The 71,848-nt window shown below is 44.9% G+C and overlaps 1 protein-coding gene across 2 annotated transcripts; it reads left to right on the forward strand.

Moving 5' to 3' along the window:
- The first annotated feature begins 902 nt into the window (after positions 1-902).
- Positions 903-53,930, forward strand: LOC311530951 (cilia- and flagella-associated protein 337-like). 2 transcript variants are annotated; one of them, XM_084648008.1, is made up of 21 exons: positions 903-948; positions 2,185-2,346; positions 4,317-4,584; positions 5,163-5,309; positions 5,911-6,033; positions 7,200-7,371; positions 8,599-8,645; positions 9,784-9,921; positions 11,774-11,962; positions 15,188-15,379; positions 17,129-17,389; positions 21,466-21,630; positions 22,369-22,518; positions 22,771-22,955; positions 24,883-25,022; positions 28,576-28,721; positions 32,230-32,447; positions 40,448-40,632; positions 48,239-48,372; positions 51,548-51,700; positions 53,163-53,930. In XM_084648008.1, exons 2-21 carry the CDS (start codon positions 2,225-2,227, stop codon positions 53,442-53,444), a joined length of 3,417 nt encoding a protein of 1,138 aa, XP_084504134.1. In that variant the 5' UTR covers positions 903-948; positions 2,185-2,224; the 3' UTR covers positions 53,445-53,930. The 2 variants fall into 2 exon arrangements, with proteins under 2 accessions (XP_084504134.1, XP_084504135.1); XM_084648009.1 differs by lacking the exons at positions 903-948; positions 17,129-17,389 and having other exon boundaries at positions 1,722-2,346.
- The last annotated feature ends 17,918 nt before the right edge of the window (positions 53,931-71,848 follow it).

Below are 71,848 nucleotides of genomic sequence, written 5' to 3' on the forward strand. Positions count from 1 at the left end.
TTTTATGCTCTATGCTTAAAATGTTCTCAAACAGAAAAGTCAGAGGAGCGGGGGCACTGCTGGGTGATGGGGAGGAGTTGTTTGTTCTCGTTGTTTTTCTCTTGACAACAAAATGAGTTGTTTGGTTGGTTTGATTTAAAAGAACATTGCACAATAATTCAGAATTTCTAAGAAAGGATACACAAGACTTTTTTTCTTTCCTGGAATGTTTTCCACACATTTCCAGCATATGACATAGGTTCCTTTGGAGACATTGGTTGTTTTCCAACACTGCACTGGATTTCACTCCCATGAAAAGAGATCGTATCTGTTGCTCTCCGTCTCTTTTCATAGTCTACCATCTGCTGGTTAGACTTCAGAATTGCATGGGACTTGTTCCAGACAGCGTTCTTCAGCACTGGGCATGTGTCAAGGGTGTGAATGTCACCTGCTCTTCGTTTCATGTGAAACAGGAGACAAGAAAATATTCTCTCTACAAGCTATCTGACCTGCTTCCACCTCTCAAAGGATGTAGGGATCTTTGCTGAAGATGAAGCAAGCACTGTTTCCTTTTTCACTGCACTGGACTGTGAAATACATTAGCTATTAGAATATAGTTAATCCCAATTTAGTCTCCACAGCTCAGTATATTGTCTATCAATCCAATCTAAGCACACACTGGGGGTCAAATCTGATGCAACTTCTCCTAGCTCCACCCAAATGAATGGGGATGTCAATGATTAATATGAAAGCTGAAGTTCTAAATAACTAAGAGGCCTGTGTACAAGCCCCACACTTATGGAAATGCTGGATTAAGACACACAGGACCGTTAAAGAGGTCCCCTCTGGTTGCCCTTGTTGCCTGTAATGTTAGTTCTAAAGAAGATGATTTACAGCAAGGGAAATCAGGGCTGTATCAGGAAATTTGAGGACCTGCTTCCGCACCCAGGTGTGAAGGAGAATAGGCATGTAAGTATGTATCATGGTCTCGCTCTGATTTTAAGGCTGGCAAAGACTAGTCACAGGCCTGAAAGCAGCAATTAAAAACAAGGAGAGAAGTGATACTATTGTGAAAAAGCAACAGGCACCCTGGGTTTCACCCTCTCTCAAACTCTCTGAAAGAACGGGCCATTTACTCCTTAGAATTCTTGCTTTGCACGGGACCCGAGGCTTCATGGAATTGTTACAGTTTAACTACCAAATGGAACAGGGAGGGGAACGTCGGCATCACCTGTAGTTATGGCGACAAGAAAATATTGACAGCACAATAAATTACATATTAATGGAAATAGCAAGGCAAAAATTTATCCTGCTTGACTATTAAATAACCAGTCCACATTTATGAAACAGGCAGGGCATTCCACTTCTGAGATCAAAGATGAAGGAGTCTCTTTAGCTATTCACTTCTGTTTCTGTGCAGTGTATGTTACCAACCCACCGCAGCTGATCATGGTCTCAGAGTTGCACAACAGGCTATTTGTAATTCCCTAAATTAATCCCCTTCTAGAGGTTCACCTGTTATGTATGGTCGCTCATGGTGCAAAACCTTAATGTTCAACAGAGCACAGGAAAGAAATCTCTGATTGTCTCTCCTCTCTGTAGATATCAACTGCAAATTATCAGGTTAATCATAAATTGACCAAATGCTTTTCTTTGCATGGACCCATCCCCCAAGTGAAATTCCTTTGCGTTGAAACATTTCTTGAGCACTGTTGTTAAATAATTATAAGCAGAATGGATCGTGTTATGCAAGTCCAGGCTAGTAACACTGCAGAATACACTTCCCAGTGTACCTGCTACTGGCCTTTCAAAATGAAGCTTCTAGTTCTCTGTCTGGGTAATATATTCACCTGCTCATGTATTTGGGAGCCTCTAAGCAGTGCAGCTGTCTGAGAATGCACTAGCTAGTTTGCTTCCATGGTATGGCATATCTTGGCTTGGGAAAACTTGAAACATTGGTTTAGCTTGCATCTGAAGAGCAGTGTTTGATTCAGCCATAGCGTATTGCAGTTACCACCAAGATTGTCAGCGTGGCTTCCTGAAAACATTTATTTTTGGTGCCAAGCAACTTCTCAAGGATTATTGGATAAGGGTCTCAGGAGAACTCAGAGAAGAACTTCCACCTTGCTCCAGCTGAAGATCATTCAGATCTTGATTTTTTTTTTTGGTAAGAAAAAGATATTGAATTAACTCTGGTTCTGCCAGTGTCACAACTTAATTAGGTTTGGCGTCCTGGGAAAAGGCCATGAAAAACCATCACAGTTTCAGGAAAGAGGGAGAAAAAGTTGAAATGTCAGTGATGGAAAAGCAAAAGCAGAATTCTTCCTGGTGTGCGTATAAGCAAGAAGTACCAGCACGTATAACATGGTAAGTTCCATTCTGAGAATAGTACATTTATTAAGGGTTTGTCTAAAAGGAAAGTTTGTCTAAATGGGTGTGAATTTACAGCACACTAGCTGCGCTGCACTAAGTTCCTGGGTGCACGCTTTTACTGAGCACTAAAAGTGCCCTAGGATAATGTAGTACTCTTTAAAGTGTATTAAGCTAAGTTTCACAAAGGCACTTCTAGTGTCCACACAAGGAGTTAGCGCAGAGCAGACAGTGCTGTAAATTCACACTTTTGCTTGCAGTGCACTAATTTCCCAACAGCAACAAGCCCTTAAGACATGACGCTATGTTGCACGTTTTTCAACCTGGTTTTAGCCGTGCAAGTCCATTGGTTGTCAGTTGAATGAACATAGCTCATGGGCTACATCGACATACATCACGCCGAAAGCTTATCCAGTACCTGGCGAGAAGGAAACAACGTCATAGATATGTCGCACACCCACCATCCTCAGTGGTCATCCACAGTTGTTGATGCTGCTGTTCATATTACCTACTTACGGCAGCTATTAAACTTGTTGTAACTTCCTCTGAAAAGACCGTATGAAAAGAAGCTGAATATAATCAAATAGAAAGTTATGCTGTGTTGTACTTATTTAAATCTTTTCGGTACAAAATAAGAATTCAACAGGTTGTACTTCAATATAGCAACACCTTGAATAGAAAAAAAAATTGTGGCTTATTAGTTGACTGTGAATTACCCCCTGTAATCATGGAATTAATATGTGTTAGAGTCGTCATTATTTCCTCCAAGCTATGCAGTGACCCACACTGGATATTTTCATCTGATCACATGCTTGCCATAGAGAAAATGTTGCCATGGCATCATGTGCTATTGAGATCTGAGTGCACTTGGTTTGGGAATTAAATACTTGAGAAAAAAGTGCAAGGGTGGAACAGCCTATGACTAGATAGAGGCTCAGAGGACCAAATCCTCAGCTAGGATAAGTCAGTGGAGATGCACTGATTTGTGCCAGCTGATGATCTGGCTCTGAGTTTCAGACTATATCCAGCCCCCAGGGATGGGAAGAGAGTGCCCCACATAGCTCTGTACTAGCCCCCTTGCTGGTTCAGGAGCAGTGCAAAGAGTCACGTCCATTCCTTCTCAGCTAGGAGGAAAGTCGCGAAGACTCAGGGCCTTGGAAATGGGCATGTGGGGGGAGAAAGGGACAGGGAAATGTCTCTTTGGGACTTTGAGAAACACTAAGGGAAAGCCACACGGGATTTCCTGGTGAAATACTATCACTTGTGAGGGTGTGGAAAGCAGCCTGGTACACTCGCTTCATCTTCACTTCCTGCTTTCTCTGGTGCCGCTCTTGCATTTATTGCACTAATAGTAATCATCATCATCATCATAAATAAACAATTGTGCCTTCCATCGAAGGATCTCGAAGCCTCCCAAAAACACTGTGATGCAGAACACTCTAATGATTGACAGATGGCTGAAACTGAGCCACAGCGGCTATGTCTACCCTGCCGTGGACACCTGCGGCTGGCCTGTGCCAGCTGACTCGGGCTTGGGCTAATGGGCTATTGAAGTGCAGTGTAGATATTCGGGCTCAGGGACCCTCCCACCTCTGAGGGTCCTAGAAACTGGGCTCCAGCTCAAGCCCGAATGGCTACACAGCAATTAAACGGGCCCTTAGCCCAAGCCCTGCGTCAGCTGGCACAGGTCAGCCGCGGATTTTTAAGGGCAGGGTAGGCACACCCGGAGAGCTTAATGTCTACATTTTCAAGAGTCCACTAATGTTGGGTGTCCAACATGAAGCTTGTTAAGCCTGATTTTCAGAAATACTGACCCCTCTGCAGTCCTCTTGTTCTTACTACTCCCTGTAAGAGAGCACTTAGCAAATTAACACCCTTGGACCTGAGCAGTACATACCCCCACAACAATCTGTGCCTATCCTGTCCTCGATGAGCATTTTCTTTGCTTTGCTTCCCTCTTCTACCAGCTTTGATCAGAGTAAAAGCCCCCGTCTGGAAGAAGAGCTGCAGCTGGGTCACTTGCAGCTCCTGGAAGCATTGTTTGCTCATCACACCTCTCCCAAAGGGGAAGACCAAGGCAGGGAAACAGAGAATAAAGACCAGTGGGTGAGACCCTGCAGAAAACAGAAAGTGGAGCCACCAGGAAGTCTGACTCTACAAGAGTTTCATAGAGTCCTGTCAGAGCTGACTGGCTCTGAGATCTGGAACAACCAATCGGAGCTGCTTTTCAACAAGGTAATGAGGATCTAGGGTTAGATGAGTCATGAATGCAAATAATTCCCATCCCAGCCAGTTAGCATTTCTAGCATGCAGGCACCACGTTATTTTGAAACACTCTTATTTTGATCTTTTCCTTGCATGTCCCTTCATTACTCCCCTTCCCATTAGGACTCTTACCTTATGGCAGCTAGTCTTGTAACTGGCTGCCTGGGACTTCAGCATTAACTGCTTCTCCAAGGCCTTGCATCTTGTGGAGGTAAAATGCTACCACCAGACTGAGTGAAGTACCACGATTTCATAGCATTTTACAGCTACTTTGTACAGGTATATACATGCAGGGACATGGAGATTCACGCCCTATGTCGTCTTATCCATTTAGACTGTGAGCTCATCATATTCGGGGACTGTCTCATTATATGTATGTACAGTGCCTAACACAATGGGTTACCTGGTGGACCCTCCGGGTGCTTCTGTAATACAAGCGATGAGTAATCAGAGTGGAATTTGATCACTAGGACTATTGAGCCTGCTCCCGCTCCCTGTGAAGTCACATTGGCTTTTCCCCCTCCTTGTTTGTTGCCATGTTTTTTGAGGTTGACACCAGCTGTGATGGCCTTATTGACTGGAACAAGTTCTGCACATACCTGCTGCTCTATTACAAAGAAAGGGACTACATGAAAGCCAAGAAGGAGATCTTCCTTGGCAGGGAGCCCCTCATCCGACACTGTGTGCAGAACAAGGTGAGCGGAGAGGGAAGTGTATTGGTCGCAGAGGGTGGAGGAGCTGAATTATAACTGGACAGGCTAGCAGTGTAACCATTCTCTGGTGCTGTGTGTAGTTCGGCAATATTCCTCTCTTCTTCAGCTGCATTTTTCCTTCACAAACAAAATATAAAAGGAATTAAAAACTTGAGCTTTACTCTTTTTTCCCCCACAAGCTTTATTGCAGTTTTCTTGAGGACACAGGCAGACAGCGGCTGGCAGAGTTTTCTGTCTAGCTAGAATTGTCTTCAGGGCAGCTTTTCTTGTTGAATTTCTAGTAAAAAACGAATAAAGAATTCCAGATTTGTTCCACTGACATAACTGTAAAACAATTCTGGGCAGGCACTTAAATCTAGGGAGAGGTCACTTTATCAAATAAAAGGGCAGGGTCATAATTTACCTATTTCAGGACCAGTTGGGTTGAGCATTTCCCTATAACTTTGAAGGTGTACAGTCAAATCCTAGCCTTGTTTATACCCACCATTGAACACAATGGCTGAATTACAGGCACGTATATAATGTGAAATGGAGAAGAGAGTGAGATCTGACCACTGGAGCAAGATGTGTCTTGGTTTTTCAGCTGGCACCAACTACCAGGTTATTGGCCATCTCTTCTCCACCACCACTCTGGTTTGTGAGTGTCAGCAAAGGAGGAGTTCTTACTACCTGGGACAGCGCTCTACATATTCAGAAAACTTATGAGGTAAAGAGGTTGGTAATAGCATGGGGGTAAATGCAGTGACAACTGAACTTGGGAGTAATTCAGCATCCAGATTTCACTCAATAAATTGCTATCTGAAGGAGAGTTTAGCCTCTTTGCAATGACGATGAGAGCTGGTTGGGATTTTACAAAGGAATGTTTTCCGATGGAAAATGTAGTTTCCGCAAGATTCAAATTTTCTGCAAGAAAATTTCAGTTTTGCCCCCAAATGTTGACTGTCTATAGGAAAATGGAAATAAAAGCTTTAGTTCCTTGGCTGCCCACCTGGAGGGCTGCTGCAGATCTGGGGCTTCCAGGTTCCATGGTAGCTACCTGGCTGCATGACTCCCTGGGCAGCCGGCTCCCTGACTCCCTGAGGTATCCAACTTGACAGTCAGGCAGCCCAGCCAGCTGCCCTGGGATCTAGGGGTCCTGGAAGTCCGTGGGCCCTCAACTCCTCGGGTGGACTGCTGGGGAGCCTGGGAGCATTTTTGAAATGAAACACTGTTTTTTCCCATAATGGGAAATTCCAAAATTCCTGTGTTTCATTCTGAATCTGAATCAAATATTTTCCAAAGTGTCAGAATTTCTCTTTTCTGGGAAATTCTAGTTTAAACCCTCCCTAATGAGAATCCAGTACCTACATTCATAAACCGCTTCTTGTGGCTCCTTGTACTCCTTCCATCTGCCCTGGGGAAAATAAGGGGTTTGCATTGTTGTGTATCGTTAAATGCATTGCATCAACTAGCATTATATGGGGTCAGAGTGCCTGTCTGTCCATCTGTTCCGGTTGTCTGTTGGTGACTACTTAGATTGTAAATTCTTTGGGAGTGTATACAGCACCTAGCACAATGGGGCCCCAGTCCATGACGCTTAATGCTACTGCAGTACAGATCACTAATAATGCATATGTTTGGGAAGCTAGGATTAGCAGGTTACCTTCATTTTCCAAGCAGTATGCCCCTGGCACTGCTAGGTGCCACTGAGAAATTCCTGTCAAGTGCTGAGTGCCTTCAGTGGGAGATGAAAAATACACAGCTCCTTGCAGAATCCAGGCATATTAACTTCATCAGGGAATGGCTGTTTCATGCTGAAGGTGGCCCCAGTGCATTTCTTCTGAGAGGGATTCCAATCTTTTGAGTTCTCCTTTGCTGCTTGTTTTCTAACAGATTGCAACAGATTCCAAAGGCTCTCAAGCAGAAAAAAGAAGGTTGAAATTCTGGACCACAGACGCTGCGTACATGGCAAATGTCCACAAAATCGCAGTAGCCACCACCTGCAGGGATATTCACTTTTTTGACGTGTCCACGGCAAACCTTTTTGAAGAGTTTCATTTATTTGGTACAAGTTAGGGTTTTACTAATAGGAGGGGCCTCTGTTCATGTTTCCAGATTCTATTCTGAGGTTTGGGTATCGTCTAAATCAGGCTTCTGATTTCCAGCATTGCTTTCTGGGGAGAAAACACCAGGCTATTTGCACAGAAACCTGGGTATTTTGGAGAGCAAGAAACCAAATAAAAGTCCTTAATTGCTGCTCACTGCAGTCTCTCTGGGGTCCCTGTTGTTGTTCTCTCCTACTGCTTAATGGAGTTAGCCAAAACTGGCCAAAGGCAGGTAGCTAAAGCCATGCAGCAGATGGAGAGTTGGAGCTTCAGAACCAGACCCCAACACTCACTAGTAGGTCAGCTGTGGAGGAGATGGATTCCTATAGATGTATGGGCATAAAGGTTTAAACTGAAGGCTGGAATGATGACCCTTACTGAAGTCAGTGGACCAAATTCTGTTCACACTGGTACTGGCATAAATCCAGATTGGCTCCATTGGGTGCAGCGAGGTCAAGCTGAATTTACACTAGTGAAAGCAGCTTGTGACCCATGGGATTACCTGAGCTATAAATCGGGCAGAATGTGGTTTTGGTCAGATCCTCAACTGGCATTCGTTAGCATAGCTCCACTGAGATCCAATTTTACATCATATGAGGAGCTGGCCCTTTATGTATAGTGGATCTGATTCTACACTGTCTTGCAGCTTGTGCGGCTAGTGGAAGTGATGTGCTACCATTCTCACGTGGTAGCATTTACCTCCTGCAATGGAGAAACAGGCCCAATGAACCTTATTTAAATAAATGACAATACAGCAATTGCTGGGAGTAGGTGAATGCAAGAAGTGATTAGAGACAGGCTGAGCTGCTAAATTCAGATCCATTTCTGAATTTCACAGCACTTCAATGAGTATTTGGGCCCAGAGTTTTGGTTCATGTCTGTCTCTAGTGATGGTTATGTTGATGGTTATAAGAGTGTGTAGCTGACCATGAAAATAGATATAGGTAGAGGAAACTAGACATCATTCTGGCCTCTCTTTTTTCATGCATACCCAAGGAATTTACACTGTTCCCTGCCATTAACTAATCATTAGAGTGATTAGTTCTATGCATCTCCATCCCCTCCCACTGCATTGAGCGAACAGGATCCCTTTCTACGTATCCCATGGAAAAATGGATATTGAGGACGTGGGGTAGAAAAAAGTTATGAATAATTCTAATATTCCATTTCTCTTTCTATCCCTCCAGCTCTGAAAAATGTTCCAACTTCATTGTACTACTGGTATGATGCAAAGGTACGGTGGCACCGCACTTTGTGTTTCAATATGTGCTCATAAAGTTACCCGTAACCTTCACTGTTTATCCCCAACACGTAAAAGTGTTTATGAGCATTTGTGCCAAGCTCTAACTCTTTGTGGTAAGGTCACAGTCTAGGATTGTCTTATTTCAGATGCAAGAACCCATCCTGACTTAGGTCACAACGATTGTTGGCTACCATTCTCTTGTGAGGGACTAAGAAGCCCGTCAAGATTCAGGGCAAGAAGGAAAAGTTAATTATTACTTAAAGGAATGACAAGGGTGCTCTCAGATTTGAAAGTGGGATTTATTTAGGAAGCTTTTCTAGCTATAATCTTCTTGGGAACAGAGGATTTGCAGAGCGGATCAGAGCCTTCTCCATCAAATTCAATGCCCTGCTTGTAGCAGAGGTGGGCACCTGATGTTTCAGGGAAAGGCAAACCTGCCCCACTCCACCAGTGATGTACTTAGCCAGTTGTGCAATGGTGTCTATAGGGAGACATGCAATGTTATATATAAGGGTAACAGAATCAATGTGTCTATAAAGGGAGCAGAATCAATACTGCCTGTACAGGAGACAGAGATGGTTCCAATTCACACCCTGTGTCAGGGGGTTTGATTGTTATCAGCTGTCTGTGCTGGATGGGGCAAATCTTACTTCTCTGCAGTGTGTGAGGGCCTTGACACAGGGACCCAAAGCTGTGCTGCTACCCTAGTCCAGAGCCAGGATTTGGGGAGGGCACATGTACGAGCCTGCTAGACTGGACAGAGCCCAGCTCTTGGGGGGAAGGGGCATACTGTGTGGCCACATGTGGTGAGTTTGGGGCATGGCACGGGTGTGTTTCGGATGGACCCAGGGGGTGGATGCACAGACAGCATGGGGGGTGCTGTGTCAGAGCTCCCTGCAGAGGTCCCCAAGGCATGCCCAGCACCCTACTCGAGCCGTGGGCCAATTCCCTGGCTTTGGGCCAACGGACTGTAGCATGGTTTTCAGCAGTGACTCAAGCGCAATTACATTCAGTGTATGTTTAATCAGCTGTTAACCGTGCGAAGATGGACCATAAAGGGAACATCATCAGCTTCCCCCGGCAAATCCCAACTCCTCTCTCCTCCTCTGTGTTTTTGTTTTCCTTCCAGTCCTTAGGGAGTCGCTCCTTGCTGCTCTGGGGAGATGACCATGGTGACGTTCACCTGCTCTGGCTGCTGCACCCTCATTTGGGCATCTTTGAAAAGCCCTTTTCGGATCAGTCAGGGCCACAGAGAGTCTTCCTGCAGGTGCGGGCAGAAAGGCACCTTCCAGAATGGTGCTAAACTTCAAATGGTGCTAAGAATGGTGTTAAGCATCCCTCCTTTGCCACGGCCCTTCCTGGCCTCTTTTCGGAGGCCCTAGAAAACAGAACCTAGGCTAGGAAAGATGGTCCAGTTTAGGTCAGGCTTAGCTACCACAGCCAAGTAGATACCACTATCTTCTCCCCATCAGCCCAGCTACGTCAGGCAAGAATTCACAAACTTTCATCTCGCCAAGTGCTGCCCCACTCTGTCTTTAACTGAGAGAATCCCACTTCAGAGCAGTTAGCTGGAGTGCCGCCCAAGCAAAAAATAAATAAATACATGAAAAAGGGTGGCCGGAAGGCCGCCCCCGGAATTGTGCCACCCCAAGCACATGCCTGCTTGGCTGGTGCCTAGAGCCAGTCCTGATAGCGACATGTAAGGAGCACAGGCTTTGTAGCCTCTACAGGGTACCAAATGCTTCCCCTCCTCCCCAGGCTCTCCCTCTCGGTCCATAAAGGAGTGGACCAAACATTATTCTAATGCAGGGCTTCCCTAGTTGATAAAGTTGGAAGAGCACTGACCTGTATCGAAGGTGATACAGGGATTGGGACCCAACCTGCACAGCTGACACAATTCTGGGTACTGCTTCGATCAGCCCACAAGTCTACCAGGTTGTTTTAAACTCCTCTACTAATGACCTACACACAAACACACACACACCATTATTCTCAGATTGGCTTAGCTCTCAGATGGTGACGAAGGCATGACCTACTAGCCCGTGTGTTAGCAAAACCGTATCGAAACTTCACCACTTAAGGTTTGTCTTGACCTTAAGTCCCAGTTGAGCCAGAAGCCAAGTCCAGTTGTCCTCAGCCAGACAGAGAAGTCATCCCGTAGCAAGATGAGGAGGATAAACAGGGAATCTTCTCAGTTAAGCAGGGGTTCCCAAGGGCCCTCTAAATTCCTGGGCCCCACTGAACCCTCTACATTAATCTCTGATATCCAGCTTCTACAAATAATGGAAGGGTGGGGGAATTCAGTGCTTGTGAAATATTCATTTCTACAGAGCTGGGCAGGAGTTGCTATAAAAAAAATTCTATATATATAAAAAAAAATTCCCTTTGGAATGAGAGAGCTGCCCAAGGTGAATTCACATCTATTCAAAGGAAATAGCCTTGGATGCTGCTCTGGGCTGAGATAAAAGGTCAAGGCTGCGAGAGTCCACTGGGCAACACAAATTAGAGGCATATCTCTAGCATTCAGACTGTAAAACGCCTTCACCACCCTAGGTTCATATCAAAGAATGTGAGGCTGCAGTAGCTCCCAAGCATGTGAGCAGAGTTTCTTGCTGCTGTTCTCGGTTATAAATAGAAGCATAGTGGGTTATTTTTAGAGCTTGGCGAGTGGGGATGGAGGGAACTAGAGAAATCCTTCCAAACAAGCTGGTTTCAAGTTGAGGCAAACATCGCAGGTTTGTGCCTGGTGGACAAGAATATAACCGCTGTGCACGGCCATTCAGAATTGTCCCAGACCAAGCCCTGAATGCCCTAAGCCTGGGGATATTTGGTTCTGGATCTGAACTGTGCCTCTCGGGCTCAACTCTAATCCCACCATGAAGTCATTAATCACACTGCCGGGGGACAAAATAGTCTGCTGGGTTGGCATGGCATCATAAACATCATCGCATTAGGCCCAGGGCTCACCAAACTTCACTGCTAAACCCTACATCTCTTTTGCTGTTCCAACCCCTCTATAGTTCTCCCTTTCTGTGTGCATGCTACCGCTGTTCATATTATGCTGGGTGATTAGTAGGTGAACTAGCCTTGTGACATTTCTATCCCTTGTTTTCTCCCAGGAAATTAAAGAGCACAGTAAGCTCCTGCAATATCAAGCCATCCCAGAGGTGCACAAGGAAGCAGTTTCCCAAATCCAGTATGTAGCAGAGGGAGAACTCATCATTACATCCTCAGGCAGTCCCAAGACCTCAGTGGTGATCATGGATATTCTCAGAAAGAGAAAAGTTTACACCTGGAAAATCAAGAAGGTAGCTCCACTTCCTGTCCTGTGGCCAATGTTTTTACTCCAGCATCAGGCAAAATGAACACAGTCACGTATACTTGATAATATTATATTCCTGTTTTTATACTCACCAGAGTTTATCGCTCTTCTTATTTCTCTCAGGTACTTATCTGGCCCCCCATTAAGCCAGTATCTGAGCACCTCGCAATCTTTAAAGTCTTTATCCTCACCACACCCCTGTGAGGTAGGACAGGGCTATTAACTCCAATGTACAGGTGGGGAACTGAGGTACAGAGAGACTAAGGCCTAGATCCACAAAATGACATGGAGTTGCAAGGAAAGCGGGATTGGAGCAGAGGGGCTGGACCCTAGGTCTCCCACTGCCCACGTTGGTGCCTGAACCACCAGGCTACAGTCATTCCCACTGTCTCTTTCTTTCTGGCCCAGTCACTTTAATTATCTGTCCTCAGTGGAACAGCCTCAACGGGAGAGTCTGAAGGAGACACATGTCAAAACAGCCCATAGCTCAGTGGCTGGAGCATGTTTCTGAGAGAGAGGCGGGAAATCCCGGTTCAATTCCTTTCTCCCCCCTCAAGCAGGTGGATTGAACCTGGGTCTCCCACACCCTAGGTGAGTGCTTTAACCACTGAGCTAAAGGCTATAAGAGGGGCACCGGTGCCACCACCAGAGTTTGAAAGAGACCCAATCCAGCAGCATGATCAGAGGTGGCCTACTGGATTGGGCCCCATGAAATAGGCGAGCAAATGCCTCTCTTCCCCCGGTTCACGGATCACTCGGGGATTTAGGCAGGAGATCGGCGTTTATATGCCTGGAGTGGGGCAGCAGTGTGCATGCTCCAAGGCAGGAACACAAGAGCCCAAGGAAACCTTTACCCAAAAACCGTAGGTGACAAGTTACTTTAGACGCCTCCAGAGGTCAGCAGGAGTTGTGTGGATCACACTGGAGCTTAGGCACCTTTGTGGATCCCACCCAAGGCTACACAGGAAGTCTATGACAGAACAGGGGATTGAATCTGGGTCTCCCCAGCCCCTGGCTGGTATCCTAACCACAGGGCCCTGTTTCCTTTCTACAGGGTTGCACATTTGTCAGTCTTTTCCTGTGCTTTTTCACTAGGCAGAAGACGTGTTCTCTCTGCGTTTACTCCCAGAGGGGAACGGGGAGGCGAGAAGCCCCAGGTGGCTTCCCAGCAAGGAATGAGGAGCAGGGGGGTGGAAGGGGAAGCCTGCCAGGAGCCCCTCCTAACCCCCTGCTCTCCATTCCCGGCTGGGAAGCCGCCTGGGGCTTCTTGCAGAGAGAACACGTCTTCTGCCTAGTGAAAAAGGACAGGAAAAGAGAGCACACACTGTCCCTTTTCGGTCAGTGGAAGCGCTGCTGGTGAGCACGTGCAAGGAGGGCAGTGTGAACATGCATCACCACAGTAATTACTGCAGTGGCTGTAAGTCGACCTAATATAGGTTGTGTAACCATACCCTGGTCTTTGTGAGATATTGCCTAAAGATGCATATAGGCATCTAGATCAGAGGTGGGCAAACTATGGCCCGTGGACAACATTGGCCCGTGGGACCGTCCTGCCCGGCCCTTGAGCTCCCGGCTGGGGAGGCTGTCCCCCCTCCCCTGCAGCCACGTTGTCGCAGGGGCAGCGCGGCTTGCGCCCGCCCACCTCCCAGGCTTTCCAATAAGCCAGTCCTGCCGCTGAGTGGCATGGTAAGGGGGCGGGGAGCGAGGGGGGAAGTGGGGGGTTAGTAAGGGGCAGGAGGTCTCAGGGGGCAGTCAGGAGACAGGAAGCAGGGGGTGGTTGGATGGGGCAGAGGTTCTGGTGGGGGTGGTCAGGGGGTCAGGGAACAGGGGGTTGGATGGGGGGTGGGGTCCCAGGGGGGCGGTTAGGAGTAGGTGGTCCTGGGATAGGGCGGTCAGGGGACAAGGAGTGGGGGCGAGGGCAGGCTGTTTGGGGAGGCACAGCCTTCCCTACCCGGCCCTCCATACAGTTTCGCAACGCCGATGTGGCCCTCGGGCCAAAAAGTTTACCCACCCTTGAGCTAGATGGATATTCAAACGCACCTAAGTAGGTTTAGGTGCCTAACCTGCTCCCATTGATTTCAATGGGAGTTACGCTGTTTTAATTCAATATGAAAAAAATAGCAAGTATATTTTACTAGCTAACAATTCTATTTTTACAATAAAAGCAACAGCATAGATAGACTCCACAAAGCTTAATGAAATTCAGGAAAAATAGAATTTGAAACCAAATCTTTGGAAGCATCTAAATTAGCTCCATTCAGTTCATTGTGGTTTTGCAATTGGATAGTTAAACAAAACTTAGCATTGCTGAAATCAAAACAGGCCTTTTCCCCCCTCTGGTCTACAATCACAGAAAAATTTAGTCATGGAAAGAAAGAATTGGAGCCCTCCGATCCGGACAGAAATTCTAATTGCAAAGTGCAAAGGTTTCCTTTGTATGTCTGAGTAGATTATGCGAGACGGGGGGGAAGTGCATTTTTTTAATCATAATATTTAAGAGCTTCTTTGTGACCGAAATTATTCTCAGAACCCTTTCTTTATCAATCAGGGATAAAAAAGTAACAATGTCTGATATCTGAATCACAAAGCTGAAATATGAAAAGGGGAAAAACCCCACTATTCCTGAGGCCTTGTCTACAAGGTAGGGTGATGTGCTCTACAGGGGTGTGAGTTCTACGATACACTAACATGCTGCATGTTAATTGGTCCTGGTAGACCTTGCTGGTGTGCACTCAAGGTTCCCTCGTGTGCTTTAACATTGTACTGAGGCCAGATCTACAGCATTACTTTGCTATAACTATGTCGCTTAGGAGTGTGAAAAATCCATCCCCCTGAACAACATAGTTACACTGACCTAACCACCATCACCCACCCCCGCCCCCATGTAGACAGCTCTATGTCAGTGGGAGAACTTCTCAGGGAGGTGGATTAACTACACCAATGGGAGAGCTCTCGCCCATTAGCATAGTTTAGGTCCTGCTTTGAACAGGGGGTTGGACTAGGTGACCTCCTGAGGTCCCTTCCAATCCTGAGATTCTATGATAGAGCATCCTCACTTAAGCACTCAGCTGCGCCGATGCAGTGTTTTAAGTATAGATGAGCCCTGAGTCTTCTTGGGCCTCTCTGCCCTGCACAGCCTCATTCCGGATACTCTGCATAGACTGTACAAACTTTTCCAAAACACTTACTGCTTTTTTCCTATTTTTTCAAGGGTGTAAAATGCTTCGACTACTGCAAATCCCTGCATCTGCTGGTTACCGGAGGGGTGGATCATGCTGTGCAACTCTGGAACCAATATGTCACAAGCTGGCCAATTGCTACCTTTCAGGGACATTATACTACAATTCTGGCAGTTGCCATCCATGAGCCCCGAGGACACGTATTCAGCTATTCCAAGGACTCGGTTTGTCATATTTGTGCTAGGTTTTAGCCAGCGCTCCTCCTTTAATGGCAATGTTCACCTCTCCTTCTCTTGTTCAATATGCACCATGCCAGATGGACGTTTGATACGTCACTGGATCAGTGTTTGGGTAGAAGACCTCCAAGGAGCATTGAGGTGCTGCAGCAGGTGGTGTGGGGGTTCAGTAGGGGGTGCTCTTCCATCTGAGTCATGACAAACGAAACGCCTGACTCAGCACAAAGTTAATGGGTACCACGTTGCCCAAGGGGCCAGCTTTTGACCGGGTTGTAAAACGAAGGCACTCCCATCCATTTTGTGGTCCTGAAAGATTCTAAGACACTTTTCATGAGAACAGGCATTTTGACACCAGTGCTCTTGTCGCATATCAGCTCATTCTGCCTCCCAAAATTCCTCCAGCGGTTTCAATTGGATACAGAAGTGTATTGTGTCATTCTTTACTTCCTTTGCTACAAAGCTGCCAGGTTTCACTCCATAGGTGAATGAAGCAATTTCCATGAATTCCTCACCTACCTTATCAGGGCATTGTGAGGCTTCATTAACTAATGATTCTTTGCAAAGTGATTTGAGATCCTGGGCTGAAAGACATCATGGGCATTCCCAGTATTCTGATGCCAGTGTCAAAGCATATGGAAAGTCAACGTGTAACTGTGGCCAAGGAACGAGTGTGCAGCTGTTTTTGAGGCAACAGGAGTTTCTTTTATCTCCTCTTGCCTTTTGAAGAGGTTGTTATTATAGTATTTTGAATTTTTTTCATTTTGCAGGCAATTAAAAGAGGGGGCAAAATTTCTCAGCAATTTTAGCAATTAATAATTTTAAGCCAAATAAGTGCTTAAAAAGAATGCACACACCTTCACTGCAGGTTGGTAGTTGGACTACATAAAAGCAAATATGATTACATTCTGCCATTTCCCTAAGAATCAGGGCTAGCAAGGAAGTCCTTTTTTAGTGGTAAATGTATGGGACTGTGAAACAGAGAATATCATACTTGGCTCCCCTTCCAGAGGCATCGTGTGCATAAAAGCATTAATCCAGAATTAGAGCTGTGTGACATTTTTTGGCCTATATTTTTATTAAAATGCAAATTCAGCGACTCAAACGTTTTGCGACTTAGTGTTGGTTTCCTGGAATTGCTTGTTTTGAAAAAAAAAATCAGAAAAAAATTAAGATGCTTCACTTTGACATTTTCAGAATGAAATGTTTGGGGTTTGAAATACCTTTGTCTTTCAAAATGCTCTTTAATTTTGTTTTTAAAAAATCCACAAACATTTTAAAATGGTCATAATACAAACAAAAGTTTTGTTTGACCCAAAATCTTTTTTTTTTTTTACTTTTCGGTTTGTTGAAAATTGCAAAATTTTTAGTTTTCAGTTCGACCTGGAATCATTTTTTTTTTTTTACTTTTGAAATTGCCAACAAACCAAAAACCATTATTCGCCCTGCTCTACTAAGGATTATGAAGCCCTTTGAAAAGCTCAGATGAAAGTCTCAGTGTTTGTGCAATATATTGTAACTGGCCTTGCTTCAGCAACGCCCTTAACTCTGCCAGAAGATGGGGTGTGAAAGGAAGTACATAAGGTGACGAGCTAAAACATCACAAAGCACGAGCACGTCGCTCCATGGTAAATAGAAAAAATCTTCCTGAGCCACAAAATTTGGGAGTATGCAGAGCCACTAGTAGCTGCCTCTAGCAAACACGTAAATAAATCCCGGCTTCTCTCTCTCCTCTCTCAGGTCCTGAAAGTCTGGGATATTTTCTCACAGGCTTGTCTGTACACACTGGCACTCAAGTTCCCATGTGTCCAGCCAGAACAAACACAAGAACAGGGGGATTTCCCCTTCTTGCTCATCCAGCAGTCTCCCCACCTCCTCTTAGTCTCCTGTGCTGATTATATTGGATTGTTGAAGCTAGCGCATGACAGTCCTGAGGAAGAAATGCTGGCTACCCATGATGCACCATTATGCGGTGCTCTGTATAACACCTTCTTCCACCAGGTCAGCACTTCTGATAACTTTATTGATCAGCGCTTTCCGGTAGGGTTGGGCTTAAACCAAGAAATTTGGATACGAATGCAGAATTTAAACCCCTTTATGTGTTTGCATGTGAGATACTCGTTTGGCCCACTGTAGATATTGGGCAACTGAGAAAATCAGATAGAGATTTTGAACACTCTCTAAAGGTTTGGGGGTGTTTGGATCTGGGAGTTTGGTTCAGACCCATCTCTAGTTTCTATGCTAGGTTTGCAAGAGAAACCAGTTTCAGGAAAGTGATTGTAAAAACCATCATTATGGATCTCTGTATTTCTTCTCTCTGTGTGACTTTCCCAGACCAGTTTTTGAAATTCCAAGTAAAAAACTGGCTTTTCCAGTTACCAGCGGCACATGCTCTGCCGGCAATTTGAAAATCCAGTTGGGAGAGATTTTTAGATGTGCTCATGCACTTTTTCACGCTTTCGACTGGTGCTGCACAAATCCTAATGCAGGCACACAAACTCGGATTTGCACATCCATAGAAGTGTGTGTGTGTGTGTTGCACGTTGCAAAAAGGATGCAGGAAAAAGCACACAAACGCTTCTGCAAATTTGATCCATTGCCTCAAGCATCATCCCCAGTGACTACAGATCTGCAATTACAGTGTGCAAGCCAGAAAAAGAGCCCAGCTTCCTCTCTTTCGAATGCACTGGCCAGAGCAGTGCGGGCAGCCCTGTTGCTACAACGGTGGCTGAGGAGCAAGCAGCTCTGGCCACTCCACAGCCTAATGGAAGTATTCCTTTCCATTAATCCCCACACAGATCTCCAACCGGCAGCCCACCCTCTCAAGCTGCATGCTGATCCCAGGATTTTAAAGTGCTCACTGTGGACTGAATGCTGAAATCCTTATATGGTTTGGACTCAGGCAAAGCTCCCGTGCAGTGAACGTGTCTCAGCCTCCATTGGCTCCTAGAGACCTTAGGCATAGATTAAATGCCTAAGAAATTCTAATGGACTTTTACCTAAGGGCTTAGTGGTGAGCTGGGTCTGCTCCCGCTAGCCACAGGCATTTTCCCAAAGTGGGAATTGCTGGGGACCAGGCACCAGAGCAGATCTAGTGCACAGATGGGACTAGGCTGCTCCTGCTAGAATGGTGCAGCTCTGAAATGCCCCTAGGGCGGGGCTGTGCTTTTCAGACACAACTGAGCCCATAGCAATTAGGTGTGGAAGGCACTTTAATATAGGTCAACACATCCAATCCCTGCACCAGGCAGGGATTCCTCCTCCACCCCATTACCCTCTGGAGAGGTATATTTATGATGACCAGACTCTTCAGAGCTTGACTGAGAGGTGCTCTCTGGTCTCGAATTAAAATGTAAGCACATTGAGGGAGTCACAGTCTTCTCCTCTGGGACAAGAAGAAGAGCAATACGAAGCTTCCCGAGAGCTAGCGATTTCTCCAGTGAGTTGCTATGGAGGGAAAAAGCAAGAACTTGGGTTTGCTCTTGTTCTATACTAAAATCTCCCTGTTTTATTGCTGGAGAAGCAAACAGTGGGATGAAGCAGCTGTGCGCCGTTTGCTGGTTTCTTTGTCTGTTTCCTTGACCCAGAGCAGGCAGATGATGAGCTTATGTACTTGTCTCCCATCCGTCCAACCCTCGGTATTAGTCACTAAGTGCAAATAAGGCAAAGCAGAGCTCTTCACCCGGGGCAGCTCGCAGACTTTAGTCACTTGCTTGTTTTGACTGCATCCCAAACCAACTGGAAAAGCACAGTCAAAGGTTGTGTGCCCTGGAACACGTGCAGCTGAATCGCTGTCAGAAGCCACAAGAAAAAAGTTACTTTGTTTCGGGGATGCATTTCTTCTGCCCTAAACAGGGCGGACAAGGTTAGAACAACAAACTCCAGCCATTAACCCACCCAGAAAACAAGTCCAGGAGCCCTCTAAATCTCCTCCACCGTCACGGAACCCTGAGTTCATGTGGTTTGGCTTGGGTTGTGTCCTGTCTGGCTCCAGAATGTGTTTCTGTGTCATATTTTGGGAGCTGGGAGGGGAGGGGAGCAGCTGCCAGGAAATGCAAGAAAGGACTGAGAAACCAGGTACGTTCAACTCTTTTTAGCCAGGATCTTTGAATGTTAAACCGATCCTGAATAAGTAATAATTAAAGTATAGTGTAGTACGATAACCATTTGTTGTAGCTTTGCCTTAATCAAAAGTTTCAAAAAGAAATCCCATTGGCTCCGGAAAGCATGACTTCGGTGACATCTCCAGCACCTCCCAAGCTGAGCTCAGCAGTACTTGGGGTTTGCAGCTAAGCAGCTTTGACATCTTTACTCTCATGCGTGAGGCTAGGAACAAATTGCCATCACTGTACGTGTTCAACTGTCAGCCATTAAACCTCCAGCAAGTTGTGTGGTGCCCAGCTGCCTTGTTCTATAAATTCCCCTCCATACCCATCCTCTGCCACAATCCCTTGCATCTTCTTCCTCTGGTTTTGCTGGTCAGCCTGACTTCTTTCAATTCGTCAAGATTCGCTTCTTAATATTCCCCAGCCCCAAATATACCCACCTCTTCAGCTCTGTCCTCTGCTCCCTTTGGTCTCCAAATTTCACACCCATTCCAAGCAGCGCTAGTGCCCAATGAGAGCTCATTAGCAGCCTGACACATGGCTGCCTTTAGAAACCTCTCTAAATCACATCTTTCATTGAACTGGCCAACACCAATCTTTTCTGAGTGTTTTTGGAATGCTCACCTCTTTCACACTCGGCACTGTCCTATGTTTCACTTCCTCATTACTCATTTTTGTTCTTCAGTAATAGCTCTTGTATGTCCTAGGGAATGCCTAGGCCCAGGACATAAATACCAAACAAGGAGACTTGTTTCGGATGCTTCACGGCAGTATAACAGGACAAAATCAAATGGAAATGAGCAAAGGAAAACTGATGTTTGCACTCTATAAGACTGTCTTCCAAGAGATGTGATGGAAGTGCCTCCATTTTTTTTCATAGATTTTAAGGCCAAAAGGGACCATTGTGATCATCTAGTCAACACAGGCCCTAGGACTTCACTGTATTAATTCCTGCTTCAAGTTCAATAGTTGTAGTTGAACTGCAGCAGATCATTAAGAAAAATATCCAATCTTCATTTAAAAATTTCCAGTGCTGGAGAATGCACCACACCCCTTGGGAAGTTGTTTCAATGATTAATTATCCTCACTGTTTAAAAATTTGCACCATATTTCTACTCTGAATTTGCCTAGCTTCAACTTCCAGACATTGGTTCTTGTTACACCTTTGTCAGCTAAACTAAAAAACCCTCTGGCGTCAAATTTCTTTCATGCCTTTTGCAGTGTTGTAGCCACGTCCGTCCAAAGATATTAGAGAGACAAGGTGGGTGAGGTAATATTTTTATTGGCCCAGCTTCTATTGGTGCAAGAGACATGCTTTCGAGCTACCCAGAGCTCTGACCTGAAGAAGAGCTCTGTCTAGCTCCAAAGCGGGTCTCTTTCACCAACAGAAGTTGGTCTAATAAAAGACATCACCTCACCCACCTTGTCTCTCCGCTCCCCATGTGTGTATTTATAGACTGTGAACAAATCACCCTTTAACTTTTTCTTTGATAAGCTAAACAGACTAAGCCCCTTAAGTTTTTCACTAAGGCATGTTTTCCAATCCTTCAATCATTCTCATGGCTCTTCTCTGATCCCTCTTCAAATTTCTCAACATCCTTCAGCATGAAGTAATTTCAAACTAGACTGAACATAGCACTGGAGAGGATAAATTGCAGAGAACAATTCTACATTGGCCCCTGTTGACCTCACAAGTGTTTATCCACGGTGATTTTCAGTGATTCAGTTCAATGGATATACATGGATCAGTCTATAGCTGCTTTGAACCAGCCACTGCCTATATTATAGATGGATTGAAGTGGGGAAATTGGCTTTTCTGCATAAACTGGTGGACTGATGCACCATCCAGGGAAGGTGAAGTCCTGCTCCAAACGGAGATGCTGCTCCATACTGCTCCTCAGGGCTTTCCTTAGCAAAACGTAAAGCAACTCAAAACCAGAACATGTCAAACTTTGCTCTCTCTGCTGACAGGTGGTGACAGGAGGTGACGATGCCACTGTTGCTGTGTGGGATGTGGAGACGGGGGCCAAACGCCTCCTCATAAACAATGCCCATGGGAAGGAAGAGATTACATGCATGGCCCTTGACAACTCCCAGCAGAGGCTCATTACGGCAGCAAGGAATGGGACCATAAAGGTTTGTTTACTGAAACAGAATAGAGCTGCTCTTGTGACACAGTTCCTTTGGCCTTTCCTTCATTTCCAGAATACAGAGCTGGGAGCAGGTGATTCCCCCACCCTGCTTGAAGCACAGCCTACACAAGCTGTAGCAGGTCAAAATGTAGCCCCTTTTCTGCTGTCTGGCTGCATTCACAAAAACAACTCAGCACAAAATCTCTGAGGTTTGGCTGTTCGCAGGGTTCCTCACCAAGGTTGGCTCAGCTCACAGCTGAGGTCCTCTCTCTAGAGTGACATTCCCATCTGCCCCAGTGAGTCAGCAGAACACACTTAACGTGCTCACCCTTTGCTGGCAGAGTTGGATTTTCAGTCAAACACTGTCAGTTCACTACAATGGCCTTAAATATGGATAGACAGGAAGTACCATGTTGCTCATACTGCGTATATTAAGAGCCTTTATAATAATCATTGCAAAGCTCTGATGACTCCACATGGTATGACAATTAGCATATAGCCCAAGCTGCAATATTCTGCTCTGGAATCAAATAGGAACTTCTCTGAAGTTTTCAGATGTGATCAGAACCTAGTTTTGGTTCAGCACATCTTTAGACTGTCTGCTCTTTGAGACAGAGACTTCATTTATCATCTTTCATGCCTTTTCTTCCCCTTCTGACACCAGGCACCATAGCTGAGGGGCCAGATAAGATACGACTAACATTGTGGGTGGATAAAACTAAATATATTTTCTTTTGAACAGGTCTGGCATTTTCAGACTGGCCAAAACTTGCACCAACTGGAGGTAGTGGAAGAAGCTGAAGTCATGGGACTTGTAGCTTTGCGGGATCAAACATTGCTCGCAGTGGGATGGAATCAGAAAATCGTCCTTTATGATTTCTGTGAACCTGGGGTGCGTAAAGGAGGAGTGGAATGGGAATAGCCACCTGTTAAAAAACAGGGTACTAGTTGTTGATTGTGTTTAAATGAACAAGATGGTTCCTTCTGTTACACCCATGGAAGTGACATTAGAGTAAGCGGTAAAAACCTCATTGAAGTCAGAGGAACCCACATCTGCTCACATCAACACTGAATTTGCCCCAGTATGTCTTATTAATCAAGTTAGTAAAACCTGAGCTTTATTCTGTTCTCTGCCTGTTTGTAGGCCCTATATGTTACTGCGCATCCTTCTTGGAAGGGTGGGCAGCTGCACAAAGAGGACATCCTGACTGTAGACTATTGTCCTTCTCTTGGGCTCCTTGCTTCAGCCAGCTTCGATGGCGAAATTATCGTGTGGGATGTGGAATCCCAGAGCGTGTATCTCTACCTCAGACAGACTCAGCCCGAAAGGTATCATTTTCTTTTAATGACTTATGGTGAGTTATTCATTAAACTGTGGGCTGGGGGAAGTAATGGGCTTTGCTCGGGTGTTAGAGCTGCTTCATTTCCAAGTTGTTGTTTTTTTCTTCTAACAAACAGCATGAAAAAGAGAGGGCATTTTTATGAGAGCCTTGCTGCTTAAAATGTTGGTGTCTTATTTCCCTGTAACATCCTCCTTGATGATTTACCTGCTGGGTGTGAGTGGGTGGTGGTGTTGTTATTTATTAAAAACACACTTGAAAACCGGGTGCTTGACACTAAAGAATCTGCATTGCTCTCTCTACCTGAGATCATGTCAGCATGCTGGGCAAACAGTGACGGTTTCTCACAAAAGGTAAGCACCAGCCTAAGCACTATTAATGTTTGCAAGGTGCTTTGAAGACGACAAGCAGCTATAGTTGTGATGAGCATTATCCTGACTACATGGGCCTGCATGTTTGAATGGTGAAATCTGGGAACGCACCCGGGCAGCGGGTGTGTTTCAATCCCTTGGTGCAGCTGCTCAGCAGGTATAGAGTGTCTTAGCACCACTGACTTCAATGGAACTATGACCGTTCACGCCACCAGAGGATCTGCCCCACTGAGGGGAAATTGGGCCCAATCCTGCGTGACATGGATGTTGACAAGAACTTTGAGAGTAGATGGTTTCTAGGATTGGGTCCATTAAATTTAAGCCAGCTTTTATGGGTTTGGTCTATGCTATACAGGGTTAAAAAGCACCATGCATCCATGGGAGTAAGAACCTCCCTTACACCCCTCCACTGGCTAAACCCAGAACTTGTGCACCCACTTCCTGCCACCTGAGCGGCCCCTGACTGAGAAGGGGTGGGGAATGGCTGAAGCCATCCTCAGTGTAGCAGCTGAGCCAGAGGCGGGAGGATGTTGCAATTTGCTGCAGATATAGACTGGCGCTGTGCTGAGATCAGCTGGACCCAGCCTCAACAGGGATGGCAGAATCTGACCCTTAATAAACACCCAGGGCCTGCCTCTCCACGCAGTTTCAGCAGTGTGACTTCATTTTCCATCCCTGCCCTGGCTCAGTGTGAAAATCTACCGACGGGCCAGGTCCGAGGCTCCCTGATGTCTATGGGAAGACGTGTGTCTGCTTCAATGGGCTTTGGATCAGGCCCGGTGTTTCCTGTGGTGTGGGTTAATGAAATATTACTGGGCTGATAGGGACACTGAGGAGAATTACACCCTTTGCAAAGGTTTTGAACAGGAGCCAAATGCACTTCTTCCCCCGGGTTTATGAATATCAGCCACATGATATGAAACACCCCACCACGAGCCACCAGCTGTGGAGACATTCCCCAACCCTTTGCCACTGAACAAAAAATTGCCAACTTCTTTTAAATATATACCCACTAGACCTCAATCCTGCCATGAGCTCCACATGGGCAGGCCCCTGAGTTGGTACAGAGTCTCGCTGACTTCAGTCAGGCTCTTCATGGGCACAGCAGTTCACCCACATGCCACCCGTTGCAGGTTCAGGACCATCGTTCTGATCTACTTTTGACTTCTTGCTCCCAGCACTCTGATGCCTGTAGCTCAAGTTTTGAAGACAATGCAGAGTTTTGTTGGATGTCTAACAGCCAATACATACAGACATTTATTTGGGGGTTCTCCTGTAGAAATTGGCATTAATAGTTAAATAAAAACAATTAAATGTGTGTGTGGGGGGGTTAATTTATGTCTGTGTGAAGAAAGCAATCAAAGGAAAATGTGATTAGTATTCCCAAATGCAACCGCATTTATAGTTCCGGGCTTTTCCCCTCCTTTCCAATGGGAATAACCAGCCCTTTTTTAAAAAGTTGGGTGTTTTGACCTGCCAGGTGGACTTCAAAGAAAACAAAGGGTTGGGAAAATAGGTCTGAACATCTTCTTCACTGAATTTTAGGTCACATCCTCCAGTGGATAAGCTACTCTTTCTCCAGCATCGATCCCTGGGTGGTGTTTCAAAAGACAGTGCAATCCTTGTGAGCTCTGATGCCGGGAGCCTTCGCTGGTGGAGCGTCTTTGCAGAACAACGGCAATTTGGTAAGACTTATCTGTGAAAGTCATCATAGCTTCAGCTAGATGTTTGGATCCTGGCGGCCTGTGGAGAAATTTTGGCTCACTGAAGTCAGTGGGAGTTTTGCTATTAACTTCAATGGGGAGCAGGTGTTAAGAGCTCGTTGCTGCCTATCTAGAGACCCGAAGGTGTGTGTGTCTCCTCCGGGCCTCTTGGTCCGTGGGCCAACAAGCCATGAGGATGTGGCAGAAACGGCTTGTTTTGGTGCTAGAGAAACAAGGGAGACGCCTCCATCTAACCTGAAGTAATTGATCCTGGATTGTACACTATTACTTTTCCTTCCCATCCTCTCCATGTCTCATGCCCAACCCATGTTAGAGAGGGGAACATGTCCTCTGGCTAGCTGGTCTTCTCCTGCAACCCACAGTCAGGAGTACAGAGTCTTCTAGCTAGCCGGCTTCTTCTGCAGCATGTACTCTGTAAATGGGCTTCTGGAGCGCAGGGGTCTCTTCCTGCAGGTGAATTCATCCCCGAGTGTTCGGAGCTCTGATGTTCCCTCTGAAATGCTTTGGTTGATCACGTATCCCACCTATTCCTAAAGCTGATGCTAATTGTAACTGCGGGCTTATCTACACTCCCAGCACTGCCTCAGCACACCTCCGCTGCTGTAGCGCTTAGTGAAGACGCTACCTACGCTGACGGGAAGAGCTTCTCCCATTGGCGTAGGTACTCCACCTCCCCGAGAGGCAGTCAACGAGCCTTCCTGTCAACAGAGCACTGTCTACACCGGGAGTTCAGTCGGTATAACTGCATTGCTCAGAGGTGTCGTTTTTCCACAACCTGGAGCAACGTAGTTGTCCCGACATAAGTTTGTCGTGTAGACCAGGGCTAAGGCCATGTCTACACTAGAGACCTTACAGCGGCACAGCTGTCCCAATGCAAGATCTCCCATGTAGCCGCTCTGTGCCAAGGGGAGAGCTCTCTCCCATCGACGTAGCGCTGTCCACACCAGCGCTTCTGTCGGTGTCACTTGTGTCACTCAGGGGGGTGTTTTTTCACACCCCTGAGTGACATAAGTTATACCGACAAAAGTGCTAGTGTAGACACAGCTTAATGTTAAAGGCCTTGCAGCCGGCATCTGACTGAAATCTGGATTGTAATTAAACTGATCCATGTTCATTGGTGTGTTCGGATCTTTAACTGATCTGTTGTTCCAGAAATTCTCTCTCAGAAGGATTCTGGCAACATATGCTATAACCATAGTCCTACTGAGAGACATAAGACATTATTGGACCAAATCACGATCCCTTTGGAATTAAAAGCACAATATCCATCAACTACATTGGAATGAGGATTTGGCCCAAAGAGCCAAATTCTTCCCTGGTCTAACGGCAGGGATGTATCTGATGCTTATTTATTCTCTCTCCTTCCTATAGTGCCAATATTCCAGTTATTGGAACTTCAGATACTGGCACTAAGAACAATTGGAAAATGTATGTTATTTACAAAACCAAAATGCTAGCTAACAAGAAAAGCTTCCAAACAGGACATGAGAAAAGCTTTAAAAACAGGATATTCAAACCCTTTCTCTTGGGAAATGTATTTTCCCAGTGATTGGGGTTGGGCTGGGTTTTGTTTTGTTTTTTTCAGTGACCCACTTCAGTATCCCTGTGGGGGAGAAAAAAAACTACAAAAATGAAAACCAAAGAGCAAGCCTTAAACTAACTGCAGGAAACGTACAACAAATTACCATGCAAAAAGACAAAGCAGTGTTATTCAATGCACAGCCACGCTCATTGGAACAGATCATTTTAGCAAAGCATAAAAGGGAGCACAGAGTTCATGGGTGGGAAATGGCAATCCAGGCAGCTGCAATTGTACATGGTGAGCGGTTACCGAAAATGAAACCCACTGCAGCTGAGGAATTTCCATCTGTGATGACTACCAGTAACTGTGAGTCAAACAGACACACAGAGGGCAAAATCCTGGCCTCATTGAAGTCAATGGCTAAACTCCCATTAATTTCAGTAGGATCAGGTTTTGCGCAGAGACACTAAGGATACGTCTACATAGCTTCGGGGAGGTGTGATTCCTAGGGCAGGTAGACATACACATGCTAGCTTTGCTCAATCTAGCACCTAACAATAGCACGGTTGCAGAGTCACACGCAGCCACTCGGGCTAGTTGCCCAAGTACAGTCCTGCCCAGCCTCATGGGTACATCCTCAGGCTAAGCCCCGTCCCTGCAGTGCGATCTTGAGGCACTATCTCAAGCAGAGCTGGTGCGTGTTATGTCCACCTGCGGTGAAAATCGCACCTCCCAGCTGCTGAGTGGACACACCCTCGGGCCAATATTTTCTAAAGTAGCCCTTGATTTTGGGGTACATCCATGAGACGCCTGACAAGATGCTGAGCTTCCATTCCATGAAAAATGGTGAGGTTTCAGAATTTGTTTTTGTTCCACATCAGAACAAAACTGAGAGCTTTCAAAATTTCCCACACAAAAACAAGACAGAGAGAGAGAATCCCCAGAATAGCCAACAGCCCAGTGGTTTGGACGCACACCTGGATCTCCTACACCCCAGGCACATGTCCCAACCATGCTAGAGAGTCCATCTGTCTATAGATAACTCCTGCTAGAGCTGTTACATAAGAACGGCCATACTGGGTCAGACCAAAGGTCCATCCAGCCCAGTATCCTGTCTGCCGACAGTGGCCAGAGCCAGGTGCCCCAGATGGAGTGAACCTAACAGGTAATGATCAAGTGATCTCTCTCCTGCCATCCATCTCCAGCCTCTGACAAACAGAGGCTAGGGACACCATTCCTTACCCATCCTGGCTAATAGCCATTAATGGACTTAACCTCCATGAATTTATCTAGTTCTCTTTTGTTCCACTTTGTATAAATAACTAAATATTCATTGGGACAAAGAGAGAGAGAATCTATAGCCCAGTGGTTTGGATGCTCACCTGACATGTTGGAGACCCCGATTCAAGTCCCTGCTCCAAAGCCAGGTGTCTCACATCCCAGGTGAGTCTCCTACCACTGGGTGTATTGGCCATTCTGGAGTGGGTCCCATGCTCTCTGCCAAAGTCCAACATGAATAACTGTCCAAAAAAACTCCAGCATTTCAACTGAAGGCAATATTCCTCTCTCTAAGGAGAAACAACAACAAGAACTGTTACCCAGTGTTGTTAGAGTGGCTGCCAGATTCCAACCCAGAGGTGGCTGCATTTCAATAGTGGGTGACTAATTTTATATATGCAAGCACATTGGTATTCTTCCAGCGACAGTTGTTATATAGATATAAGGCATTAAATATAGCACCTGTTTATTATAACAGGTGTGATACAGTGTGAGGAGGCCTGTGCTGCCAATGCGACTCTAATGGTGCAGAAGAGACGCCTTTTCCTGTGTTAATAATAGGTGCAGTGTGATAGAGTTAGAAGTGGAACAAAGAATTTTCATCCTCTTTTCAGTGAAGTGCTGCTGATGAGCTACCTAATGAAGCCACTTTCCACAGTGTCAGTGTAATAGGCTTTTGAAAGTGTTACCCTTCATCCTCTCTTGTTGTTTCAGGTTTTTATTATGCCCCAGCTACAGAGGACGTGGCTGTGACTGGATTGTCCACCAATCAAATGAACAGTGTTCTTGTATCTGGAGACACAGGTGGATTCATCCAGGTTTGGGACATTTCAGATTATGGGCTGTCCCCTAGAACTCAGGTAAATCTTGACACTTCATTCTCGGTATATGGAAATGGCCTTGGCATGTACGGACAAAGCAGTTCACTGGGTTACCATGTTCATGTGTGTTGTTATTTATTTCCTGATTATCCCTAGGGAGTTCATGTCCACGATGCTTCACTTGTCGAGGGCATTGCTCACTTCTTTGGGCAAGAGCATGTCAGGCATCTTTTTAATGTCTCCGGCAGGCATTAGGCAAACTTGAATAGGTACTTCCCGAGTCTTTATTATCCATCTTAGGGCTTCCATGCCACCCTTTATTCTTCGAGCTGTCATTCTCTCCTGGTGAGCCAAAGATCCTCCAAACATCTCTTCAAAACTAACAATGGGCCTGAAATCACTGAATCCAAACCCCAGGGCCCTACACTGGGGCAGAATCCGTAGATGCTGGAACGAGGGATGCTGGGGGTGCTACTGCACGCCCCAGCTTGAAGTGGCTTCCATTATATACAGGGTTTACAGTTTGGTTCAATGGCTCTCGGCACCCTCATTATACAAATTGTTCCAGCCCCCCCTGCAGAATCCAGATCCAAATTTTATGATTTGGTTCAATCTCTGTTTTCACATTTTCTGCCCAGGTCATTCAGTGATAACTCAGCAAGCATCGTTTAGGTTTTTATGAACTGGCAAGCACACACACACATAGGTGTGGGTGTACACACCGTTGGATGGGATCAGAACTTCCCAGATGTTTGTCATAGGAAATGCACTGCTCACAGTTTGCAGAGATTCACCTGTACATCAGCTGGCAAAGACCTGAGCTTTTAATTCCAGGAAAACAGGTATTCTGTTGCCACTAGCACAGAAGCCATGAAGTTCTGAGTACCCTTGGTGTGCAGCAGAATGAAAATTGTTTTTGGTGCTCATGGATTGTTACAATATATTTGCTAAAATATCCGCATCCCTAGAAGTTTAGCTGTCTGTCTGACAGGTGGCTGTCTGATTTAGGTTGTCAGATCCTTCAGGCAGGGAACACTTTTTCCTCTGGTTTTGCACAGCCTCATCATCCCAACAAGACATTGTCAATTCACAATAAATAATAATATTTAAGTAAAGAGCCTGCCTACGACTAGATGTGATTCACTGAATTACCAGCGGCTCCCTTTGTGTTTAAGTTCCCACAGGTCTAACACATGCACGCTTGCAAGCACACACATGCCCAGCCCATCCGGCTACTACCACCATTTCAGGTGGCTAAGCCCCTCCCACAGGCCAGGACACAGACATTTTTGTGCCATAGTGTCTGAATAAGAGAAGCCTGGCAGCGAGTTGGTGACTTCACAGAGGTCTGGAAGAAAAGTTCCAGAAGTTTCAGTGACAACCAATAGTAGCTACAGTAGCTTGAGAATTATCCATGGGTTTGGAATCACTAGACCAGACTCTGAAGTGAAGTAAGCTGTTGCCAGGAGCTTCATGGGAAGGGTTTAGTTATAGTTACCACCCTGTCATTTATCAGTCCTATTGTTCCTTCTGCACAGCGAGCCTCTGGACCATCTAGCCATCACCCAGAAAGCCTGGTAAGAACTATTAATGCAGCACTGTTCTCAATCCACAGGACTTTGTTAGTGGTGAGAGTCATTCACAATTTACCAAGGATGGTGGTGAATTCTCCATTACTGACCTTTTTAAAATCAAGATTAGGTGTTTTTCCTTCAAGATCTGCTCTAGGAATTACTGTGAGGAAGTTCTCTGGCCTGCATTAGACTGGAGATCAGACTAGATGATCACAATGGTTCCTTCTGGCCTTGGACTCTATGAATCTACTAAAACATTTCACCAGGTGGTTAATGTTCCCAAGCCAGCATGTTCTAACTCTTCATCACCCATGAATAATGTAAGGAACACATTACTATTCTAGCCCTCACATTTCGAGGCCCCAGGGCTTTGTGGTAGCTGTTCTGACCCAATTAGCTTGTCAGTCCTACTGACAATTGATACAGAACTGCAGATTAGAGGCCTCTCTATATGTATGAATGTATATATGTGAGATCAGGACTGCTCCACTGGCCAAAGGGGTTGGTGGGGAAAGCTCAATACATCTATGCCATATGGCTCCCATTACCAGTGAACCATTTTACAGAGGAGGAACTGAGACACAGAGAGACTTGCCCAGGCTCTCACAGGAAGACATTGTTGAAGCAGGGAATTGGTCCTGAGTTTCCCAAGCTAATGCTCTAACCACTGGTCCATTCTTCCTGAACAGGAACTCCTGGGGTTTCCCTGAACTTCTAGTTTGTAAGCATGTAAGCATGGTAGTTTGTAGCATCACCATCTTAAATATGGCCTTCAGGCATCCCCCACAAATATGTCTGCTACATTCATTTACATCTCTGGCAGGAAAGCAAAGACTGTTGATTTCCTTGAATGGACTCCATGATTAAAAAAAATCTTTATGGAGAAAACTGGAGAGACAAAAGGCCATGTTGCCTGCAACAAGATAAGATTAGTTCAGCTCAGCCTCTAATGTGCTCCTTTCTTGCTGACTCAGCTAATAACATGAGCTGAGCACCGGGATTGCTTCCCTTACAAATCTCCAATGCTGGGGCTTATAGACACAGCACATGCAGAAAGCAAGCGATACAATTATTAAGCCTGCTAAGTAAACAAGTTACTTAGAGCGATAAGCATCTTGCTAACACCGCAGCTGGAGTATTCCACGGAGCCAGTCACATAGTATTATTAACAATGATTTATACAGTACGTACAATACATACCGTGTACTAAGTGTTTTATAGAACAAATAAGATTCCATTCCTGATTCCATCCCACCTTTCTGTCAACTAATAGCAGAGAGAAGAAAGGTGGGAAGGGCAGCTGGAGGGTTACCATGCTGAGATCATAGTTACTTTAGGTTCACTATGTACGTGTCCCAATGGTGCTACTGTCCATGTGTTCGCTTTTTAACTTCACCCTTGTCTCCCTCACACATCCTAATTAAGCCCAAGGCAGTCTCGCCTGAGTAAGGACAAAAGATTGGGCTCATTATTCTCCATTTTTAAAGGTAATGAGGATCTTCATTCTGGAAGCAGGGACTGGTCACTGCTTTGGAAATTCATATTAGCTGCTGGGAGCATTAAGTTTTTCCTGTCTTCCTTTTCTAATTAAATGACGAGATTGGGTATGAAATGTTTCATTAATCCATGCCAAGTATATCGGACACAAGGTCAAAGGCTGAATCTCTTCAGGATAATTAGCCAGGAATTAATACAGGATGGTTTTTGCGCTGATGGTTTTAAGATGATAAAATACAGAAAAAAATCTGTTATACAACTCCTCCCCCTTTATCTAAGGTAGGTCAGACCCAACGAAATGCATCATTCACATGAATAACCCCACTTCTTACCTGAAGCCTTATTGACCTGGATCAATCCCATGGCCTAGGTTCCATTCATGTGACATGGATTCTGCTTTCTCTGTTGGGATTTTTTTAAGGTTATGATTAGTGGCCAGCTACCTGAATCTCTTTCTCCTGTGTCCATTGTCCCAGGGCTCTCTGGAAAAGCCTCCCTTACTGTGTAGCTGGAGAGCCCATAACAGCATTGTGGTGAGTGTCGAACACTTCATGTTCGGTTCAGATTCATTCATCCTGAGCGGCTCCTCGGACAGAAGCGCCAGACTGTGGACCCCAGACGGGAAATTTGTGGGAACCTTTGGGCAGGAAAAGAGATGGGACTTGAAAAATCCATCAACGTTCGCCCATCCCAAGTAAGTTTCCAGCCCAAGATGGATCACTTCTAAGGTTATTTCTGTGATGAATTTCTGAGAACGTTACCCCTCCTCTGCCCCCAGTGCATCTCATCGTCATGACCAATGCTTACCTAGCAAGAAATTCAAATAGATACTGACTTGGACAGTCTGAAGGGCAAGGATGGCCCTGGGATTTGTGGAGTCTGTACTAAGTCATATGTGTGGGGAACTCCGTTAGCCTTGGCTAACCTGCACAATACCAATTCTGGGAGGGGCTGATTTGTCAGCTAGTCTGATCTGGCTGGGGTGCTTCCCATTAAGGGATTGGAGGCGAGTTCAGGCAGTTAGGGGGGATGAAGGTGCAGGTTGCAAAGAGACTCTTTGCTTCTATTCTATATAAATTCTTATGTAATCTCATCACCATGGGTGCCTTGGGTGACACTGGGGCTCATACTCTTTGGCTCCAGATGATCCTTCCCATCTCTTGGGATCTTCTCCCCAGCACCCTACCTGTACCACAGATGCGAAACGATAAAGTTCTCTCCTCCCTTCTTCATCACTGTTGACCTGTAACCACTGGCCTGGTGCAAGATTAAACTATATATATTATGTGCTAGGACATATTAAAATGCTTTAATTTTAATGTTAAGGCTATTCAAGCTGTGATGTACATAGGGAGTCTGTATAACAGCTACAGTAGGCTGGGCAAATGTGGGCTAGTTTTGATATTAGAGAGACAAGGTGCATAAGGCAAGATCTTTTATTGGACCAATTCCTGTTGGTGAAAGAGACCAGCTTGCAAGCTACACTTGGCTCTTCCTCAGGTCTGGGGAAGGGACTCAGAGTGTCATAGCTGAATACAAGGTGGAACAGATCGTTTAGCATAAGTGGTTAACACACGTTCTAAAGGACCGTTCAAGGTGACATGGCCCATTAACACCCCTGCAGTCAGACGACCAAAAAGAGTGTCAGAATAAGCCATAAATCCCGCGTCATTATTGCAACCGTGATTTTTAGCGTCTAGCAAAGATTGAATTTCAGCTCCCCAGCTCATCTTTTGAAGGCATTGTGCAGGTTTCCTTTGAGGACAAAGACTGAGGTCAGAGGGGGATTGCTCATTTTGGGGAAAGCGTTGGCCCATGGGTGACAGGATATTTTTGTCTTTTATTATGTTTCTGTGTGAATTCATTCGAGAGCATTGTGATTGTCTGGGTTCACCCACATAGTGGTTACTGGGGCATTTGTGCACTGGGTCAGTACACCACATATTGTGATAGGCACATGTAGGACCCAGGAATCCGGAAAGGTGTGTTGTGGGAGGGTGTTGATCATTGTAACAGTGGAGCTATGGCTGCTGGTTTTGCATCTATTGTTCTGGCAGGGTCTGGTGCCCCTTTGTGTTGGTGGGTCCTGGTCTGCGGGGAGCTTGCTTCTGATGATGAGCTTGGTGAGGTTGGGGGATTGTTTGAAGGCCAGAAGAAAGGGTTCAGGAAATATTTCTTTCAGGATGGGGTCCCTATTGAGAAAGGGTTGTAATTGTTTAATGATACCCAGTATGGGTTTCAGTGTGAGGTGGTAGGTGACAATTAGGGGTGTGCAGTTGGAAGTCGGTTAACAATAGTTTTGTTAATTAGCCTACGTATCAAAGGTGTTAGCATGCCTGCCTAACTAAGGTTCTAGGATTTAGCCACAGTACATCCTGTGGGGTGTGGGAGAGCTATGAAAAGATTAATACAGAAAATCTCCTACTTAAAGAAGCCAGTAAATGAGAGGATGCTCAGCAGATGTGATGACCTGCTGAGGAGAGCTTTAATAGGGTAGGTGAGAAAATCTTCTTTCATCAGCTTGATCCCACAGTGTCAGTTAAACTCAGCTGAGTTAATCTTACTCTTCCCCCTCTCGCCAATCATGAGCTTGACATAAAAACCTTGAGATTATTAAAATGATACATTTGGGGTTCTTTCACTTTTTGTACCGGCGCCTTCAAAGGTTCACATTTTCAACCTTTTCTCCTCAAACACGACGACTAGAAAAGTACGGTTTTTTAATGAAAGCTGAGATTATTATGTAATCATATGACTCCAGGAGCTGGTGCTTTACAGGGAAACAAAGAAAAATCATGAAATCAATCATGAGCATTGGCAACACTTGACCCCCTGAAAGCAGCCTCCCCTGACACCCTTTACTCTTCTCCTACTGATGCTGATGCTCAAGAGCAGTCTACACAAAGGGTTCTGGGGGGGTGGGGGGGGGGGCAAAAATTTCCCATTGTTGCTCACATCAGTGCCGTTCCAGTCGCGTTAACTGCAGTGGAAGCACTGGCAAGGTCGTATTTTTCACAAGTCTGCTCTCAGAGCAAGTCAAAATGACACTGCACTCAAAATGCCAGTGGCTGTGAGAGCCATGTACACAGTAAGGCTCTCTACAAGAAAGGAGCTGCAGCTGTGTTAGCTGCAGAGGGAAATGTTTGCCAAAGAAGCTCGGCACAGACACAGCCAAGGGCTGCATGCTGGCTGAAAGGCACCTGAGTCCAGGATGGGAAAAAAGCCATCATTGTAAAGCTTTACCGATTTGTGCTTTGATTTAAAAATCTCTCTGGTATTACCATACTCCCATACCGAGTGACCTCAGTAATTCTTGTTTCAACTACATACCCCCTGCCGGCCTTGCCCAAGAAACTATGGCCCCCGACAGCATTTCTGTCGCTGATTCCTGGAAGCATCTGCATTCAGAGTCTTCTCCAAAGGTGAGGCAGATGCTCTATAAATCTAGTCCTTGTACAGGGTACATTCAGTAAACCAGCAACCGGGCGGAATGTGCAAGGAAGTAGTAAAAGTAAATCTTTTTTGAAAATTTTGCATGTGTAAGCAACAGACCAGACGTACCTTTCAAACGTGCTCCTAGCTAAAGTCACAGAAGATTTGTCAACTGATTACACTGAGCTGGAACCAGAGGCAAAGAAAATAAACACTGTTAATTTGAAGCAGACAGGAGCTCTGAAAAGGTTATCAGATGCTTTGTAAATGACTCGATTCCAGCTTTTCTTAACAGCCAAAGCTATAAACAGTCTTTTGTAAAGTGCCAGATTTTTCAATCTCCCTCCAGTCCACAAAAACAACAAAGGGCTCAGATCAACAATGTTCACCAAAGTCAGGCCTATTATACTAAGTTCTTCCAGTTTCTTTCCACAAATCCAGTTGTTTCAGCCAGAAAAAAAAGCATTGTGTTCACAATAGGAAAAATGATACCAAAGAAGCTTTGGACAAACCTACCCTGTGAAGAGGTTGGGATTAATTCTTTCATAGCCAAACAAAATTAACTTCCACTCACAGCAAAAGAGTAAATAAAGATCTGTGTCTAGCTGTTATCAAGAATGCCTAATTATTCTACAGATATTATAATTTTTGGAAGACAATCATCTCTCTGCTGTTATTGATAAACATCCATGACCTTTCCAGATGACTAATCAAATATTAATTAACCCGAGAGGAAAACTAGCCATATTAAGGTTTTACAAGGAAGCATTAGTTGAACAAAGAGAGTTAACTGGAAATTTAAAGTCCTTTTTCCTCCATTTGAAAGGATTAATGGGTAAAGAGAATATCAAATGGGATGCACTTGTTAGATAAGTCAGTATGTACTTCGGGACCAGGAAAACAGAAATCTTAATATTTTTGTGTTTTTAGAAGTTCAGATCAGAGAATACCTGAGAGTCAATAGTTAATAAGTGCTTGAACCTGACAAGTAAAGAATGTGCATCTCTTATAACTGTGTCACCTCTGGTCAAGAGAGATTTGTCCAGCATCTGAGGGCAAGCCTCTGAAGCCATAAGAATATCTCCTTCAGGAAACTGTCACACCACATGGCAATGCTACTGGGAGAATGAAGTATAGTTATTTATTTCTCTTACAAAATCTGATCGAGTGACTGTTTTTCTCTAAGTTTTGTCTGACATCAAAACTATGGACCAAACACTACTCTCAGTTACACTGGTGTAAATCCAGAGTGATCCTACTGAAATTAGCAGAGTCACTCTGGATTTACACACCAGTGTAACTGAGCCCACAACTTGATCCGTTGACTGTTACCGTTCGAGAAGATAGTGTTTAATTGTCCAATGTTGGGAGAAAGAAACAGAAAGAAGTGAAATAATTCTTGACTTACTGGACTGACATTGAGTCAACATTGAGGCTATGTCTACACTACCGCGGTAAGTCAACCTAAGTTACGCTACTCCATCTACTTAGCTTAGGTCGACTTACTGTGGTGTCTACACCACACTGGGTTGACAGGAGATGCTCTCCCGTCAATTATTCTTACTCCTCTTGTTCCTGTTGGAGTACTGGAGTCTGCCGTTGATTTAGCGGGTCTTCAAAACCCGCTAAATCGACCCCCAGTGCATCGATCACAGCAGCATCGATCCTGCGGTAGTGTAGACATAGCCTGAATCAGGAAGAATAAGATCCACAGCAATTGTCCTAGGACAGATTAGGAGTATGCTGGGCACTAATAGGGACAGAGAGGTCAAAAGCCACTTAACCCTTGATGCTAGTGAATAGGATTCTCTTCTAAGCATGCAGGATTTAGTGACAATCCTTCAGCACTGAAGATGGGGTTCGAAGTATAAGTTGATATCCACAAGAATTGAATTTGGTGCAACAGTTACTAAAACTTATATGATTATCATCAGAGCCCAGCATATTGGGCCGACGCTGCTCTCTGAGTTTGTGAGTTCAATGAGTTCAGCCGAGAGTTCTTTGTTTGTGTGGACCTTTATCTGAGCAACCTTGAAACAATCCAACCTTAGCCCACCAGAAGGTTTAGCTGACTCCTGTACAAACCCACACTCCCACACAGTACTAGATACAAACTAACATAAATCAGGAAATGCATATGAAATATATCTATTCTTCAGGATCTCAGCTCAAGAGGAGCCTGCTTCAGTTGTTTTCCCATATATACTTCATTGTGTTTTGGTATTGCATGCCCACGTCCTCAAAATCTACAGCAAATTTGAGCTCTCTTTTTAAAAAAAACAAGTGGTTGCACATGCAATGAGCACTTTTCTAAACTCGATAACCAGGCCATTTTTAACTTTGTTTTTTTCCCCCAAAATACCCTCTGCTTTACTACCCACACATACCCACACTGAAGAGAAATAGCCCTGCAAAATGTAAGGGTGTCTAAATAATAACAAAACCCAGAGCCTCATCAGCTCCCATCCAGGAATGCCAAATGGCTTCAGAAACCACAAAAGTCTATTTTTTAGCTTTTTGTAATCTTGCATCTTAAAAATGACATGAATGTACTTTTCCCTCCCCACCCTCCTCAGCTGTATTCAGCAAACATTTCTCTCTGGCCATGTACCAGTACGTTTCAGGCCAAAGCAAAAGTTGGGGGAGATGGGAGGGAAGGTATGGGTTACCCTAGAAAAATAGGCATCTAATGGAAACACTGATTTACAAAAGTTTTCCCTGATTGTAACCCCTAACGATGATCTCCAATTAATCACAGAAATTAGAGATTCAACACTCATCTCACTTGTCCAGTCCCTCGCCTGCTGGTGGAGAGCAAATTTCCTAGACTAAAATTGCCTGCCACATGGTGAGGCCTCTGCCACGTCCAATGAAAGACTCCTTCACTATTTAATAAATCTCACTGCCAGAAAGACTCCCCATGGTATCGTCAATGCTCCTTTTCTTACCTTCATCCCATTACCCATAGTTATGCCCTCCATTCATCTCCACCCTTGGCACAGCTCTGATACTCTAGGTGATTATCTCATCCCGCACGGCCAAGCTCTTTCATCATAAACCAGCCCCTCCACTCCGGCAATCATTTTGCTGCTGTTCTTTCCTCTACGTCTTTCTGTTACTGAGGTGCAGGAGCTGAATGCAGTGTTCCAAGTGCAGGCTTGCCAGTGCTTTGAGATCCTCGGATGGCAAGCTCTATAGAAGTGTCATTTATTATAGCGATAGAGACTATCACTGCTCCTTGGCTGTTGGCCTGGTATGGAGGAGGGGATGGGCAGAAAGAGAGATGCTCGCCTACTCAAGCTCCCTGCAGATGGTCAAACCACAAAGTACCAAAGAGAAGCCACATACTTCCTTCCAATTTCACTGCTTTGGCCGGGGACCAAGCTAACCACCCGTGGAGTCATGCTGGGCTCAGGAGCCTTATGCCAGCTTGCCTCACCCAGCAAGCATAGTCATTTAGCTGGCTGTGTATGACTATTAGATGGAGAATCTGAATTCTTTCAGGGCCGTGGGAATGGATAAAGTGTATGACTCTGTCATGGCTTCCAGCCTGTCAGGAAGCTTTGGACTCTGGGCTGACGTAAGCAGGCTCAACTCGGTGGCTGTCAGTGGACCTGTGCCTGCTTATGCCCCTGTAGTGAATCTGGCCCAAGGAATTTCCTTTTCAGAAGAGAAATGAGTGGCCATACATTACTTTAGTCTATTTTATTTGCTATCTATAATCTCAGTGGACAGCTTCGGACAGACATGACTATTACATAGCGAGAACAGTCTGATTTAAGCTTATTCTCTCACAAAGACTTTCTTAGTAGAAGTTACCCATCTTCTCAACAGAACAAACTCCAGAAAGTCAAGCTTGTGCAGCTCCCCTTGAATTGGCCCACTTCCTGTGGGAAAGCATTTCTGTTTTGTTCTCTCCTTGCCATTTGCTGCGACTGGGTGGCATGGGGGATTGCAGGTAAGTCACCTCTACTGGCTTTGCAGCCACAAGCTGAGACAAAAGTGCAATATAAAGAGAAAGCATTTGGTAAACAGATATAAGCCAAGTGTCACACCATTCCAGTTAATAGGCCAGTTTTAAAACTACTTGTTAGGTCAAGATTAGACTCAGCAGCTCAAGCATTGCTACTATTGTTCAAAGGCATCGTTATCTGACTAGTGTCCGTAAATTAAACCAATAAATCCAGTTTACTATTGAGCTGGGACTGTCTTCTGTAGTGGTTTTAACCTCTTCCGTAGCTTACACTGTTGAATTTCTACTTCTACAGTGCTCCTACTTTGGCCACACAGCTAATTATGGCCATGTGAAATATTTGCAGTGACATTCGCAGTATTTGAGGTTTTCGCATTCGGGTTCGATTACGTGGAACTGGTCCAGATGGGGCAGGGGGCAATGTCATGGATTTCTGCGCAATAGTATCTTTGAGGAAACCCACTGGTTTTGGACATGTGAAGTTTCATTCTAGTGAAGATGAATTTTTGTGTCAAACTGTGCTGAATTTTCCATTTCAATGCGTTTAATGAAAAGTGAACTTTTCAGACTGTGAAATGACCTAGGCTGATATGGCAAAAGACTGTTAACACAGTTGGGGTGATACTTTTCTCCTTTTCACAGAGCTCTGTCTTCAGGAATCCCTGCCACACTCCACGTTGCCAGTATGGCCAAATATCTTATTACCATATAGAATAACACGTGAGGCAGATCTTTCTGTGTTCTGTATGGCATCTAGCACCACTTAACTCAATCGGAGCATTGTCTTTTCCTTCTATAGAAACAGGGTTAATATGACTATCTGTGACATTGTGTGAACCATAGAAATCTTAGATGGAAAAGGTCATCAAGTAAAATAATCCAATCCCCTTCCCAATCCAAGATTATTCTCAACAGTAACTTCCTGTTCCCAATGGCTCCTGTAATGGAGCTCCCGACATCCTTTGTGGGGAGGGAGAGCTCAGTGGTTTGCGCATTGGCCTTCTAAACCCAGGGTTATGAGTTCAATCCTTGAGGGGGCCATTTGGGATCTGGGGCAAAAATTGGGGATTGGTCCTGCTTTGAGCAGGGGGTTGGACTAGATGGCCTCCTGAGGTCCCTTCCAACCCTGGTATTCTATGATTCTTTGTCGGTAAGATGATTCTGACCCGTTTGGGTTTCACATTTTCTCCGGCTGGCTGCGATGATCAGCCCGGGTTTGGTTACAGATATTTAACCCACTCTCACAGTAGCACCGTTTTATTTTACTTTTTTTTTTCTTTTTTTATCAGGGACCCCTGGAGTGAGAGAAAAGAAATCAGGAAAAAACGAACGCCAACCAAGCAGCTGGCATACACGGATGGGTTGCTATTCAGCTCAGGGGAGCTTGTCAGCAATGTGGAGGGAGAGACCGAAGCGAAGGTAAACCAGGAGATCAACAGGGGAAGTACAATGGAGGAGAGAGAGCAACCGCAGGGTAAGTGTTTGCCAGCAGTGGGGCCCGCCTTAAGAGCCAGGAGCCTCCTCCCACCTGTTCCCCATTCCCACTATGCTGCCTTTTCCCCATGCCAGCATATCTCAGACTTTTGAAGACTAATTTCCTCCCCTTTCAGAAAAATGTAATCCCCTGATCCCTTGTACCCATGCTATGTGTGTTTACAACCTACCCAGGTTACTCCATACACCTTCATGGCTCTCCACCCCCAGCTAGTCCAGCACAACCTGCTCTCTGGGAGATGCTGCTGTATACCTTGGGAATCCCCCGCTGCCCGTCTAGGCCAGGCTCCTGGCTGTTCTGTGCGGTCTGCGCAACCCAGAGTAGCCAGATGGAAAGTTTAGGATCTGGCCCCAAATGTGTCTCTTTTTAAAAAAGTTAACATTTATGTAATTATAAAATAGAGTGACTCATTGTTTGTCATCAAGCTTCACAAAAGGTACTGAAAGATGGATATTCAAGTATTTTAATTAGGTTCCAGAGAGAAATTTATACCTAATGAGGCTGTGAAGAGCTGAATTAATTACTTCAGCCAAATCCCAGTCGGCTGCTTGTTTGCCTCCTCTTTAAAATGATCTGAATGTTCTGCAATTGCTGAGTAAAAAAAACTGTGATTTTCAAAGAGTCAGGAGTGCTCCTAAGGCTCCAATCTTGAAGTCTTCGCAGTCAAAACTCAGTGAAGCCAACTGGCAAATATTGGAAATGTAGGGATGGGGGTTTACTGAAGTCAGGACTTCAGGGCAGGACTCAGAATAAATTAGCAACAAACTGTTCTAACAGTCAGACAGTTTTACACGGCTGCCAAGCTGTTCCATAGATTGCAAAGGCTTGACTTATTGCTAAGAAACAGACTGGAACTGGACTGCACTTTTCACTTAAGGAATGCACAGCTGCAAGGTTTCCATTAACTTTGCACAATATGGGTTCCAGGAATTTGTGTAAATCATTAGGGGCCATGCAGCAAACAGAGTCGCATTCATAACTGTGATAAATAATAAAATATTCTCATGTATGTAGTGCCAACACCCAAAGGTCTTTGGGTACCAACAAAAAAAGCTAGCTAAAAACAAACTATGGAAAAAAATCAACACTGCCCAGAAAATTCCTAGCCTAGGAGTGGAGCGGGGGACACACAGTGACCCCTAGTATACATTAAACTGAACAAATGCCCACAATGGAAATACTTTTACATCTTCCCAAATGAACAGAAATCTATTCACTGTGAAACACCACGTTTCTGGAGCAGAGAGTCAAATAGTGTGGCTGCATTTTTAAAAGGCTAGATAATTGGATTACCATTATTGCCATATGCGTGATCAGATCAGGGAAGTTAAATCTCATGCTTCATGCCACCTGATCACCACAGGGCTCAGGAAGGAAATCCCACATCTGTGGATAGTATTACATACTAGGCCAGATGCATGAAGGTGCCAGCTCAGCAAAGCACATAAACAGGTGTTTAAAACCCACTGAAGTCAAGGGAACTGAAGTCTGTTCTTAAAGTTAAGCACATGTTTAAGTGCAGAATAGAGATGGACTTAAGAACATGCTTAGCATGAAGCAAGCGCCTAAGTGCTTTGCTGAGTGAGGGCCTAAAAGGATCAATTTGCCTTGCTCTGAAGTTTCAGGCCTTGGCTGCTGCAAAAGCTGGGATGCTGGATGTGATGGGCTGATGACGCAATCTGCCCCAGGAAATCATGTGCCATATGGAGATGGTAATAACTGTGCAGTTATCAAGCTGGGAGGAGAGTGAAGAACAGCACCCACATAACCATTTGGGGTCTGGATTGCCCTATAGAAATCAACCAGCAAGACTGCAAATTCTGACCACCTGGAGCTACTGGCCGGTCAAAGGCTTCCGAGATTCAAGGCTGAACGGGTGCATGTGCTCAGATTTGTTTAGCCTGGACACAGATTTCCTGGACTTTTCCTTCCAAACTAGGAGCAGCTTGCAGCCAACTCTTAGTGGGCTAGCCGCAAACCCTGCCTTCATGAACATGTTTGTTAAAACACATATAAGCGCTTTGTCCAGAGTGCTGTTTGGAAGCCCATAGATCAGACTTTTTTGTCAAATGGAAAATCTGTTCTAGCTGCCTGGGAGGACAGAGAAATCTGCCATCTTGCCACTTTGGAGAGCTCCCAATACACTGCAGCACTTAATATCTGGATTTAACTGGGAATTGGTCCTGCTTTGAGCAGGGGGTTGGACTAGATGACCTTCTGGGGTCCCTTCCAACCCTGATATTCTATGATTCTATGATTCTATGTGTTTCCATATCCAAATCCTGAACAGTGAGCAATTAAAGACTCTTTCCTTTAACTCCGATGTGCTTGAGATCAAGCCCTTAAGTACTAGGTGGCGTGCTGTTTAGCCATTAGAGCAGGAAACATGGAGCCAGGATTCCGGGGTTCTGCTACAGATTTCCTGCATGACTTACACTCCGTGCCACAGAGTCCCCATGTGTAAAACCCACCTTGCGGGGGAACTGAATTAATGAGACTGGTTTCAGATCCACTGTGGAATGGAAGGCAGTAGGGTTATTGCCTTTCTGCTTCGCACGTGCACCTTCCGCATTCCTTGTATTAGGTGGGCTTAGTGTCACTTAAGTGTTTGCTGGTCTGTTCCCATCTGCTGAATGTTTTAATTACCGTTCGGTGTCCTGCCACTGAACACTGCATCTTAGATGAACACACCCTTCATATTCACGCGTGACATTTGTTTTTTTTTTTTAAGCTGCAGCTCAATCTGACACATTATCTATCACACACGGTCAAATCTACATCAGATGGGCGGAGTCCTAACATGGAGTTTTTCATTGATTTGTTTTACTTTTCCAGCCTATCAGTTAGAGCTGCCAGCTGCCGGCTGCTGGATCAGAGCTGTGGGGCTGGAATCCGCTCCACGGTGATCCAACACCGATAAATTGTTTCTGCTGAGTGTTTTTTTCTCTGGGTCAAAATTTTGGAGTGTTGGGGCTTCAAGTTTCTAAAGTGACTGGTGATTCTGGTGGCCTCCATTTTGGGCTGCCCGGTTTGATATACCTTAAAGGGATCTGGTTTCCAGAAAGTGCTGAACACCCATCTTCTGGAAATCAGGCCCCTTTAAGGGGTGTCAAGTTAGGCACGCAAAAATTGAGACACTCGAAATCACTAGTCACTTCTGAAAATAATCACAGGACACTCCCATGGCAACTGACACCTTGAGCTCCGAAACCATAGGCCTCTGTTACATGAGCTAAATTACCTGTAGTGTTAGTTTTGGTTCTGTCCCTCCTAGGCCACAAGAGGGAAGAAGGGCCTTGCCATCAGCATTCTGGACTAAGACTCAAAAGACATAGGTTCAATTCCTGGCTCAGCTACAGGGTCACGGTGTGTCACACGGGGCAAGTCACTCAACCTACCACCTGCCTCAGTTCCCCATTTCTAAAACTGAGGAGATTATTTCCCTGTGTCACAGAGTGTAGTGAGATAAAAGCCATTAATAACTATGAAGTCCTATGAGGGCTCTAAAGTACCTAAGATAGCCAGAGGGTGAAAAGAGCTGATACAGGAGCAGGTCTGACAGTCCATCCAGTAGAGAACAGCAGCGAGGCAAACCCGTTCACCAGCACATAACTAAGGCCTGCAGGGGATGGACGTGTCATGGACCTGACACACGCTGTACGGGTGACAAGAGGCAATTAGAAAATGCCTCCTCTCAGCACTAAAGGGTCCAGGCTGAGCCACATCATGAGGGATGTGGAGGGGGCATGACTGGGGTAGAAACAGGGTTTTAAGGAGTTACTTAGATCATGGGGTTAGGCAAACCCTGTGCCTTCTCATTATAAACTCTCTTCACTTGGGCTGCACTCAGAGACACAGGGACAACCAGGTCCCATTCTTTGTGATGAAAACCCACGGAGTTAAAGGCTAACTATTAACGTGAGAAACTCTGCCCAAAATTAAAAAAACACCTCAGTATGTGAGAAATCTAAATTCACTTAAGGGTAACCAGATTTGTAGAACCACAGATCCCTCAGCATACAGATAAGAAGCTGGAAAGGAAATACGCGAGAAAGAGCAGGTTATTTAGGGCAGCTGCGACCTCGGGTCTCTGGACATAGCTGGTTTTAAAGAAAAGAAGACATGCTTCCAAGCTACAAGAGGTATCTCCTTTCTGACAGGATTTAGACAGCAATTTGGCCTGACAGTAACACACCAGTAGAAAGCTTACCCCTGTAGCGTAATTATTAGGAAGCAGTCCCTCCAGGAACGGACTGCTCCAAGCTTCTCTCTCTCTCTGTCAGCCTGAAGGGAGATGCTGTCACTCCATAATGGGAAGTGAAGGCTGAATTTTTCAGATGGATGTGGTTTTGGAAATGAACTTTGCTAACACCTGCTGTAAGTTCAGCAGGACCAGTTGCCAGATGCTACAGGAACTCGGGGCTCATTAGCATGATTGAGACTTTGGCAAAGCAAAGGGCTCTCAGCTTCCATGTCTAGGAAATGTTGAGAAAGGCAGTGGCAGGAGTTCAAGGAGGGGTGTGCACTGTTGTGTTTTGAAGTCTAGACTGTGCTGAGCCCCGGCCATGCTGAAGAATGCCTTTTTCCGGCCTATCAAATTGTTTAAAACTCACAGGTATTGGAGGCGAGGAACGAAATGGGAAAAGAGCGAATTCCCTCGTTCAAACAGGCACGGCTGCATAATTCTCTCTCCAAATCCTACCTTCCAAGCCTCGCCTGGATCATCAGAGGCTGCCATTGTTTTACATGCTGTACGAATTATCTCTGCCCTGCCCGGGCATCCTCTGAAGTCACCTTGCTGCGTCTGCCTCTTTGTCCGCTTCTCAGCCCTTAGGGGCCGGAGTGGGGAACAAAAGCAAAAGCTATCCATGCTGCACAGGATCCCATGCTGGTGTGGACCTGCAAACTGCTCCTGCAAACCTCCCAGTGACAGCAGTGGGATCCCTGTCTCCCTCATGGGTCTCAAGCTCTGTCCACCCTGGAGCTGTTAACCAGGACTCTGAGTCACTGAAGTGGACAGGCTCCCGTTGGCATTTGTGGGCTTTGGATCAGGCCCTGTGTTTAGGAGCCACCTTCAAATGCACTTGCAGCCTAGGGTGACTAGATGTCCCAATTTTATAGGGACAGTCCCAATATTTGAGGGTTTTTTTCTTATCTCGGCACCTATTACCCTCCACCCCCATCCCAATTTTTCACACTTGCTTTCTGGTCACCCTACCTAGTGCAATGGTGCAGGGCTTGCGTCCACACCTAGCCCTGTTGCAAACTACGTTACAAGCATGCTGAAGCCTAGCTAGGGATGCAGGCTGTGTAGAGTAGGGTTCCACACGAAAGGGGTTTAAGCCAAGAACGTAAAGCTGCAGGCCAGGAAGGAGGGGAGACAGCAAACCAATTCCCATCCCTTGGAAGGAAGGGGACAGATCTGGAACCATATCCAGCAGGCAAGGTCAGGGGGAGGAAAAAAGCCGCACCAGAGGATTGGACCTAAGGTCTCATGAGGAAAGGTGAGGGGGCTAGGGGTGGAGAGGTAGTCGAGGAGGGGAGAAGAGAAGCGCTCTCCTTTCAGGGACCCCACCCTATACGGAAAGGGTAGGTGAACATCTGTCCCACAGCGATGCAGAGATGGTCTTTTGAAGGGCAGCTCTCTCCCCGCCACGCTCCAAATGTTTGAACTTTAGTGACTGTTCGATACCTCGCTCAGTCTCTGTCAGTCTGGGGCCTCCCGAAGCGGGCTTGGCAGAGTCCAGAGATATTTGTCTTTGTATCATCATCTTTAATAAAACTAATTAATGTCTTGCACTTATTTGGCACGTTTCATCCCAAAGGACTTCATAAGCTTAAAGGGGCACTGCCAGGCAAAATAGCGGGTGCTTGGGGAAAATAAATGCCCTTCCATATGTTATAAGAAACCATTGATTGTTAAAGATGAAGGAATGTTAATAATTACATGCACTTTTCATGCACTTCTCCAACTTATTAGACATGGGTCTGATTCTTTCCCCCTACCCCCATCCCTCCAAGCCCCTCATGAACTTTAAGGCAGTTCAGGTTTAGGATCCTGGCTCTGTGAACCCTTGAGCTGAGGGTCAGGGTTTGTGGGCTGGGCTGTTGGCCATTTGCCCAGGCTGAGAGGAGCGTCCAATGAATACAGACCTGTGTGACTTTCATTTGTGTTTCTAACCATCTCGCACGAGCTGGCTGGAGGAGGCCGATTCAGTTGCATGACAACTTTCAAGGTTTCAAAATGTGTTTTTGTGAAACAGGGTTGTGGATAGAAAAGGTCAGGTTTTTCCAGTCAAGTTGCTCGCTCCCTCTATTTAGCTAGAAGGGACCAGAAAGCCCTGAAGCCTTCCTGTCAAAAATTTGGTCGAAATCAATGCATCTCCATGAAACGATTTGGCTTCGACATTTTTGTCAAAAATATTTGCGCCAGCTGTATTTGCCATGCTCTACCCCCGTAAGCAGGTGAGGGGGGTTGTTTTAAGTGCAGCCCCTGCAGCGGGGGGGGAGTTCAAACTGGAATTTTTCATAATTCATGGAAACATTTCTTTTGGACTGGACCTTAACTATCCGTTACTGTCCCTTTCGCAAGCTGATGGACAAATTGCATGGGGACCACTTCAAGCATTACCGAAGTGCAGCCATCTCTGGGGTGAAATGCAGCATGTTTCACAGCGAACAGCATGTTGCATGGACAGGAAATGAAGCAGCATGTGTCCCAGTTGGAACAGCTGTTTAAAGAGGCAGAGAGCAATTGTCAGACTCCAGGAGCTAAAACCCCGCCTCTATCAAAGACTGAAATGAAATTGTTGCTGACCTCTGTCAGCACAGTGATCCCAAACCATGCTGGAGTGTTGGATCAGCATCACCTCAGGAAGATCAGAGACACTTACTGAATCATTTCATCACTGTGGCACTTACATTCCTTTGTCTCCCAGCCGAGCACACGTGAGCTCAGTTGCTCAAGCAAAGGTGCTCCGAAGCTGTCTGGTCACACTGCAGCCTGGCTTCAGAAACAAACTTTTCCATTTGTAAATGCCCACAAAGGCTTTCAAACCATCAAACTTTTCAAATCCAGGAAGGATGCTGAGGTGGGAGGGGGCAGCTGTTGATAACAAAGCTATGATTTGGCTCGAATGCAAAGAACTAATAGGCCCAAGTCATTTTTGACCGAGCCAGGCCGAGTGTGACTACACGTTCGACAGTCTGGTTCTTTTTTTAGTTAGGTTGATAAGTGCTTCAAGCAATATTAACACATGCAGAGCCTTCGCACCTATGGCAATTACATGGGTGTCCCAGAAGCCAATGAGTCAAATGGGAAAACTAAGATCTGGTGATGCTTATCAGGCCGTGACAGTGTTAGGAAGCTAAATCCACATAATAAAGAGGTGTGATTCTTCTCCTAAGTCATATGGTATTTAGCACTGGGTGTGTGTGGTCCCTGCTCAGTTTTAGGCCCTTGCCTTGCTTTGCTGGGATTCCATTTAAGAAGAATCTGACAGAACTGTCCATGCCTTTAAGAAATACTGTACATGCCATGTTCTACCATACAGTGCCCCCTGCTGATCCTATTCTTTCTCTACAGAGTTCCAATTACCAAGAGTGGATGGTGCCCATCCATCCACATCCTCCAGCCAGATTGCTGCCGAGGATGCAGTGCAAAGCCACCTGACTACTCCACAATCGTTAACCGGTACCTCAAATCAAAGAAAACAAGAGGTGAGTCTGTGAGATCTTTTGTCTATCTCTGACCTTGACCCTCTGCCATTCCACTGAAGGGTAAAACCCTGCATCTTAAGATAAGAAAATCTGCCATGAGCTCAGATTAATTAAAAGACGCACAAAGTGATAAAGCATTGGGGATTGCTTCAGATAGGCAAGCCAAAGAAGTCATGCATGGGGAACAGTTTGCGGATTATGCAGAGCAATCCAATCTATTGCAAACATAAGAGCAAACAGACTGTTGAACGGTTTTTTTAAAATAATAAGAAGAAGAAGAATGGATGATTTCTTAAAGTAATAGCCAGTGGGTTTTATTCCTGTGTGAGGCAGCAGAGCTGAACTATATTTAATAAGGAAATGCAGACAACCGTAATCTCCAAGGTCTGATAACGAATGCTTCATTCTTATGTATTCTTCAGTATCCCTTCTTCAGGTGTTTAATGCCAATGTTAAATGTAAATTTTCAGGGTGTTTGGGTGGCACAGAGGGTTGATGATTCATAGATTTTAAGGCCAGAAGGGACCATTTGATCATTTGGTTTAATGTCCCTTATATCCCAGGTTAATAACTTCCATTTGACTAACACATATTTTGCAGAAAGGCAGCCAGTCTTCATATGAAGACTTCCCTGGGTAGTTTGTTCCAACTGTAACAGACTGCAAGCAGTGGAATTAGCCCACATCCATAATGACTGAAATTACTCACATCCCAAGTCTGCTCTGTCACCTTCGTGAAATGAGATGGATCGGTCCATTTTCCAGTGGACATATCTCCACTGGCACTAATTTGCAATCTTCTTGGCATTCTCAGTAAAAAGGCCAGGGACTACATGGGCCAAGGAGACTGAGAACTGTCCTTTTACTCCTGGACGTCTGCTCTCTCCAGGCCAGGACTGAAACGCAGGGGTGGGGGAAGCTTGTACCGCCTCGTCTATAGCTGTTCTGTGGATTCAGAGAAATGACCATCTCCAGGGCAATCAGTCCAGAACTGTCAGTCATTAAAAGTCACACCACCAGGAAGAAAGAAAGAAAGAAAACTGTAGAAAGAAAAGGAGTACTTGTGGCACCTTAGAGACTAACCAATTTATTTGAGCATGAGCTTTCGTGAGCTACAGCTCACTTCATCGGATGCATACCGTGGAAACTGCAGCAGACTTTATATACACACAGAGAATATGAAACAATACCTCCTCCCACCCCACTGTCCTGCTGGTAATAGCTTATCTAAAGTGATCATCAGGTTGGGCCATTTCCAGCACAAATCCAGGTTTTCTCACCCTCCACCCCCCTACACAAATTCACTCTCCTGCTGGTGATAGCCCATCCAAAGTGACAACTCTTTACACAATGTGCATGATAATCAAGTTGGGCCATTTCCTGCACAAATCCAGGTTCTCTCACCCCCTCACCCCCCTCCCAAAAACCACACACACAAACTCACTATCCTGCTGGTAATAGCTCATCCAAAGTGACCACTCTCCCTACAATGTGCATGATAATCAAGGTGGGCCATTTCCAGCACAAATCCAGGTTTTCTCACACACACCCCCACCCCCATACACACACAAACTCACTCTCCTGCTGGTAATAGCTCATCCAAACTGACCACTCTCCAAGTTTAAATCCAAGTTAAACCAGAACATCTGGGGGGGGGGGTAGGAAAAAACAAGGGGAAATAGGCTACCTTGCATAATGACTTAGCCACTCCCAGTCTCTATTTAAGCCTAAATTAATAGTATCCAATTTGCAAATGAATTCCAATTCAGCAGTTTCTCGCTGGAGTCTGGATTTGAAGTTTTTTTGTTTTAAGATAGCGACCTTCATGTCTGTGATTGCGTGACCAGAGAGATTGAAGTGTTCTCCGACTGGTTTATGAATGTTATAATTCTTGACATCTAATTTGTGTCCATTTATTCTTTTACGTAGAGACTGTCCACCAACCTGATGATCACTTTAGATAAGCTATTACCAGCAGGACAGTGGGGTGGGAGGAGGTATTGTTTCATATTCTCTGTGTGTATATAAAGTCTGCTGCAGTTTCCACGGTATGCATCCGATGAAGTGAGCTGCAGCTCACGAAAGCTCATGCTCAAATAAATTGGTTAGTCTCTAAGGTGCCACAAGTCCTCCTTTTCTTTTTGCGAATACAGACTAACACGGCTGTTACTCTAAAAGAAAACTGTGTAATTTCTCTAAAATCAGCAACCACCACCAGGTGTCTCTTCCTTCTTCAATGCTTCCCCTTAACCTGGAAAAACCCTTCCAAAACCAGGTCACCTTGCCACATCCCTCACCATGTTCAATTCCCTCCTCAAATTTCACATCCGTTGGGAAGGACACGAGAAGTGAGCAGGGAAAAGAACAATAAACAGAACCAAAAACATGTGATGGAACCTTTGAAATGTTCCTGGTGTGTGATATACAGGAGCTCAGAATAGATGATCACAGTGAATCCTTCAGGCCTTATAATCCATGAATCCTGCTGTCACCTTGTCTCTCCTCTCCAATCTCATCTATCATCTTTGCTTGTTGGCTCCTACAATGAGCTCCATGCAGATGTCCACTAGGAAACCATGGACTCTGCATGAGCATAGGAGTGTAAACCCTTTGGGGCATGGGCCATGTGTTGTGTTTATTTCTCTTCAATGTCTGGCCTATATTGGAGTTTGGGGGAAATAATCATATATAGAATAGTGTGTCCGTTTTACACTTTAGCCACTGAAGCTGAGCTTCAGAGTAGCAGCCGTGTTAGTCTGTATCTGCAAAAAGAAAAGGAGGACTTGTGGCACCTTAGAGACTAACACATTTATTTGAGCATAAGCTTTCGTGAGCTACAGCTCACTTCATCGGATGCATTCAGTTTAGCTCACGAAAGCTTATGCTCAAATAAATGTGTTAGTCTCAAAGGTGCCACAAGTCCTCCTTTTCTTGAAGCTGAGCTGTAATTAGCACTCCTTTGGGAAGGGGATCTATTGATGTTGTTATAAAACCATTGTCAGGCATTTCCATTAAGTGATATTGATGCCCTCTGCTTCTGAGCTTTAGGAAGAGGGCAGCTCTGGTGGTGGATTTAGTTGTTTCCAATGCGAATCAATGTTCCCTCATTCTGAAAAGGGAGATAGTGTGACCACATCATTGCCAGCGCAACCCAAGTTTTTCTCTTCCCTTTGCAGAGCCAGAGCCTTTTCAGACACCATCTGGAAAATGACCTGGTGAAAAGAATTACAGGAAGGAAAGCCCGTCGGCGTGTATTTGGGGCAATCAATGCTAACAAATTCAACCGGTTTGGGACATTCTGTTCACCTTTTCATGCGCTAGCAACGCCGGTAAGTGTCCTTCCCTCTGGGTAGTTTTACATTCAATACAAACCAGTCCCCCAGTTGCCAAGGCTCATCCTGCCAACAGCCAGTCCAAAAGCATTTTCAGAATCAGCCAGGCAATGACTCCTGCCAAACAAGCTGTTTGTTTTCATTATATTTTCCTTGTGGCTTTTCCTGTAAGGGTTAATATTTTCTCCAAAAACTTCCCTACAAGAGGATTAAGTAAGTAAATCACCCAGCTGTTTGTTAATGGGTTAACATCAATTTAAAAATCATAATCTGAAGTAAAGTCATGCTACCTACCTTTCTAACAACAGATTAAAATGGAAATTTTAAATGGATTAAAAATCTAACAAGATTAAAATGGAAAGAATTTTAAAAATCTATTTTTTTATTTTATTTATTTATTTTCTGTTTGTTTACTTCTTGGAAAATGAAAATGAATGGCGTCACTTTCACTTTTGCTTAGCATCACTTTCAGGCTTCTGTTTGCAAGCTAGGCCTGGGTGATATTGATCTCTTAAAAATAATAGTTTACATTTGAATTTGTTTAAAAAATATATCGTGGGAATATTTTTCTTCATCCTCGCTTGGGTTAAAAGCTTGCTTGTTCAAATATTAAATGTGGAGTCAAATTCGAGTTGGCTGAACTCCTTTCAAAGAGGATCTTCATTCCTTCAGAGATTTCTTAAAATACTTGTTTAACTTAGATAATTTTTTCATGTTTGAAATCTCTCTGTCTGGCTCCCATTATTATGCTATCTGAGCACCTCACAGTCTTTAATATATTTATGAAATAATAATTATAATACTCTGCAAATATGAACGGTGTGTACATGCTAAGTGTTGTATAAATATCAAATAATTAATCCACAAAACAACCCTCTGAGCTGCTAGGATTCTATGGGCCCTGGATTCCATTCACGCTTATAGGCAGAGGGAAGATTGTGCCCATGGCCAAGGAGAACGCTACTTCTCACCCCAAATGCCCCTGTGTTTGGGATATACAGGTTTGGGGTTTCCAGATGTGGAGATGGTGAGGAGAGGAGCCATTTGGGCTCATCTATATTCACCCTTACAAAATGCACTGGAGGAATCCGATTGTATCAACTTTTGTTGTTTCTCTCTGTTCTGTAGAGTCCTCAGAGAGGGAGGAGGGGTGGTGTGTGTGTGTGTAATTGAATGATTTTTAAAAATACACCAATTACAATGTCTCTGGGTGCTTGTACATAGATTATTGGAACCACAGAAATAATTTAACTAGTCTCAAACTAAATCCAGAGAGATTCAACCCTGAAATTGGCTGTAATTAGAGAACCACCCCATCATCAGCCCCTCAGACAAAATCCTGACACATACACACCTATGCTAAAATGATGGATGCTATAGAAATGCTTGTGATAGAATGTATTTCTCGAGGTTGGCCTATGTGTTCATTATGCATTTTTATTAACTACTTCTGTCTTAGGAGATGCAGAAATTAACTTTACCTCAAGACTTACCCATGACCCCTCGGATGCTGAGGCAGGGTATAGTCTGCAGCACCGAGTCAGACTTAAGGTCATTACCATTAACCTTCCCAGAACTGGACGGCGAGAAGACAGAAGAGCCCAGCCTGAGTGAGAGAAAGAAGTCATCAGTCCACATGAAAACCCCTTTGCTCCCCCCATTAGTTAAACCTACCAGAGCTAGCCTCTCCCACAGTAAAAAGGCTAAAAGTTTCCAGTTTCCCTCCCAGTTCCCACATTAGCTGTTTCTATTAGCCTGTAATAGATGCTAAGTATTGACACCTTCTGAAAGAGAATACCTGGATTCCATTTCTAGAGCAATATGCTTTGTCTTTTTTTGTATTAGACCCTGGAGCATTCTTTTAAGCAATCCCTTTGACACCTAAATTCCTCTTTGATACACACACAAAGTAATTGCAAAAGAGTATTTTTGTACTTTAGTTTGAAAATGGTGACATCTCTACATTTAACAATGAAAATAAAGCAACTAACCTTGGATTTTGTGAGGGGCAAAAGGGAAACCATCTCTCCAACCTTTGACAGTCTTTGGAAGTTCATATCAATTGTGGCTCAAATCTCTATCCCTCCCAATTTTGAAAAACTCAAACTGCTGAGATCAAACCAAACCACTATCATTTGTGCATCTCAAGTGCCCCATGAAGCCTGCTTTAGCTGTTGAAATGAGGTCTTGAATATAATGGGGGAAATCAAAGCCAGGCAAAGAAAGATTCAGTGAATTCTTGCATTCTTGTTAGTTCTCTCTGGTAGTTACTATGTATTTTAGAAGTTACTTGGTTAATTATGTCTCCAGTTAAGGCTAAATATTGCCATATGAGCAAAAAAACTCCCTGTAGTTTATAAAATGTTGATACTTAGTTATCTAGTAAAATCATAGTGTCTTCAACTAGAATTATCCTATAATAGTCATGTCACAAATAACTATGCAATTGAGCAATAGCTGCAATGACTGAAGGATGGTTATTTTCTCCTTACTATTAAAAAAAAGAAAAAAGTGGGGGAAGGTGAACAGCTGTTGAAAGCTGTTTGAAGACACTCAGTAAATCATAAGTTTGACCTTAGACACTGCAGTCTCACTGTATAGTTTGCATCAGTAAACTTTCCGGAGGCTGGGAGTAAACCTAAATAATATAAACAAAGCAATGTGACTCAAAGCACTATTCAAAAAGAGACCCTTTCTCTGGATGATGCAGCAGTCGCTTGATTTAAAGGTCTTTATGACTGCATTCAGAGTGAGAGATTTTGAGCCGTCAGAGGGTCGCGACTAGAATCAAGTGAAAATCAGAATGTCCATCCTCTGTGAAATTCTGATATTTGTTTTCAGCCTGAATTGGGACCAAAAAAATCAAAATGTTGAAATTTTTCATGGACTTTAAAAGTTGTGGAAAATCCCAGTTTGGAAAAGTTGCAAGTGGAGATCATAATGGGAGGTGTAAGTCTGACCAAGGAGCCCAGCCAGTTAATGACCAGTATGAAGCTCCTGCACTACAAGAGCACCTTAGGTGGTAGCAGGTTAATGTTGGACTATTTCATTTCAATTTTCCTGCTGGAAAACTAAAAAAATTGGGCAAATTTAAAATTTTTCCACAGAAAATTTTGATTTTGTGGAAACAGAATTTTCCATGGGGGTGGGAGAACATTTCAATGGAAAATTCCTAACCAGCTCTGATACAAACCATGCGATGGGTGTGGCCTAATGATTACCCAGCATGCAATTTGCCATTTTTCTTTAAAACTGCAACCTGGTGCCATGCAGCTTCATTACAAAGTGGGATTGGTAAATGCAAATCAAGATTTATTCCCCACAAAGGCACCTTGGTTCTGTAGCTCAGAGGAATGTAAGTTATATTACCTACAATTCAAATATTCTTCTCAGAAATAGGATCCCAAGATACCACCATGACAGGCATCTTAGAAACACTGGAAATGGACGGATTAGATATAGATATATATGAGAGCTATCATAGCTAGTTCTCTCCAGATATGCAGAACTCGTATATTTGTAGATGGACAGATCTTGGCATTAAAATTTAAGGCAGTGGCGTTTAACTATGTATAAGGCTGGAGGCAGAACTGGAAAAGTTATTTCAGTGAATCAGACTTCTTTTAAATGGTCTAAACTTTCCACCAGAGTCTCTCATGTTGATGACATTTATGTAGAAAAAGAAACCACTGGAGGAATTCAACCTTGCAGAGAGAAGAAATGTGATAAAGACCAATGGCCTATAAATGAGCCTATAAGAACTTGTGGCAAACTGCAGAGATTTCATTTCCCCAGTAAGTAATTTTGAGTTTCATAAAACATAAGCAGGCTCTATGGATCCGTCACTGAAATCAGATGGCAATTTTACTGCGGTGTCCCAAAAACACCTCCATCTCAAGTGGAACCGGGAAATTTATGGGGGTGGTGAGGTTAGTGGTTTCAGAGAAGAAGCAAAAAGCACCCAGTTAGCAATTCCAAAGTATTTTTGTCTTGCAAAAACCTTGAGGCAGTTTGGGTGGGATGGGGGTGGGGAAGAAGCAGCTTCAGGTCATTTGCTAGGGGAATCTTGGTTTGTGAGTAACCCCAAACAACCCCTCTTGTAGCAATGAAGAGCCACATATGCATTGTACAGCACTGTACAATGTATGAATTGATCCAGGGGGTTAGGCAGGCAGAGAGCTGTACACTCCAACCATTATGCAGGGAATAAAAATAAATGTCCACCAGGAAACTGCACATGCTTGTCTCCTCACGCAAACGCCCACATTATAGCCACACACAGCAGAGCCTGAAAGGCAGCTAACCATAACAGAGCCACAGAGAAGATCATGGGCGAAGATGCATGTAGCCTTCAGAAAAATTAGAAGGGAACCAGTTGGTGGAAGTGCACAAGAATTATCCATTGAGATAATCCTTAGAAGAGCTGCACTCAAGAAAATGATCAGCATTTGTTTTCCATGAGCCTCTTTTTCCCCCGTGTTCAAAGGGCACCTTAAATATGACTTTTGGGTTCTATAAGCCACAAAAAGAAGCGTTGAATCAGCATGCAATTCCTAACAGGAAGACTATGGTGAGTTAATAGAAACAGGCAATTTACACACTTTGCAGAAACAGCTAGGTCTTCTCTAGATGCCAATTAAACTTGTTCTCTGAGCAATTTTCATAGAAAGATTAGACGTTTATATGAATAAGAACAGCCTCGACCATTGCACTAGCTGGGATGCAAATTACAAGGGCTTTCAAGCTTCATGCTTCAGAGGATATACTGAAGACCACTGAGGTCAGGAAGAAATGTTCCCTGCAGAGTGGCATTGCACCGGGTGGGTGAATGAGTCCATTTCAGAACCACCCGTATGTGTGACATGGAGGTAGAAATGTGAACACAAGTGGAATTAGGGGGGAAAGGGATGGCATGAAAGATCCCCAGCAAAATCTCACGTAGCATGGGGATAGGGGAGATCACCAGTGACACATTGTGGTATGCAATTAGATTAGCTGCACTGAATTAGTGTGAGTTTGTATTCTTAAATGGAAACATTCATTGCACACTGGCTTACACTACCAGATCCTAAGATTCAGATTCACGAGCTAAGCCACGCTCCTCTTTTAAAAGTAACTCAAATTACTATAATTTTCTACCTATCTCCTATGATGATGTACCGAGCTATACTGAAATTCCCCCATGGGACTTTAAGGAATAGCTTAGCCTGGGATATAATTTACTGAGATTTCAATGACACTGCCTGCATATCAAGAAGATCTATTTCTGCTGCAGCTACTTGTGTTGAACGTGGTATTACATCCCTCCTTACATTATACTAGAAAAGCCTTTTATGGTGGTATCTCAGTAATGCAGGGTATTCTACTTGGGTGTCTATTTTTGCAACGCTCACACAGACTGCAACTGCCTTGAGGAGATGGATGCAGACCAGGTGGAAAATGGTTTACAATTCTTGGGGATCACTGATGGCCCTGAACAGACTGCATGCTTAGCCAGACTGTATCCAGGTCTCCCCAGCACCAGAAACCTCAAAAGCAAACTTTGGACTCTGCTGAGTTGGAAATATAACAGAATTAGCCTCTTTGGTGCTATTTTAACTCTTGTATTTCCACACCCACTTCCCACTGAAATGTGTGAGATGGAACCAAAACCTCTACAAAGGTTCAGCAGTTTGGGTGAAAGTTCATGTCAGTTATTCCTGTCACCAGATTGGTTGCCCGCAGCCCTGACTCTCCGTATTGCCAAGCGTAAACATAGCCCAAGATTTTACACACTTCTCACTGAATATTTTTGCTGATGCTTCTTTATTCATCATACACGATGCCACCGTGCCTACCCAAGGTGCACGGAAGAGGATTGCAAGAGAACAAGGATGGTCTTGAGACTAAAGCGCACAAAGAGATCTGGGCTGTAGCCCCAGGACTGCTGTAGACTTCCTATGTGACCTAGGGTAAGTCATTGAATCTTTCTGTGTCTCAGTTCCACATCTGTATGATGAGGATAGTCATACTTCCTATACCTGGTCCAGCTCTTTGGGGCAAAGGCTTTCTCTATTATGCGTTGTGTACAGCTCCAAGCACACTAGAGCTCCAGTCTTGAGCGGGGGCCTGTTGGTGCTATTGCAATATAACAAGAAAATTAGCTATTGTTCGTAAGAGGTTTTAAGCTCCTTACTGGAAGGAGCTGTAGAAAGGTCAAGTATTGTGGGTTTTTGATTGCACAGCACTGAAGTGAGGTATAGAGGAGTCACATGTCAGTGCAGAGCCAGATACGTGCTCCTTACTGCGTACAAGCTTGGACTTGGGGACACTAGCCAGGTTCCATCGTTTAGCTGCTCTCTACAGAAAAATGACCTCGAGTGAATCATGTCCTTTGAAAAGATGCTGTGAACAACACAAGCCACATCCCTTTGCCGACATACTTCACTTTGTTTTGTTTTGTTTCATCCTGCTCTGGATTTTGACCTTTCTGCAACCACAGGACCAACGAACTCTCCAGGAAAACAATGAGAAGGCAGCACATAAACCTTAGCTCCGGTTTCCCCTGCCTGGAATAGCATTCATTTCTTCCTCTTCTCTGCTGATTGACATGCTGCTGGTTTGGGTCTCTGGGGGTTACATTCCGTTTGACGCGCTGTTGATTTCAGAGAAAAACTAAAACGCTCTGTCTTTTCTAGTGCCAGGCCACTTTTCTGAGATGGATCCTTCGTTGCTGGCCAACGTATGAAAGGTCAGAGCCGCTCTCCTTTAATCTTGCTGTGGGCTATTTGTTTTGTCAGGTGTACTTTACTTTATAAGGGACCTTCTGGACTTTAGCTGTTCATTAGCAGTGTGGGTCAGCCCACTCCAGCCTGTGCTTTGCTTGAACTACTTTTCTCCCGGGTTCTGGAGGAAGCTTGTTGTTTGACTGTGCCACACCCTGAATCTTAATGCAGCTGTAAGAGATTCAGCGCTGGTCTATACTAGAAACGCTTTAAGTACCTCGGTCAGGGGTGTGAAATATCCAAACTCTGAGCACCGTTATTAAACTGACTTAAATCAGCTTGTTTTATGTGTAGACAAGCCCATAGACTAGTGGTCCCCAAACTTTTTAAGTCACAACCCCCTCACCCATAATGGAATCTGTCCACACCTGCCCCCAGGAGCCATGGTCGGGAGCCAGGACTGGGAGCAGGACCAGAGCCACAACCAGGAGCTGGGAGCGGAGCCGCAGCTGGGGCCCAGGCCTGAGGCCAAGGCCAGGGCCGGGACCAGGAGCGGAGCCGCAGCTGGGGCCCAGGCCTGAGGCCAAGGCCAGGGCCGGGACCAGGAGCGGAGCCGCAGCTGGGGCCCAGGCCTGAGGCCAAGGCCAGGGCCGGGACCAGGAGCAGAGCCGCAGCTGGGGCCCAGGCCTGAGGCCAAGGCCAGGGCCGGGACCAGGAGCGGAGCCGCAGCTGGGGCCCAGGCCTGAGGCCAAGGCCAGGGCCGGGACCAGGAGCGGAGCCGCAGCTGGGGCCCAGGCCTGAGGCCAGGGCCGGGACCTGGGGCTGGGAGCAGAGCAGGGCTGGGGGTAGGGCTGGAGAGAGCTGGTGGCAGAGCAGGGTTAGGTGGCGCTCCCTCTCTGTCCCCAGTGGGGGCTGGCCCAGGCCCCACCGCGTGCCCCTGAACGTCCCTTCGGGGCGTGACCCACAGTTTGGGGATCACTGACGTAGACTCTTCGGTTTTCCATTTCCCTGTTTCCAGCAGGATAGTGAGTTTGTGTGTGTGGTTTTTGGGAGGGGGGTGAGGGGGTGAGAGAACCTGGATTTGTGCAGGGAATGGCCCAACTTGATTATCATGCACATTGTGTAGAGAGTTGTCACTTTGGATGGGCTATCACCAGCAGGAGAGTGAATTTGTGTGTGGCGGGGTGGAGGGTGAGAAAACCTGGATTTGTGCTGGAAATGGCCCAACTTGATGATCACTTTAGATAAGCTATTACCAGCAGGACAGTGGGGTGGGAGGAGGTATTGTTTCATATTCTCTGTGTGTATATAAAGTCTGCTGCAGTTTCCACGGTATGCATCCGATGAAGTGAGCTGTAGCTCACGAAAGCTCATGCTCAAATATATTGGTTAGTCTCTAAGGTGCCACAAGTCCTCCTTTTCATTCTGGAATAGCGCCCAGTATGTGCGCTCTAGTCCAGAATAAAAGTCCCTTTTTATTCCAGAATAGCGTCCACAGGGAGAGCTATTGTAGAATGGCCTGCTGCAATAATGACATGGGTTGGTTTCCCCATGAAGGCAAGGTCAGTTAGGTCATGGCCCAAAGAGTGAGTTATTGTTGACTTTCTGCTAAAGTTAAGGTGACCCTGGCTTTCTGTGACCATGGCAGAGAAAAAGATTGAGTGTATGCGTGAGGAGGAGTGAATGTCCGCAGTAAACCTCACAAAGCAACTGGAATCAGGGAGAAGCAGAGCATGCAGTGGCAGGCAGGGGCATTTCCAGGGAAGGATTGGAGGGCGGGGTTGGGGGACTTAACATTTGGGTGCCTTGCTCATGCCCTCTCTGAACCTCCTTCCGTAGAACCAGGCTGGAGAGCGACCTTTGTTTGAAGTTCCAAAATGTTTAGTTCCAGACCCCCGAAAAATCTCCCTTCCCTGTGCCCCCTGTCTAGGAAACAAGGTAGGTATAATAATTCGCCAACCCTGGTCATCTTGGCCGGCAGGGCCCAACAGTGCTCTTCCCTCTTCCGCGAGAACCCAGAAGTCCCCTACTTCATTTCTAGGGTGGTTATGGTCGGCTTCCAGGCCTGCTCTTACCTTTCTTGGAAAGTGACCAGTAGGTGCATTCTTCACCTCCATCCCCCTACGCCCATTTGCCATCTGTTGAGGGACAGACACCTTGCCTGCTGTATAATTGGATGCAGTCAGTGTTACGGTGTCTTTTCTTGGTCCCAGTAATAACATCTGAAAGGCTCCAAGGCCAATATGTGTCAGATTGCACTGGGTTATTCTCAAATAAGGAAAGGAAGTTCCCACTATCAACCAAGACCATCCGTCATTACCTGGTTCGATAGGCTTGCTTTAGTTTGCTGCGAACATTTACAGACGCATACTGTGCGTGGTTCTCGCCAGGACAAGATGTGCAACCACAATAACAAACAACATCCATCACAGTCTGGTTTCCTCTCAGGAATTCAGAGCACTGTTCTTGCTCACAGAGTGGAGTCAACCAGTGTGGCCCAGTGTATATGGGACGCTTCCACATGACATGCTGTTGATTTTCTACCGCTAAGATGCCGTTTGGCTCATACGGATATACTATGTGTCTCTAGTTTGGGCAGAGGTGTCTCATTTGCTTTCAGAGCTAGCAATGGAAACAGCAAGAATGGCCACCTGAAGTGCAGGGATCCTTGAGAAGGGAGTTGTGGTCCAGTGGGAGCTGAGTAGGCTGAGAGCAGACTGCAATTCTATTCCCCGCACTGCCACAAGACAAGGCCTTTCATCTTCTCCTTCTGTTAAATAATGCTCATCCTTATGGTCAAGTGCTTTGAGATCCCTCTACAAGCCCTCAGCATTCTCATAAAGGAAATGATTAATACACAGGCTCTTATTCGTAAGTTCCCAGCACTGCAAACTCCCAGTGACTTCAGTGGGAGTTTCTCTTGCCCGCTTCCTCTCAGGATCAGGTTCATTGTCTAGTTACAAGGCTACATGTGCTCTCCACCCCACTGACGTTACTGGTTTTTTTTTTTACAAGTGTCTCATAGCAACCCAAAATAATATTAATAAATAAATGGGGCTTCTCTTGCTATTTAAAAGCAACTTCAAAAAAACACTCTACAAATAATTAGCATTTTATCTTGTTAATGATTCTAAAATCTTCCCCTTGCATCCAAAAATAATTGCACTCAGCAAGAATATTTTTTTTCCTAATCATGGAACAGATGTTCCACTGAGACTGTTAGGTGGTTAACTACCAATAAAAGTAATTAACAAACTAAATACTGATTAAAGAAATCATATACTCAGACCGACGCCATTTTGAGAAAGAGAGAGAGAGAGAGAAGGCTGTGCCTATTTTATCTTTAAAATACAAATAGATTTTTCCTTCCTCTTTTGCAAATGTTCTAGTAGCTAAAGGCTATTTTTTGCTATCTTCTAAGTCAGCTCTTCATAAATGAAATGCAAGCTGAGCCAGGCTCCAGCAAACCAAAGTGTTGCTTAAGAGGTCAGTGTCATTTCCAATCCACCCTGTCCCATGTGAGTCAAACAAACGGATCTTCTCTGACTTAGGCTCCATGGCCCAATAAATCCTCAGTCTCGCTTCTGAGACTGGCAACCAGGGTGCCAATTGGGTTGAATATGATGCTTTTTTGAGGGGGAAGGAGATGGATACCCGTCCCCTAGGACTGGACTGAGAACGTGGCATGTGACTGATTCATTCTGACAGCCGCAGTTTAGTTTAAATTAGTTTGGGGGATCCATCTTTTTGTCGTGTCGCTGTATGGCAGGTAGTAGCATGGGGTTCTGGTCCATGACTCAGGCTCTTGCCCGTGACTGCCGTACAAATAATAATATTTCATCGCACACCTGTTAAAAGTACTAGGGGACCTTTTTATTTTTTAAATGACAGCTTCTTCACGACAGCATCTGCTATTAAATCTTTGCAGAGAAGAGTGGCACATCTCTCCGCTTCGATTGTAGATTAACAAGGTTCTACCGCAATAATAACTTCCAGTGGTGAGGCGTGAGTGACAGAGCGAGTGGGATCGATATCTCTTCAACAGCATTATTTTGAGGGCTCTTCATTGGATGAAATAGACATCAGAATTCACTTTCTGATTAAAGAGCACCCAGGTTTACCATGGGGACTGGAGGCCAATGAAGTGTTTAGAAAGGGGCAGGAGTTGTTATTTTCTATATAAATAGCCATTTTGAATTTCTGGGACATTTTGTTTTCCCTTTGAAGGTTAGTTTTTTTAGGAAGATTTTGCTGCTTGTTTCAGCAAAGCTGGCACACCGCCAATGGTGGTAAAACTGGGCTGTAGATAAAACACTTGGTTGGATGTGAAGGTCTGGCTCTGCTTGAATTAGTTTAATGCATTTGAAAAATGGTCCCTAGCTTCAAGAGGAGGATAAAGTTCCTACTCAAGACACAACCTGGTTCTCTTAACACACAGGAAAATCAGGGGCAATAATCAGGGGCAATTTTTCTGATGTAACAGCCTCCCTTTGCCAAGGGTAATTTGAACCTACAAAATTTATGCCCACAAATTTGCATGCAGATAGTTAGACCAGGCCTCCATCCTTCTTTGCTCTTTAACTATGGCTGCATGTGCAGGGGGGTTACATGGCAATACCTTGGGAAAACTGCAAAGATCATATGATTTCAGTGCAAAACTAAAAAAAACATCCCAGGTTCTCCCATAACTAAGCCCAGTTCATTCAAAAAGTTTGTAGACCTCAGCAAAGTCACTTGAACTTAGGGTGTGAGTTTTGCATTTGTGACAAAACACAGAAGCAGATGAATATCATTTTTTGCTGCAAAAATTATGCACAAATCTCCCTCTGTCACTTGGGTACCCGCTGGCTATTCCCACAAGACAGCCCTTCTCTGGTCAGAGAGAGAGTTTGCAGTCTGCAGAAGTTAAACGAGCAGCTCCTTCTAGGATTCTGGAATGTGAAATGGTAATACAGGCTCTATTCTCCTGTCAGATTGAAGATATCTCCTTCAAGCAGGGCTACCAAGCCTTAGGAGCCAGCTGTCAAAACTAGAGGAAGGGGGGAAAAATCTGTTTATAACCCGGCATCAGATTGTCAGAACACCAACACAAAACAAAACAGGGTCACTTTTTAATAAAACCAGATGTCCCGACTAGGCATTTGAGAGTTTCCCTGTGGAAACATTTATGGTGAGTCTGGTCCAAATCCTTGTTACATTCCCTGTGGCAGCCTGTGGGCACAGTTAGATTACACAGCTCCAATAGACACTTTTAGCCCACTTGCCCGTATAAGGACAGATCACATGTTCGCAGCTGCTATTTGTTTAGAGTCAAAATCCTATCTCACAACCAAGAATAGGGTTATGGTGCCGAGCCCAGATCTGGCTGTGGCAGCCAGATGGGCATTAATCCACCACATTCTGCCCACATTTCCACAGCATAGACCAGTTCCAGCTGAGCTATTGACAGAGAAGTTACACAGGGCATTCAGTCCTTGCTGCCTCTGGCGAGTCTGCCAACTACTACCAGTTTGGGTGGGCTTTGTGGCATAGAAATTTGTTCCTAAAGAGCACTTTTCCTTGGATAACTATGATCTTGGTGAAGGGTGTCATTTTTTACCACTATAGTTATACTGGCACATCCAAAACCGTGGATGTTTTTTCTCCTTCCCATACTGGAATAACTATATAGGTAAGCACAAAAATACCCGTATAATAATAATTAGCTAATTAATAATACCTAGCTGTTACATAATGCTTTTATGCAGTAGATCTCGAAGCACTTTAAAAAGGAGGTCAGTGTCATCATCCCCATTTTACAGATGGGGAAACCGAGGCACAAAGTGGGTTGCGTTGCTTTAAATATACCAGTATAGTTCAAATGGTCCAAATTAAGTGTGTAGACAAAGTCTTAGACTATCGAACAACCATACGGTGGTGATCAGAGCAGTGCAAATAGAGACTTTTCAGTTCACTGGAAATTCGGGGGGAGAGGGGAGGCATTTCAGGTTGATCCCAAAAAATTGAAATTTTTGGGAAATTGAAAAAAGTCCAACAAAAATCATGTCAGGTTGAATGAAACATTTTGTTTGACCTGAAACAAAATGTTTTATTTGGATTGTGAGCAATTGTTTACATTTTACATTTTTCTTTTTAAAAAAAAAAAGAAGTTGCTAAATAAGTAATTTTGAACCCAAAAAATCAATGTTTTGTTTGGAAAACGTCAGAACAAAATGTTTCAATATTTTCAAAGGGTTTTTTTTTTTAACTGAAACAATTTGGGAAAAATTGACACAAATTTGTGCAGTGTTTTGGTGTCACCAAAGCTGCATTTTTGGCTGAAAAAAGTTTCAGCCAAAAAATTTGCCCAGCTCCAGGAGTGACTTCCATCCATTATCAACCTGTGATGGGTGGCAACTGGAGATGCATGCAACTAAAACCCACAGTTTGTCTGCTTCGGGAAAACAGAATTTTGGGTTTGTAAATCAGGACTGTCCTTTCCAGGGGATCAAGTCACAGATATCTGAGGAGTCGCAGGGAATGCCCAATTTAGTAAGAAATAGGGGAAGCCCTAGTGATGGCTGTGTTTATTTGGCTAATAGGAATTTTTATAGCAATGGCTACATCTGTAGAACCTGGAGAAGTCTGTAATTTCATGATGCTTATATTTCGCAAAATTATGTACTTCTCAGTAGAGCTTAAATATAGCCCACCAAAACATCATATATTAAAAGGAAAAAAACAGGTAACTCTCCTCTTCCAGAGAGCGTTGCCTCCTCCGGCTTTCCAAAAATTGTTGTCATTTCAAAGTGCGTGGCACAGGATATAGGACTCCTGCAAATCAAAAGAGCAGCAAAGAAATCAGAAAAGTGACAGATGATCTGGTAGCATGCATATTTATAAATCCTCCAGTTACAAGGCACAGCTCTGAACACAGTAAATTTTGCCATTCCACATTCCCAGGCTTTGCAGCCTCAGACCCAGACCTTTGACTATTCAACTTTGATCAGTGTAAATCATCTATGTGGGCAGGGTTAAAATAGCCATGTAAATATATTGTTCCAGGCAAAAGATTTTCTTTGTTTGAGGTCATCACACAGAGCCAGCTAATATAACTCTCCCACCACATGTACCTTTGAGCAATGCTTGTTAACAGAGGCAAATTTTCCTCCGCTTAAATCTAACCCCAAATACTAAGAGCTACCTGGATGTGTAGTGTTATGGTAATTAGTGCTGTGGTGACAACCCCTAGCGTTCTGCTCTGCTGGCAAACGGATGCTTGGTTATGCTCTCAAAACTGCGACATATCCTTTGTCCCATAACATGGTGTGCGGATGCTGCTCAGCCCTCCCACAAACCCTCCAGAGAAGGAAGAAAATAAAGGAGAAGGGGAGGAGGGAAGTATTTTAAGCACAATTCTGCTCCTGTTTTAAAGAATGGCTCGATTCCCTATGTCCTCATTGGGAAAACAATAGGGCCCTTATTGCTCATGAAAGACGCCTGATTGTCAGCCCTAGAAAACGGACAATAGGTGTAGTACAGACATCAGCAGGGCCACGTCTGCCCTCCCCAGCCCAATATGCTTCTACTCTGACCTTCAGTGGGACAGGAGCTCAGGCTCCTTGACCCTTCCAATCCTCGGTCTCTCAACTGATTCTGCCAAACAGGTGTCAGTTAGTGCTGATGGTGGTGGCTCTTGTGAACTGGATATTTGTCCTCTGCAAGGCTTTGGAGCTGTGCTCCGGCTCCGCTCCAGCTCCAGGCAAAAACCTGCAGCTCCACTGCTCCAGAGCTGCTCCACGCTCCAGCTCCAGGCTCCGCTACAAAGCCCTAGTCCTCTGAGCCAGGAGAGAGATCCACCAGCTCCTTTTGCCTCCTGCCTGCTGTCCTATGTAACGGTTTGCTGTCCTTGCAGACCTAGCCAGGAGGGTAAAGGCTGACTTATTCCATTACCAATCCCCTGTGCCATCTACGTATCCATGGAGCAGCAATTACTACCCATATTCAACATGAAATCTTGAAACAGCTGATTCAGTGCAGCATAGCCCTGCCCACTGAGCCCATCGAATGTCCAGTTGTTTTCAACTGAAATTCCAGAGGAAACTTGCAGCATTCTTGAGGGTACCGCACAATGGCTATCCTTTGCAAAGGAAAGTCAGGGGAAGTCTGTCTGTCCAGGGAAGGTGTCCAGTTCTCCCAAGGCAGGAGATAAAGTTGCAAGACAACTTCCCAAAACAACCAAGCGTGGAGCACACACAGAGCTGTAAAGCTGACATTTCCTGGTGCTTGACTTTGCAAACTAAATAATGTCATTTTTGTGGGTGTAAATACTGTCGATAAATGTTGGTTTGTAAAGGTACCTGTGGCTCTAGGGAATTGTCTAGATTAGAAAAAGTGATAGAGGTTAAGTAAGGGTTGATTAAATCACTCACGTTAGCTAACTCCAATCCAAGCTCAACCACTTTTCCTACCCTACGCAAACCTTTTGAGCAGATGTGAAGATAATACTTAACACCTCAAAGCACTTTGTAAACATCATCTAAATGAACCTCGCAGCTCTCTCCGGAAAGGCTGTGCAAGGAACCAGTGTCAGATCCTGGATTACAAAACTCAGGATTTCTTGCCTCCTACTCCAACCACACCTCTTTCTTTCTGATGCATAACCAATCCGAATTAGTGCAGAGGAACAGCCCAACACCCCCCTCCAGCCAAGAACACCTAAATCTCTCTATAACAGCTCAGCCGGCTCCTCAGAAAGCAACAGAAACTAAGGGCTTGTCTGCACTTAAAACGCTGTGGCTGCTCCATAGTAACACTTCAGTGAAGACGCTACCTGCGCCGACAGCAGAGGTCGTCCCACCGGCGAAGGCAATCCACCTCCCCAAGAGGTCGATGGAAGAATTCTTCTGTCAATCTAGCGCTGTCCACACCAGGAGTTAGGTCAGCAGAGCTGTGTCTCTCGGGGGTGTGGATTTCAGTGTAGCCCAGCCGTAAGGCTTTGTCTACATGCAGCCATTGTACTGCTTGAATTACTTCACTGTACTAAAACAGTACAACCAGTGGCTGCAGCTCTGCCAGGATAAATGTGCCCGTATAAAGTTCGGTGTGGCTTAGTCCAGTATGGGAAGGGAAATAAGCTCTAAGTCACCTCATGGTGTTTGTGCTACAGGTTGGGCCAGTATAACTGTGTCTGTAAAAATCACTCCCCGCTCTGCCAGAGTTATGCTGGCCAAAAACTGTGGGTAGACCAGGCCTTAAAGGGAAGAAAATATCTTGCACGTCCATCCCGATCGCTCCGGGCACCCTAGCAAACAGTGAGGAGTAAAAGGGCCTCCTGCCCTCCCTGTGTATCAGAACCGGAGATGGCTAGCAATCCTAGCGCCACGGATCTGTTTACCAGATAGTTTATAGGGCAGCAGCTGGCTGGATGCACCCTACTGAAAGCTTTAAGCATTAGGCTTTGGATCACACTCGTCGAAGAATGAGATGAGTTTAGAAAGCAACACAACGAAGATACATTCCTCGCTAATAAACCCAGCCTGTTGCATTCGTTTTCGAGGTCAGTGGTAAAATGTGCTTTCCTCCCAGGAAGAGGTGGTGACGTGTGATTATCTGGCCTTCTCTTTATAGGAGGCCAGGTTATGAGAATGACCGTTTCCCAAAGTGGTCAAAAAGGAGCAGCGGACACATCTGTGCTAAATCTGCTTTCCCCCTCGCTGCCAAATCCCTTGGTTGGAGGCTGTGGTTTAGTATCTGAGGTCACAGGCGGAACCCATGCCAGCAGTTTTATTTCCTGAACTCTAATTACAGTCTAAAAGGTCACACCAAAGGAAGAATGGCCAAGAGGAGCCCAGCCCAACACTGAAGAAGAGTTTCAGGAACCTCCTGGGAAGCTGAGAGCCCATGCAAGCCAAGTTCCCCAAAGCCACCGGACTCACTGAAACCATGTTGAGAACACGAGGGGTGTGGCAGGAACTATTATGACAGTGGATGAAAACTTGGCTGCGTGCTCATTTGAATGAGAAAAGCATTGAAAGCAGACAAGAATCTACATCATAGGCCCAGGGAAACAGGGAATGATTTAAACCGATAAGCTGCATGCCCGGAATGCCTTTGAACATGCTGGGTCTGTCCCAGTCAGGTTTAAACTGCTGGTTTTTGCCAATGTTTTAAAACCCCTTCTAATATATTTCCTCTGTTTTCCAGTCCTTGGAGGCTTTCTCCTCCTTTATCAAGCACAGGATCTTCATTTCAGAGTTTTATTTTGTTCGGATGTGGAATATTTTCTTTTTTCAACAGTGTTACATTTTACCAGCTAGTGCAGCTGTTAGAGCAAGGGGGCTGGCAGTCAGGACTCCTAGGTTCTGTTGTCTGTGCGGCCTTGAGTGACTCACTTAGCCTCCCTGTGCCTCAATTTCCCCATCTGTACCTACTTCCCCAAGAGGACGGGCGGGTTAATAGACCTTCTTCTGCTCCTGCTAAAATCAGTAGCAAAACTCCCACTGATATCAGTGGCCACAGATTGGGGTTCAGTGTTTTGAAGAGGGAAGGCCCCGTGTAAATGCTATGGGTCAGTCTCACTTTCATGCCTTTTTCTCCCTTGCCTGGCTATGCCCCCAAGACTCCATCAGTTGCTTACTATGGCTGTGTCTGCTCCTTTGCTGGGCCACATCTCTGGCTGACTTGGAAAGCAAAGGGGCTGAGGAAACAACCCAGGGTGGAAGAGCTGCTGCCACTGGCAGGAAATGCAGCGATGACATTGACATTACTCATTCATTTTATAGTCCAAGTTTCAGAAGAAGAATCAGACTTTGACCCCCAAGGCTATGCACTAACACACCTTAATGAAACACAGCAATTGACTCCAGCAAACAGCTTAGTCCATGGGGAAGGATGAGAGTGCTGAGTGGATTTCCCTCCTCTGTTTAGCATGAGCTCCAGCCAGAGATGAGAATTTTTCTGTAAGTGAAATAGCCTAAAACCACATTTAGAGTCAAATTTACTACTGGAGTAAGTGACTGCCACTCCCAGCTCTCGGTGTTTAAAGTGGTCAAATCTCCTCTGGCTTGCAGGGAAGTAAAATTCAAAGCCCGGCATGATTGCAAAGGGAAAAGGTACTGTGTAGGAGAAGGTCACAGGGTGCTGACAGTGGAAGATAGAATCCACTCCTCAGTCTGCAAGCTGGGGGCAGAACATGTTGGAAAAGCAATTCAGGTTCCTAGCAGTTTGTTTGGATGATTAAGCAAAGAGAGCTGATCTGGATGTTTGTTGTTAGAAAGTTTATTGACCATAAAGTGTGTCCTGCTTAGATAGATTGATAGTTAAACAGGGAATGCAGAACTCTGCCCCTTGATTTCCCCTTTATATTTTCTTTATAATGCTGATGTGGTGGCTCTGGGGTTTTATCCCAGGTCCGAATGAGGCAGACAGATAGAAGAGGGATCGTTACGGTCTCTTTCTTCTTTTTACAAACCTGATAATCTACTGGCTCAGACCCGGGTAATTTTTATACCATTCCTAATAAAGAGGAAAAGGAAGAAAAATTGTGTGTTGGGTGCATTTGTTCCAGAAGCATTTGCATTTTGGCAAACATGAGCCATCTCTGAGGAAGCTGATTTTTCAACCGATAGTGCATCAAATAATTCAAATTACATATTTATAGCTCCCAAATATTTTGTTTTGAGTTATGTATCTGGGACAGGGGGAGAGAGGGAGGGAAAGGGTTTTTTTACTATGACTTTAGCAATAACTTGCTAGTTGCTCTCTGAAATACCAAAGAAAGGCCGTCTCAGCGCAAGACGTTATTTACAATGGCTTTAAAGCTGTTAAGAGACTTTGTCTGAATGGGGATGTTTCCCCACAGCAGTTGTCTGCAGCAGGGGGACTCTTTTTCAGTCTTGAAATAGAAATAAGGCCAATTAACTGCTAATTCTAAGGGATACTGGGATTTTTGTAAAAATCTGTCAATTTCCTATCAAATCAGACTGTACAGTTTAATTTTAGGAACACGACCAGCCATTATGAGCACTTCTACATGGCAGGATGGTAGGTACTGCTTCACTTGAAGACAAGGTGACCTAAGTGCATGCTTAAAGTTAAGCACGTGTTTAGGTGCTTTCCGAAGTAAAGTTGGACATAAAACTCTGCTTTCCACCCTGGGAGCCATGTCGTGCAGTCCTGGCAGTTACTTAAGAAAATCTCCCATTGTCTTCGGATAATGTTGAACTATTTTGAATAATACAGCGCATGAGAGAGAAGGGGAGGGCCTGATCCTGATTCCATTAAAGTCAATGGCAAAACTCCCACTAACTTGGATGCATGTAGGATTGGGCCAAGATATAGCGACACTGAAGTCGATGGGCAGTTTTGCCTTCGTAAGCTCTGTCAGATGTGGCCCCGGCTTCCATTGAGTATGGTGTTACTGTTTGGTATGGAACATAGAGGTGAAACACTTACAAGTTAAACATTATCATAAGGTTTGCCCAACCTCTCCACCCTCAGGAAGGCCTGATCCTGCAGACACTTATACACATGCTTTACTTTAAGCATGTGAATGGCTACCCTGAAGTCAACGGGAATATTCATTTGCTTCAAGTTAAGCCTACGTGTCTGCAGGAGTGGGGCCTTCGAAGTTAGTAGACAAGCTCATTGAAATTTAGTTAAAAACCAGCTTTTGTGCATTCTACTGCCTGAATGCAACTACCTCTCCAGAGCCGGTATAACAGAGAAGGGAAAAGAGACTCCATAAAATTCAGTGGGAACTTTGTTTCGTGGATTTAATTTCCCCAGGAATTGCTTAGATACTATGGTGATGGGTGCTGTAAAAAACCTATAGCTAGCTAATGCCTGCTGTTTTTTATTTTGCATTCATCTGCTAAGGCAATGCATATGCAGATGTATGCTAAACATATTGGTCTTTACAGCTTACCAGGCAAACAATGCTGAACAAAAGGCTTTGTTTGCAAAAATCCAGGTAAAGCTAGTATTATGTGTGCATTGTTGAAATGTTCTGAACAATAGCATGAACAGTCATTTTTGTTCCAGTGTTTTAGTGACTGGCAATATCTAAATGGCAGAGGAAGCTCTGAGAGAGACTGCAGTGTGCGGGTTTACTCCAGCTTAATAGGGACTGAGACTCTTTTTGTTCATTTTTAATTAGACTAATTACAAAAATACGATCTCCACGTTGAGGATAAAAAAGATAAAGACATGGCCCTAGCTAATGTTCTGCTGATGTCATTGTTTAGAATTAGTGCCAAGAAAGAGAAAAGATGTAACACTGGGCCCGTGGAGAGATTAGTAATGGGGCAATAGCACCGAGAATTAAAAACGAATCCAGTGTTAACTCTGCTATTTGGATGGCATTTAGTCACAAGTTGCTCCTTAGGTCAGAGTGAGTCAGTAAGTGCCTTTTAAATACCGTAAATCCCTGAGCCGCGTTTTGCTGTTCAGACTCATTCAG

The sequence above is a fragment of the Lepidochelys olivacea genome (assembly GCF_965140295.1).
Source record: "Lepidochelys olivacea isolate rLepOli2 genome assembly, chromosome: 14".
Lineage (NCBI taxonomy): Eukaryota > Metazoa > Chordata > Testudines > Cheloniidae > Lepidochelys > Lepidochelys olivacea.

Bases quoted from the DNA above. Each gene is read 5' to 3' on its own strand.
- LOC311530951 (XM_084648008.1), top strand. From the start codon at position 2,225: ATGAAAAACCATCACAGTTTCAGGAAAGAGGGAGAAAAAGTTGAAATG. The intron at 6,034-7,199 runs GTAAAGAGGTTG...GTTTTCTAACAG, and splicing joins ATATTCAGAAAACTTATGAG to ATTGCAACAGATTCCAAAGG. The intron at 21,631-22,368 runs GTTTGTTTACTG...TCTTTTGAACAG, and splicing joins CAAGGAATGGGACCATAAAG to GTCTGGCATTTTCAGACTGG.